Source organism: Diadema antillarum, unplaced genomic scaffold (assembly GCF_040938485.1).
Source record: "Diadema antillarum isolate AM-2024a unplaced genomic scaffold, OU_Dant_1.0 seq00001041_RagTag, whole genome shotgun sequence".
NCBI lineage: Eukaryota > Metazoa > Echinodermata > Echinoidea > Diadematoida > Diadematidae > Diadema > Diadema antillarum.
The window spans coordinates 1,489,298-1,561,386 of NW_027271872.1; the positions used below are offsets into that span (position 1 = coordinate 1,489,298).

General features: G+C 38.0%; 1 protein-coding gene across 1 annotated transcript; it reads left to right on the forward strand.

The window, feature by feature from the left end:
• The first annotated feature begins 12,902 nt into the window (after positions 1-12,902).
• On the forward strand, positions 12,903-51,704 carry LOC139743012 (LIM and senescent cell antigen-like-containing domain protein 2). Its single transcript, XM_071653517.1, has 13 exons — positions 12,903-12,993; positions 21,650-21,760; positions 34,329-34,374; positions 35,059-35,125; positions 36,207-36,327; positions 38,880-38,920; positions 40,689-40,719; positions 42,171-42,251; positions 43,128-43,278; positions 44,485-44,577; positions 45,755-45,803; positions 48,461-48,536; positions 51,495-51,704. Exons 1-13 carry the CDS (start codon positions 12,983-12,985, stop codon positions 51,622-51,624), a joined length of 1,008 nt encoding a protein of 335 aa, XP_071509618.1. The 5' UTR covers positions 12,903-12,982; the 3' UTR covers positions 51,625-51,704.
• Positions 51,705-72,089: the final 20,385 nt, after the last annotated feature.

Here is a 72,089-nt window from a genome sequence, read left to right on the forward strand (position 1 = left end):
TTATATGAGACATGTTTACATCTTATACATGCTGAGTGTTTATATGAGACATGTTTACACATCATACATGGTAATTTCCACGTGTTTATATGAGACATGTTTACACATCATACATTCATACATGCTAATTTCTACGTGTTTAAATGAGACATATCATCATGCATGTTAATTCCCATGTATTTATTAATGTAAAGTGGATTGTTTCCACTTTTTTTTGTGCATGGAATGAGATAAACGCATAACATTATATAGAATTAAATTTACCCAGTATGTACCAAATCATCAGCACACTTACATCGCAAAATACCAGGGAAGACCTGGGTTAGCTTTCACAAACATTTTGGCTACAAGAGTCAAAGGCAATTCTCTGAATGCAAGTTATCAAAACATCAGTCAAAGCTTGGGCAATATCTGATAAATAATAAGTTAAAATCCTTTAAAGGGGAAATCGAGTCCAATAAATAAGATAGTCTGATAAAATAGAGTAAAATCTTACAAGTTTAACAGTAAAAATTTTAATGAAAATCGGATGAAAAATAAGGAAGTTATAAAATGTTGAAGTTTTGCTAATTTCTGCAAAGCAGTTAAAAGTGGATATGAATATGCAAATGAGTGAGTTGACCATGCCATAACCTTACAATTTTTCGTTGATCGTGTACAAAAAAAAAATGATGAAATTCAATGTTTATGTTAATGAAATGTGAAACATTATGGTATTGCTGGTTGAATAACTTCAGAAAAGTGATCAGTTAGATATATCAGGACTTGAGCTTCGGGAATAATTGCGTTTGAATGAAAAACTTGAAATTAAGTAAGTTGTGAGGGAATGACATGCCCACGTTGCCATTTGCATATTCACATCAACCATTCAAGAATTGTTTCCTCAAAAATTAGCGAAACTTCAAAATGTCATAACTTCCTTATTTTACATCCGATTTCGATCAAAATTTTACCAATGAACTCTTAATATTTTACTCTTTCTTATCAGACTAACTTGTATTGGACTGGATTTCCCCTTTAAATATTGCCATGTTTTGCTATACGACACAATACTGAGTTAAATGCAAGATACCTGAGAGTCACTGGCCTGTACACGAAGACGTAAATGAAATTCTCTCCTATACACACAGTAAAGTTTGTATATGCAGGAAATGGCATACAACTCATTTTGGAGAAAAAAAAATATTGCATTTAACAATTACTTTTCAGTCACATGTAATTCTTGGCCTACTTTCAAGAATTGCCGTCTTTCTACTATATTATTCAGAACTAATTCTTAGTATTGTAAAACAAACTAATAAACTTGTTGATTGTGAATTGCAACTCAACGCTTCGGAAGCTTGACATGTATGTAACACCTCCAGGAACATAACTGCAGTCTATATATGAACAAATCCATGCCGACCTTGACGATTGCATCAATTATTGGCAAAGTGCTTTGGGGTGTACCCGAACCAGATTAGCTCACGGCAAATTATACCATGCACAATGGTCGTATTGGTACTGATCAGGGAGTGTAGATGATGCACTCCATCATAAGGAGACAAAAAAAAAAAAAAATGTTTTCATTGTATTTAGCCTGTGGTGAACATCTGCACTCCCTGATCAGTACCAATAATGGAACTTAAATACATACATGATTATTGTTCTTTTCACTGCGACGATCACTGAAAGTACATGTAGGCTAACAGTACTGTATGGATTTTCACTTTTGCTATTTTGAGAGAAATATTAGAATGTTAGTGGATTTCAAGGAGTGAGTGAGAAAAAACTTCCACCTTGCTAGAACCTTGGAGAAAGAAGTCAAACTCAATGGGTATACATGAATAGTCTATTAGAGTCTAATCAGTCTCATCATACTCCACATAATCATGGTATGGAGGGCTACTTTCAATCTCGACACAGCAGAGTTTTTGGTAAAATAATGCATTGCAACTGGAGGCGGGAGGGTATGCAAGGCTGTCATGAACACGCGATGTGATAAGCAAGACTCCTCCCTTGTCAATTTGTCAGTCAGTTGCAAGACTCCTCCCTATTCTCCATGCATGTTGTACTACATTTCTAATACATCTCTCCATGTGACCGATTTCAAGAATATCTCAGAAAGAAAATATTAACTACCGAATACTGCATTTTCTATCAGGTCTACAAGAAAATTGCAAAGAATTCAAAAAAAAATGCAACTACTGGCCTCTTATTTGCGTCCAATATCTGCTGATTGTATTGGAAGCACCTGAGGGAAAAAAATGAAATGGCTGATATTTTGATTTGATTTGTTTTGATTTCTATATTCCTTTTTGCACAAGGATATAACAGAAAGCCAATCGAGCAAAGATCTTGAGTAATACCTTAACAGTGAATTACAAGGACATTGGTTGATGAATAAAATGAAGTTAATAAAATTGTTTTTCTTAATAGTGCAAAACGATTTCGAGCAAGTGTCTTTACATGTTAGATAAAATTACAATTTTACGTACCAGCTGTTAAAAAAGACAATTACACATAACTATGAGCGATAAGAATGCAGGTGACCATTATCGTAAGCACAGAGGACAATAGAATCGCTTTGTTTTGGATATCCCTGCCATTTCAAAACCAATTTTCATCAAATAAGCATTGAATTCCTCTTAGAATTATATCCAGGCCCCCTACCTTCATATTTCTTTAGAGGTTCGCCATTATGTAATACACACACGCATACACACACACTGAGAACTGAAGCCCCATCGCATACAAAACCCTATCATTCCCCATATGATTTACTTTATTCTAGTATACAGGTTTAGATGCACACTGTCAGTGAAGACAAAAAAAAAAACAATAGAAAGGTTGCTCTAACAGGTGGGATGCCTCCTAATAGGTCTATAGTGCATCATGACGATTTGAGACATCACATGGCTAGCGGGAAAAAGATTAGTAACATTCAAAATTATTATCCATGGTTCATTTCCTTCATATGGCATGTAGGCCTATAGATATACTGTATATCAGTATATCTTGCAATGTCCTTGTAATCCTCAGATGTTTGCACTTTTAGACGGGTTGTATAGAAGTAAGCGCATGCATCTCCTTTCATTCTAATCCAGACAGGTTTGGCGTGATCCCTGATCAATTCTTCCATGACGTACTGGTGCTGGTAAAAAGAAATGATTACACAAGGAAAACAAATCAGTTGGCTTTCCAATACAATGGACTTAACTGCTCCCATAGATTCTGAAAATGAATGGATAGCAAAGAAGTTGACTGAATCCATAAGCAAGTTCAAATTAAAAGGAATGACAGAATCCCTTCATCACATTAGCACTAAGGTGTCTTGCGTCAGTTTTTACTTACTTTGATGAATTTTCTGGAAATAATTCAAGTCTTTTTTGTTGTTGTTGCTTCTTTCTTATTCATCATCATTATCAAGCAGAGTTACGACCATTACTGTATCCTTTGTCTCTTGGGTGAAGATTTTCACATCTGTAATTTACACTTTCAGCAATATTTGCAATAAATCAATTTTTCATATTTATTTTAGCTAATGGATTGGATTCGGCAGTCGGGAGTACGTAATCCCCCCCCCCCAACAAACAAACAAACAAAGAAACAAAAGAACTTAAAGCATCTAAAATCTGCATTTTATAGAAACTCATTTACATGCCCTTTAAGTTCATAATATTCATTGATTTGGCTCTGCAATTTTGAGTAAATGTACTTACTTGATTTCCACTTTCCACATGGGTAGTATACAGTGATGTACTATCCCCAGTTGATTTACTCTGCTGACTGCACCATTCCTCGTTCTCTGCTAGCAGAGGTAATGTCTTGCAGAATTTAAACAGTTGTCAGGACATCATCGTCACCCACTTTGGTGCCATCGGCATCCCTTTCCAAGACATCCTAATGGGCTTTACATTCAAGTTTCACCACCTGTTGAGTTATGAAGAATTTACAGGGAATAAAACTGAATTTCACTCAAAATATAGTCAGTAGCCCATCGTCATTCACATGAAAGATACTTCATAACTTCGTAAAATTAAAGATACAGTGAGTTGTAATACCCGTGAGTTTAGGGACCCTGTGGAAGAACAGACATATTTTGATAACTGAACAGGCAATCCCAGGTTTCTTCTGTACGTATATGCAATGTATATGAAATAAAAACAAACAAACAAACAAACCCGCTAGGCCGAGTTTACCCATAACTACGGTACCGGTAATCTGTAGAGCGTAGGAATATTGTAACGTTAACAACACTAACACGTACACGTTACAGTTAGAGCGTTCCCCGTTCCAGTAACGTTAGATTTAGAAATAGAAAACTAAAACAAACGAGCAAAATCTCTCAGGGCGTAGCCTATTTCTACGCCTACTACAGTTTTACATTAAACGAGGGCAATTTTGCAATAAATCTTGTTATTCACCGACTTAGCAGACTTAGCAGACTTACCGCTTTCATGCAGGCCGGCCAGGCTAGAACTTTATCGCTTCGACGCCATCTTAGCTAGATCCGCTCCTTTAGCTTTATGCAGTACCGTACGACAGTACAGTCAGTGCAGTCGATCGAGTCGTAAGGACAGTGTAGTGGACGATACCAAGCCTCTAACGAATGCGCACACTGTAGGCCTACGCACATCACGCTGCTAGGGCAGCGCCAGCCAGCCAATCAGGCGGAACCATCCGTACAGGACGTACGCGCACATCTCCTTTCCCGCCAATTGTGCATTGATTATGGTCATTATGCATAGCACGAGTGTGCGCTAGAAGCGCACGCACAGGGCACCATGCGTGCGTTGTGGCCGCGGCCGTCATGTCGCATGCGCTGCTGACTTGTAGAGTACGAGTAGCACAGTGTTTATGTTAAACATGTGCGGTGTTTAGAGCGTGTTTACGAGGCGTTCTAAATGTAAACGCGTCTGTTTACCCTAACAGTAGAAGTGTTTAGGCCTAACCAACAAACATTTGGGTAATGCCCTAAACCATGAACGAAATTATTAACAAAGGCAACTCCCATTTTTTTCTAGCAGTTAAAATATAGAACTGTACATGCGAAACCAAAATATAAATTTATTACAGTTGAATTACATATCTTTAGGTTATCCTTTTTCCTTATTGATTAGGCATTTCCATGAAAGGCCTAAAACATGAATTATTTCATAGTGCATCTTGATGTCGTAACTGTTTCCACTTTCTCGTGATAAAAGGAAACTGGAAATTGCAATTTAAACACCATTTCCAACACTTCTTCATATATATGGACATAGCCAGAATAAACACTCCAACTAAACACTCCAAGCTAAACACTTTAACTCTCAATACTTTACACGTGCTATACACACCGGGTGTTTAGATGTTAAACAAAGTGTTTAGATTTTTAACACTGTGTTTAGTTCATAAACATGTCGCATGTCGCATTTTTTACAGTGTACCATGGAATGATAAAGTGTTTAAGCACACACGTCGAGCATAAGTATTTTCAATATGAATAAAAAGGAGATTGTTATCATTATAGGCCCAAAACCACTATTTCGGCGCAATTGGTCAAAAATCGTGTCGCTTATGTTCCTTCTCACCTAGGAGAGATAAAAAGCTCTTTCAAAATGCTCCGGTGATTTTATGTGATGCCAAGGGACATATAGACAAAAACTGAAATCATTTCGAAGGCGAGATTGTACCACTAAGCCATCGGTGGAGGGTTAAGTTCGGCCAACAGGCTCAAAAGTGCATGTCGCCAACGATGATTTTTTATGTTTTCTCAACTTTGTGGGAAAATATGAGCATAAAGAAGAAGCTTACTCACAGTTTCAGAAAAGTAGCCGAAAGTTCTATGAAAACCTATCACAACTTTATAAGCTTATCATTCTTTAACAACAAACTACCTGATGGAAATGTGTCGCCAGATCTGCTGAAACATACGTTACCATCTTTGTACTGCAAACTTGGTAACGCTATTACAGTGAATGCTACACAATTGTATTGTTTTTCTGACCAAAAGGGGTCTAAGTTTATGTTAAAAAATATTTCATCACTCAGCTTCAAAAGACATGCAACTGCTAATCTCGCAAATATAGATTTTAAAAAGGTAGATTTAAGAGAAGTAACATACGTTACCATCTTTGTAAAAAGTATGAAGGTGCATGGCTCTGAATGATTGTTCTAAAGTTGAGACTTATGGAGTAGATTGTCCTCATACCCATGGGTGGCAAAAGATTCATCATTATGTTGCTAACTTATACGATTTAATCCACAAGTGTAACATACGTGATGTAACTTACGTTACCACCAAATGACAGAAAGCTTAATTACACCATTAATTACCACCTAAATGTATATTTCTCGAATCTGTGCCGTCGATTTGAGGCCATGGGATAGCTCAGCAACCTCTTTTACTGGCATCTTGAGCATTGGCAGGGCGCAAAATACCTTTACATGATGTGTTGAAAAACTGAGTAAGTGTTTGATTGTTGGAAATGTGTTGTTGTTTTTCATAGAATCATGCTTTACTTCTGTTTATTGTGTGTTTATTAAGTCAGTAGGTTTCACCGTAAAAATCCAGTAATTACTTTGCTGTACAGGCTTATTCTTTTGAAATAAATCACTCAATCTATTAAGTAACGTATGTTTCAAATTTTGGTAACGTAAGTTTCAAGATGTTGTCATGTTAATAACAGACAATCTACGGAAAATCCCATTTAATCTGAGACAATTTAATTGCTGCAGTTATGATGTTGATGAATTTCTACGTCAAAACATATCAAATTCATTTACAGTTGTATGTTCTTGTTTGTTTGGAGGATGCAGTAAAAGGGGACATAATCATAGTATCTTTAAAAAAATCGTTTGGTGGGCGTTGATGTTCAACTTGGCTTTAATGATGTCATATTTCAGGTATAAGCAATGAATTTAACATTGTTTTAAGAAAATTCAATGCATAGCTAATAAGATTAGAGATTACAAAGATCTCTAATTCAAAACTAGTGGACCAGGTCCCTGCATTAATGTAGTAACGTAAGTTTCTAGTTTTGGTAACGTAAGTTTCATCAATTCATGTCATTGAAAAAGGATATTTTAGAGAATGTGCGTGGATAAAAATAACATTTAATTGTTCTAGAACTATTGTTGAAGGAATTCTGTAGGGAAATACGTCTTTTCTATTATATTTATCTTTGGTTATCATAAACCAATATGGTGACTTACTCCCTGACTATTTTTAATGGAGAAAATAAACTCAAATTTCTGTCGTAATGTCGTTGATGATCTCAAAGTGAAGAAACACACATTTTGAATGAAGAAAAGGCAACAAAAATACAGTGCATTAGAGAAATGTAATTTCAACTACATTGTATTACTGTTACCATCGTAGATCAGGCCTACATGATAATAATAATGATAATGATAATAGTAATTATAGTAATATATGTTTCAGTAAGCTATATGTTTAAGACATTAACATTTTTTGTTCTTCCTTCTCGTTGAAGTTATACAGTTGCAATGGGGAAGAGCAGTGCTAGGATTAAAACCCCATTATAGGGAACGTGTTAGCTGTAATCAGAATGGCAAAAAAGCATATCTCTAAGCAAAGATTCAAGAAAAAAAAAACTTATGCCCGTCTCATAGTTAACAAAGAAAAGAAGCAAAGTTACACATCTTTTTTTTTTACCCTACCACATCAGGGTAATTATAGGGGAGGGGGTTCAGGCTCCCCCGCCCCTTTGCCAGCAGTCAAAATATAAACAAAAGGAAATAAAAAGAAAAAAATGAATCGCGGACTCACCCTCCCCCGTTTGAAATAAAAAAAAAACAAACAAACATGAAATTGGGCTTGTACTGGCAGCATCGAATTGAGCTGAAGCCTTTTTTTTTTACATTTCTTCAATTTTCTTTTCTTTCTTTTTTTTTCTTGCTTGTCAGTCGATGAAACCCGGCAAAAGAAATGAAACCAAAAAAAAAAAAAGGCACGGGAGCTTATTTTTCTGCCCGTCAGGAGATTAATACTGGAAGTGGTCGACTTTTTCTAACTCCTGACCCCATCCCCCACCCCATAAAAATCCTACTTACGGGCCTGCATGCCTATAATCATTATCAGTACCTTTGTTGTGCATGCATAGCAACTTGTCCTTTCACTTTTCTTTTTAAAGATTCAAAACATTTTTCCTGGAGACAATTTCAAGATACGGCAAGAATTATTAATGCAAGACTTGTTACTCTTGTTATCCTTGTGGATTATACTGTTTTATGCATACATAACAAGGAAAATCGAGTACATCATTTTACTAATGACAATTTCATTCATCCTACCCAGTATTGTGCTAATGAAACTGTGTAATTTGACGTTATTTCATGGACCTCATTTTGCCAAAGTCAACTTAGTAAAGTGGTCATTTATTTAGTTAACAAAGAACATTTCTCGGTTCCTTCTTTCCCTATCTCTCCTTTACCGAGTTCAGACACTTTAAATACAAGCAATACGGCGTTATTGTTCATTATGAAGCACTTTAACAGAGTAATCATCTCGTTTCTGCCGTTTCTTGTTTCATACAAGTGTTAAAAATTTTGTGAATACTATTTTATTGCAATTGCTATTTTCAAACTGTTCCTGCATAGAGTAACTGTTGCGACAGCTGATGAGTCTGCAAAGTTATGGATTCGAAACATATCTTTCAACAGCATGAAGATAACAAGTTACAAGACATCAATATGAAGATAACAAGTCACAAGACATCAAGCATACGAAAACATTCATTATGATAAAATTAAAGTGAAACCTACGTTACCCACCACTCGTTTTATATTACACGTACATCATGACAATATTTTCATCCGTTAAGGCACGAAACAGCATGTTCCCAACTCTTATCATTTCAATGCCATAAATTCATAAGTATGAAGCCAATTGTCTTCAAAATATCAACAGTTACGGATTACTGTTCTACTGAAGAGTTTATACGAGGACATGTTATAAAGTCTTGCAGTTTTACAACTATTTTAATTGTTATTTTTGAGAATTGTATCGCCATAATATTGCGACATCGTGTTATAATATTCGTTCACTTAGAGTTGAAGAGAAATTAGCGTAAGAATATATACAAAAACCAAAAAGAAAATGTTCCAAAATTTGCTGCACATGTAGTAGTATTGTCTTTGTAACTTACGTTACATTAACGTGAAACATACGTTACGTGGAATCTAACGACTATACTTTTGCGCATATAGTTTCACATGTTTCATCGATGATACTCAAGAATTACCTGGCAATTTGGGACTGATAAATGGTGAAAAATATTTTCTGAAGAAAGTCTGATGTCAAATTATCGAGAAAACAAATTAACATTACCTGTCTAAGGTTTAACACAATAGGACATGCTGTGTTCAGTATAGCATACAGGTCATTTGCCATCCTTCCCATCTGCAGGCAGCATTTACAAACATGGCAGCCGATGGTATACTTCACATCTGACGCATAATTATCTCAATCATAGAATGTAGTCACCAATCTTAATGCATTTGAAATAGAATGACATGGTAACGTATGTTACATGATGAAATTTACGCCCCATGGAAGAAATTATCACACCTTTAAAATAAAGCAAAACTATGTGTTCATATTTTTCAACTACAAACTTTAATATTTGTCTCGTGGATTGGTATAAAAATGAAACCTATTCTAACAACTTTAAGTTTCCCGTTTTGTGATTGTCCAATTGTGCCGAAATAGTGGTTTTGGGCCTATAGCGAATTAAGGGATTTTGTAAAGGCCAGCTTCTCTGTGTTCAAATTAAACTTCTGTTGGACAAAATGCAGTTAAGCCAACAGAATACTCAAGTTTCACCAAAACGGACCAAAATAATAAAGAAGTTTGATTTTTTTTCCTTTCGTGAAACAGTGCAGTTGGACTCAAGAGGTATTTCGATTGGACAAAGTGATGGTATGTTTTTTAGTCGTTTCACAACTCGCCAATCTTTTTGTCAGTAAAGTAAGTAATTTGTTAACCCCCATTTTGGTATCATTCAGGCAGGCAGTTATACAGTTACATAGTACAGGCTTGAAGCCTCGTTTAGGCTATCCATTCGTAACCCTGTCCCCAGCTTTTACATGAGTACCTTTTGTATTGATAAAAACAATAATTATGTGTACGTAAATATGGATTTGAATGGGAATATGTAATCATATAATGTTTATATTATACATGTACTGGATTAAAGTTCATTTTGTCACAATCAGTTGCAAATTACCTGTTTGATTCGACTTTCGCCTTATTGGATCATTCTGTAATACATTCATCGCTGTGAGAGAGTTGTTTTCCGACGTTGATGTAGCTGGCGCACTCCAATCTAGTTCACCAGAGCCTTACGCAGTTGACCAGTGCCGTACGGCACTGCAGTTGACATACCAATCATATTAATCTTTTCAGCAGTTTATATTTTATGTATACTTATACACATATTTCAATTTCAATTTCAATTTCAATTTATTTCATATACACCAACATTTCATCAAAAGTAATAACACAAGTTCTTGTACCTTGTCGATAATGTACAAAACAAACAAAAACAATATACACACAATGTTATATTATAAATGTATGTGTTACTGTAATACATATAGTATATATATATATATATATATATATATATATAATGAAATCAATACATAATGTATTCCCCTATATGAAAGAGAGAGAGAGGGATGCTAAGCATTGTTTGAACACACAAAACAATGATGCACTTACTGAGAGAGAGAGAGAGAGAGAGAGGGAGAAGGAGAGAGAGATGCGTATCTATGAGAGTAATTGTGTACGTGTAACTTCTTAATGTGCTTCTTCTTCTCTTCTATGGTGAATTGTAAAACGGTTGGTTGTTTCTTGCATGGTGCAAGAAACAACCAACCGTTTTACCAACCGTTTTACAATGGTTGTTTCTTGCATGGTGCAAGAAACAACCAACCGTTTTACAATGCACCATAGAAGAGAAGAAGAAGAAACACATTAACATATTCTGCATGACGTAAACATTGATTATTTCCTATATATGGTATAGTTTTGCGGGGCAATTGTAGTTGGTATTTTGATCGGTCGTCGAGGTCAGCGGGCGATATTAGTGCGTATCACCCTCCATCCGGGTCTCACCATTCACTTTACGTGTAAACATTCTGGTCAATCACAAAGAGGAGACATTCACAAATCCGGGACAAACGCACCGCAGAAGAACGCCAATAAATCAACTCAAACAAGGTCGATCACTTCCAGTACTCAGCACTACGCGTCAAGCAATGACTAGTCCATTTGTGCTCAATAACTGCACAGTGACCATCAGTTATTACAACTCTCCAAATTGAAACAGAAGCAAAAACAAGTGTAAACACGTTCAGATGTTTGAAGTTCGTATGTTACAACTACATAATGTATCTTGGAAGTTGGAGTTGAATGATGCACATTGATGAACAATTTTGCAATTATTCGACATGTTGGTGATGATCTACAGGTAGTCAAATGTGGCTTGATCTATATCATAGTGTATAGCCGTATTCACATATTTTCCTAATTCACCTAGGGGATAGGTAATAATTATGATATTGACTGGCCTTGAGGGAGATACCAGATAAATATTGCCCGACTGAAAGAATATTGCCCTCGTCTTTGACTCGGGCAATATTCTGTCAGTGCGGGCAATATTTTCTGGTATCTCCCTCAAGGCCAGTCAATATCATATAAATATAAGAAGAATAAGAAGAAGGAGAAGGAGAAAGCATTTATTATATCCCCAAATTACGTTAAAGTCATCACTGCAGAACAGTAACAACTCAGAAACAATGGGATTTGAAACGATGAATATGATTTCTTCTTGTTGAAATTATGTCAAGCAGAAATAATTTATGTGAATTGATATATTTCTGAGACCATAATATCATCAGTAACTTCATCGATAACAGCTATTCAGGGGCGGATCCAGGAATTCTGTAAAGAGGGGGCGCCTTTACAAAATAAAAGGGGGAGGGGCGCACACACCCCTAACCAATTTTTTTTCTATTTATTTCTTTTGTTTAAAGAAAAGATAATAAAGGGGGCGCGCGCCCGGTGCGCTCCCCCCCCCCCCCCCCCCTGGAATCCGCCACTGACTATTTATTTCTTTCTTCTTCTTTTTTTATTGGTAGGTCGCCTACTTCTGCCTGTGACTAATTTCAATGTTACAATAAAATACAATGTATGTCAAAATCTAAGTGCCGGGAACTTTTTTTCTTTGTTTCAATCAGACTCTTGGTGACAGGCAAAAGTGGAATATTGAAAAAAGGAATTCCAGACGAGTCACAAAAGATAGTCTAATGAGAAGGAGTAATGTGAAAAGACTGAATTTAAGTGACAGAAATCTATGAACATATGAAAAATTTTGAAATTTAGGTGGTTTTTTCTTAGAAAACGCTTCTTGAACAGGCAATTGATATACAAATGCAAATCAATGAGTCAATGATGTCATTTGTCTCACAACTTGCCATAAATCACGCAATATCCTGCAGTTACCTTTTTTATTCTTCAAACGCATTTAAAACTCAGTTTTGAATCATACTACGTCCGACTTATATTCAGCCAGGAATAACACCATGTTTTACACTTTTATCGCAGATAATTGAATTTTCATCGTAATTGTTTGCTTAATATCAAAATAATTTGAGTTGATGACGTCATCACCTCACTCTGCATATTTATATCAGTTGATAACGCACTGCTCTTCCAAAATTGGCAAAACTACTACTTTTTTTGTAGTAATAGTATGTACACGAGTTTGAAACTTTCCTTCCCTCCTCTTCAAACTCTGATCACGTGATGGCGCTATTCCGATCACCGTGCCCCCTTTTTCGCTGATGCTCGTATCAATAATGATTTCGATATTCTCAATCACATGAGTTTGGGGAGCCAGCGGAGTTTACTTCACGGGAAATCGACTTCCGCTAATCGAGCGGCTGGTAAATTTTAGGAGTGGCATATCGACGATTTCAGCCAATACCGATGACAAGAACGTAAGTATCTTGGGATTAGTTTCAAAGTTAGTTATTGTCGTTGCTTTTCTTAGCGAGCAAACGCGGGTAAATTTGTGGGATTTCTCGTAAGATATCGGTAAAGTTTGTGGATGCAGCCTGAGCTTCAGCAAATATTACAAATGAAAGTCCCAGCCCTATCTCAGCATGAGTCAGAGCATGAACAGCTTATGAATTCAGCGGACTCTGCATGCCGCGCATACCGCAGAGTGCCCCCGTACACGTCTGCCAGCAAGAGGTCAAATCCCGCAGGCAGTGTTACCTTGCAATGACACAGCTAAAATAACACATTTACCGAATCGCTGATATACTTGGATCTCGCTCCACGCACAGTTAGACACCTACCATATATTCTGATGAAAGTGTTCACCATTCTTTCAGGGATCATTGTAAATTAAATCTATGATATGCTATGCTATGCTATGGATGGTATGGTATTATATCCATATAAGTTTACGACTATTAATTTTAACTTTTAAGTTCACACACTATCACTGACATGGTGGACAGTACTTTCAAAGAAGGCGGTAATTTATTACATTTCTAATCTTCACTGATCTATCCCATCTACAATGTATGTCCTATCTCTATGACTCTAAATGTAGCTAGTCTAGATTTCTATCCAACAATACATGCTTGTATACTTTATTCTCTACAAGACACCACACACTGGTGGTAGATTTGCTAACTGCTCTATATTTACTATATAGAAACCTAGGCCCCAGTTGTACTAGTTAACACCTTGACCGAAAAAGATCGGTCTGTATCTGGTCGTGAATTAAAATGATTCATTGAAGTACCGGTAATCATTGCATTGTTCAACAGATCAAACGCAAAAAACTTACACCCAAACATGGTAATTTATATCTAAAAGTCGAAGTCTAACGTTAGACATCTATAGCTATGGTCTAACATACGATACAGTTGAGTCAGAATTAACTGCGACCAGCAGCCCAATACGCATACCATATAGGGCATACACTGATACAGGACAGTGTCTACACTTAACAAGAGTCTATATTTGTACATACTACAGTGTCTGTAAATAACATTTCTAGACGTTTATAAACTTCTTTTGTTCATTTCCTCCAATCCTGAAGAACTGCAGTTGACTCACGTCGTACTTTGCAAACATAGAGTCTAGTTCTTGTCTGGTTGTTCACATTAGTATTTTTAGTGTCACATGATCCTGTGTATTCAAAACTATTCAGGTCTGTTTGGTTTAATGACATTTATTTCCAGCAGCCAATATACAGAGTACTAGCTATGACAGTCTACATTCTTAAGTACAAATTATTATGCAATCAATTTCGCCTTTCAGTGTAGAGCTGTGTTCAGAAAAGAGACAATCGTTAATTGTAGAGTTAGTGTAGATTTATTGTACTACAGCTGTAGAAAGGTGTAATGACAGACATGTTGGGCCGACACGTGTGTATCTGTAGAACAGTGGGTTGTTTAAATGTACGATGAGTAAGAAACATACTCATCATTCATTATCTTTTTGTTGTTGCTGCATTGATCGTGCATTCTAACTGAAGATTCTCTTGACACACACACACACACATACACACATAAACAAAGAAAGATCTCTTTGGATCAGGTAATTAAAAGTATGAATTTGTAGATCTACGTAATCAAGTTTATGGGGGTACAAAATATACATGTACATTGTAGGCCTGTCAGTTTTGTCATTTGTTTCCAACAATCTTGCCTACTCTGTTCACACTTCTACAGTGCATTTTTCTTTACATGAAACATTTCTAAGTTCATTATTCAGCTTTCTTTTATAGTGAAGGAAAACAAAAGAATTTCTGAAATGGAATCGCTCAACAATGTACAGTTTGTGAATAGTACAATACAATGTAAACAAGCATCCAGTGTCAACATTCTTAAAACTGATAAAAGAAGTAAAAAGTGAAAAAAAAGAAGAATGTACATGTACATATGTCTCTTCAAGGTTATCTTAAATTTGTTTAGAAAATGATGTCAGTATTTACACTTCGCTACAATCCTCCTTCCCACAAATGTGAGAAAAATACAAAATAAACAAATAATGTTATCATAGATGTCAGCCTTGTTGAAGGTCCTGTTTACTTTTGGGAGCAGTGATTTAAAGAATGTTCAAGATATCACTTTGATGGATAATGTGTAGGTCACTTGTATCACAAAACATCCTGCCATATGAATGCAGTTTTTGCAATAAGGCCTAAGATATAAGGAGATATCACTATTTTTCTCATCAAACCTTAATTGTAGATGATTTTGTCTGTAAAACATTTTTATCATAACTATTGTTCACATTTTGTATATTTACCAATGCTCAACATCGATTATACTGGTACAGATTTTTACTTTGGTTGGTTCTATCCCTAACTGACATTTTAGAATTATTGTTAACTACTAATGCTCGATTTTTGTTTCATAGGCAAATGGTGGATTATGCCTTTGATAGCAAGGTTTCAACCAGTCTAACAATTATGAGCAGGTAGAGTTCAGTGTATATCTTGAGTTATCAGAATAACAGAGTTACATTATTCCTAGCTCAGATCGTCTGCCGTTTGACGTAGAAACAAAATCATCCATTGGTTATTCTGCATAATTTCTCATTAAAACTGTGTTTAAATAGTTCTTATCATTAAAAGACATTTCAATGTGCAAATATTGCTTAACCTATGTAAGGTGATTTTTACCCAGCTCCTCTAAAAAGGGCAACCAATACAATTATGGTACAAGTGTAGTGCACCTCAAAACAAACACAAAGTCGCCAGACATGAATTTTTAGTTAAGACCATATTCTGAAAGAGCAGACTTTAAGCTTTAAAATGATGTATAACTCAAATCAAATGGACTCTCCTAACCTATCTAAATATTGGAAAGAAAGCACAAACTCAGGAAAAGTGTGAACTGAGAAAAGAGGCTCTGAAGTACAATGTCTATTCAAGTGCTTAATCTTTACCAAACCGTGCTGGCTGTGCGATGAATGGGACAAAAAACAGGAAGTAAACCACCAGAGTAACAACAATGAAGGGATTATCAGATTAAACTGAAATTAAGCATGCCTCATTAACACATTCTGTCCATAATTAATGCCAACTTTCAAAGCAGTAGCACTATCCTTTCAAAAGTTATTGGAGTTAAAAGCAAAGAGTGTGGACAATGTTTTTCAGAAATGAAAAAGGGATTCTAAAGACACACCTAATGGCACTGTTCTACCAAAAAAGTTCAAGATAAACTACTAATAAAACACACTTTCCTGGCCGTTTTTTGATACCAAATTTTAGCATAATGTATAAGAAGACCTGCTCTTTTCAGAAAATATGAAAAAGTCGAGTTCGGCTAGGTTGACCCATTTCACTTATTTTCAGTCCTCACGCAAAATCAGTGTGTGCGACTTTATGTTCGTTTTGAGGTGCACGGTCACATATGTACATGTGAATGCAAGGAACTATGCATTTCTAATTGCCATTATATCTCAGAGTGTGTAGTTCATAGATATCACTTTACCAAAATGGTAACCATTCTAAATCATTACTATTTTGAATTTTGGCCTCAAAAAGGTTATTATTACATGAAATTCAAGCCCAATGAGCATTTGTGTATTAAAGAATTTTCATACACAAATTTGTACATGTACAATGTAGTTATATCTGGGAAATATATGATTACGTGTATGTGAGAACAGATTTTTGTTTGTATTTCATAAAAACTTATGAGACCGTGAAATGCTATTATGAGTGAGATTTTGGAATGCTTGCAGGACTTCCTAACAAGTGATTTACTGTGGCTGGGGCAAAATTGTGATTCTGTGACTACTACATAATGGTCAAATGTTGACTACAAGTCAGATTGGATGGTCCATGACAGTGTATTAAAGATATAGATCATGACCTCTGTGCAGAGCATAATAAAGACAGTATTTATTTATTTATTTATTTATTATTGTGATTATTATTATTATTATTCATTGTTATTATTTTTCTTTATTTTATTTTTTTTTCCGAAACAGAAGGTAGTTGTGGTGGTTGCATTGAACAGGTGGCCACTGAGATAGGTCTGAGTGCATTACTGGTCAACATGCATGGTCGTTGGTCCAGAGAAAGAGAAAGATCCAGTACACCACAGGTTTACATCATGGCCTGGACACACAGCTAACATTTTTTATGATGAAATCAAAAAGTGCAGTGCATTTTGCGTATTTGCTCAAAATTGTGAAGTGAACCGGCTGATTGATAGTGCAGCAGCTAAAGTATACTGTAAAAGTGGAAATTTTTGCACATTTCGCGCAACCCGAAACTAGCGTGAAAATAAAAGCACGCGATTATATTTGTTTGCCATATGTTCCAGCAGTTGATGACTTGATTCCGCGGAATTAAAAACACGCGAAACTCTTCTTACCCCGCCGAACGCGAAACTCTTCTTACCCCGCCGAGCGCAAAAAATTAGTAGTGCGAAAATATCCACTTTTACAGTATTATGGCATTTATGGCAACTGCTGGTAACAGCTAGCTGTTCTGGGTCACATTTTACTCATGTTTTGTATACATTCCTTATGCACTGCCGTAGGCTAGCGGGATGGTTTTAAGCAGAGATGGCAAGTCTATGGAGCAGCGAGGCGTGAGATTTGGCAGCGCGTCAGCGCCACCCGAACGGCCGAGGTGAGAGAATAGGGGTAGGGGGTGTCCCCTCTTCCTTCTACTGCAAGAAGCTGTAGTGTTTTCAAGCTGTAATTTGTGCGGTCTAGTGCATATTAAAGGGACTGTACAGTACTGGTTGAGGTGGAGATTCATGTTTTGAACATTCTTAGGTAAGATAATGAGAAACCTCTCATGAAATATTTATTTGTTTATTTATTTATTCAGTTTTATTATTAAAAAAAAAAAAAGAACAGGGTAGTCACGTTCAGGGCCCAAGGGCCTGCTTTTCAAGTGAGTCCTGTTACAAATAATACATATTGCGAGTAAAAATCACATAATACAACAGCAACAAATATGAAAGAACATGTAATTTTAAGAAGGATTCAATGTTTATTTGATGAAAATTGGTTTTCAAATGGCTGAGATATCCAAAAAAAGGATGATAATAAAAGGCGACAGGCCACAACTTTATTATGATATCTTTGTTTCACACTGTTTTTGGATATCTCAGCCATTTCAAAACCGATTTTCATCAAATAAACTTTTGATACCCTGTAGAATTGCATGCTCTTTGACATCTCATAGAATGGTTTCTGAATATCTTGCAAAATGTGAAAAGCTAAATCCTCACCTCGACCAGAACTGCACACACCCTTTAAATGTAATAATCTTGGATTATTCTGCCAAAAAAAAAGCATGATATGCATGTGAGTATGAGAAAGACCCCTGAGGTGTGAGTCTCATGCCTTTGCGGGTGAAATTTGATGTGTACCGGTATGTTTTAGGTCAAGTGAAACTCTTTAGTGACAAATTGTATAGATGTTGATGATGTGTATGCCTCGAAAATTGAAGTAGCCCTCTCTGATGTATTGTGCAGCACAGATAGCCAAAACGTTTCTTCAATAACTAGAAGAACACAACATGTATATTTATGATGCACTGTACGCAAGCTCGCTGTACTTTTGATATTACCCCCTGTTCAGACGCAAGCCATTTTATACCAAAACTCGATAACGAAACAACGTATGAGGAATCATCGTATAGCCGACAGACCGCTCAGGAAAACGTCGTATAGATGTACAGTTTTCCCACTGCGCATGCTGCTTATGGTCATGAGTGACAGCTGTGGGGTCACCTTTCATGGGTGCTCCCATTAAGTCCCGCCCAGTTATACCGTTCTGTGGTCACCATACGTTCAGACGCCTAATGGACATGATGGACTGCTGATTCATTATGGAGTTCTAGTTCGAAACGATGCTCTGACCGTCTTTTCGCTATACGTCGTTTTGTCATACGTCATTTCGTTAGTCAGCCTTCAGACGTATGAATTCATCGTATAGTAGCTATACTGTTCTGGTATAATTTTTTTTTTGCGTTTGAACACCCTGTGAGAGCGCCTGCCTCCCAGGCATTTGGGGGTGTGGTATTTATTTACAACCAGAAGTCGCTCGGAGCCTAAGGGTCGAGGTGAACCACATGCTTGTCAAGGCATGGACCTGCTACAAATGTAGCTACTTATGAATGAAGCTCAGGTGGAGTGCCCCTATCAAGTTGTCCACATTCTAACCACATGATTTTGTGTGGTTAGGACTATTGATAATATTCCCTAAGTTAGTTAATATGAGACTGGCACTTCACATGGTCAATATCTTTAAAGTTTAAAGTTTTTAAGTCCCTGCACTTAAAAATTTAAAGCCGCTTGGGTTGTCACTATCAACAAAGTTAACTAAGTTTAGGTTAACTCAAAGGTATACATGCCAACTTTTTGTGAACCTTAGTAAAGTTAGCCACAATATGTTGAAGTAAGCCAGCTCAATATGATCTTTGGTTTAGAAAGTTTTTCTGCACAGAAGTTGTAGTAGGCTTCTCTCTTTGATGACTATGAATATTTAGTGGCAGCTACTGGTACTTCTCAACTTCAAAGCCTGTACGGTACTTCAAATGCTTTACAATCTTGTATGCTCACAGCTATTTAAAAATGAAATCCATGCGAAAATAGATTCACCACGACGTGCACTGTCATTGCAAACGACTATTAAAGTATCACAATTTTTTGCCACCCTACTGTGCATGCACATGATTTGAAGTAATTTTGGTCTCAACAACCGTTCCATTTTGGCTATTAAACTAATATTTTTGTGTACAGTGATTTTTTTTTTCTTGCAAATGACATGGCACACGTTTTTGCAAGATGTTTTTGACAAGTGATACCGACGCTATTGTAAATGCTCTGTTACCCTTGCACATGGCAACATTTTCACAAAAAGTAAACACTCACAAAAGTAACAACTTATACAGTATCTGTGGTCTTTGTGTGTGGCAGAGGGGAGAATCCAAGCACAGAGTGGAAGTCACTTAGCAAATACAGTAGATATGATTTTCATGCATTGAGTGCTCTCAGTGCAAAAAGTTACAATGGCAAACTTATGGGCAATAAGGACAATTAATTTGTACATTTCCATATCTAGGTGTTTGGTGTTTAGCACTGTTGCCTAGCAACTTTCAACCCAATGTCACAAGTTTGTTGATATCTTATACTATCATTGTGAATTTTAAGGTTTCACAGACAAGAATTATGCCATATTTATACCCCCGCCAAACGAAGTTTGAAGGGGGTATATAGGAATCAGCGGACGGTCGGGCGGACGGTCGGGCGGTCGGGCGGTCGGGCGGTCGGTCCGTTACAAATCTTGCGTCGCGAACTACTTCCTCAGTTTTCAACCGATTCCCATAAAACTTGGCACAGATGTGTGCCTTGGGTTGTAGATGTGCAAGACGTATTTTTTGACAGTACCCAAAAGTACGTTGCCATGGTAACGGCATATTATGGGCAAAAATGGGTACAAATCTTGCGTCGCGAACTCCTCCCACAGTTTTTGATCAATTTTTATGAAATTAGGTACAGATGTTCATCTGAATATGTTAATGTGCAAGACACATATTTCCGCAGTGGCAAAAAGTGCGTTGCCATGGTAACGGCATGTTATTGGTAAAATATAGGGCAAAATGCTTCATGGCAAAACTGCTTCATCAGTGTTCTTCCAATTCTCATGGAATTCATATTGAATGTTTGTCTTAGGATATAGGTCAGCATGACACATTTCTTGACAGTGACAAAAAGTATGTTGCCATGGTAACAGCTCACATATTATGAGCCAAAATGATGGAAAATTTTGTGTTGCAAACTACTTCCTCAGTTTTTGCCCAATTTCCATGAAACTTGGTACAGATGTGTGCCTTTGGTTGTAGATGTGCAAGACGCATTTTTTGACAGTACCCGAAAGTATGTTGCCATGGTAACGGCATATTAATGGCAGAAGATCAAGGAAAGATCTTGCGGATTTAACTACTTCCTCAGTTTTTTGACCAAAGCTTATGAAATGTGGCACACACCTTGATCTTGGTGGGAAGATGTGGAAGACATATATTTCGGACGTGTCGGAAGCTGCGTTGCCATGGTAACGGCATATAAATGGCAGAAGATCAAGGAAAGATCTTGCGGATTGAACTACTTCCTCTGTATTCGACTGAAGCTCATGAAATGTGGCACACACATTGGTCTTGGTGGGAAGATGTGCAGACATATTTTTTGGACATGTCGGAAGCTGCGTTGCCATGGTAACGGCATATTAATGGTGGAAGATCAAGGAAAGATCTTGTGGATTGAACTACTTCCTCAGTTTTTGACAAAAGCTTATGAAATGTGGCACACACAATAGTCTTGGTGGGAAGATGTGCAAGACATATTTTTCGGACGTGTCGGAAGCTGCGTTGCCATGGTAACGGCATTTAAATGGCAGAAGATCAAGGAAAGATCATTCCTTGGGTAAGACTGTCGTCACGGGGCGGGGGTATTAATCACCTTAAGTGATATTTCTAGTTTGATATTAGAATATATATTGTTTTATACAACAATGTTTTGTATGGATACAGCTTTATTTTCAGTTGAAAATGATTAAATAAAAGGTGTATAATCAAAATTTTTTTCTTTCTCTTTTCTACAGTACAGAGATGTCGCTGATTAATTCCGTGTGTGTGCGATGCCATTCTGGCTTCAAGCAGGAAGAGCGCATCGTCAACTCTCATGGGGAGGTCTGGCATGAGCACTGTTTTGTGTAAGTTCTTATTTCGTAGTAATTAACATTTTGCATATATATATATTTTGTTTATCATTCAAATCACACCAGGGGGTGTTTCATAAAGCCGTTTGTAAAGTTACGAACAACTTATACGAGCGAGCGACTGATGATCAGTTGTGATGTGCTATACTTACCAGAATTTCAATAATTCATCACAAAAACTGGTCACCAGTCGCTCGTATGTTGTTCGTACCTTTACGAACAGCTTTATAAAACACCCCCAGGGCCCTGTTTCATAAAGCTGTTCCTAAAGTTACGAACAACTTACGAGCGACTGGTGACCAATTCTGATGTGCTGTACTTTAATACCAGAATTTCCATAATTCAGCACAAGAAGTGATCACCAGTCGCTCGTATAAAATTGTTTGTAACTTTACGAACAGCTTTATGAAACAGGGCCCAGGGGCCTGTTTCATAAAGAGTTGCAATTGATCTTACACTCAATTTATTGAGCATAACTTGGTGAATCGAGTTTAAGTTCAATTTTGAGCATAAATCCTGTTTCGTATTAAGACTTAGAAGTGTCTGTGACGTGTTATGCTGATAAGCACTGAAAGACTGTGTACTTTATTTCTTGTATTCAAGGTGAAGGGCATACAATGTATTTGGCGTGTCTGTGTCTGTGGTGTATGAAGTATAAACTGTATGAGTATTGCTTTATATGATGTACATTATTTTTATTGCACAAGAACAGATTTTGATTTACACCAGATTATCTCTGTACTGGAGGCTGAAAGTATCATATAATGCATTGTAGTTCATTGAGTCAGTGACGAGTTTGTATTTAGTGTTTTGCCTAGAGTGTAGAGACTTGAATAAACACTGTGTGCTCGATGAGGAAGCTGTACTGTAGGTAGTTGAGTTTGCACTAAAGGTTGTATGCAGGTATGGTGTGTGTGAAATTTCAAGCAGGCCTTCAAAAATCATCCGGTAGTCTGAAAAAAATAAACTGGATTTGGATCATGTTTGTGTGGGGGAAAAAAGATTCCCTTTAGTGTGCATGCAAACAATTAGTATGAGTACAGGATACAAAGATTGTAGATAACCTATGTCAGTAAAGTCTGGGCGAAACGGAATTACCTGTACATAGATGTAATTTAACATTGTGTAGTTGTCATAATATGGAATGATTTATGCTAGTGTAGCCACATACCAATATCTGTGTTCCTTATTTTTGTATTTTATTTTATTTATTATATATTTATTTATTTATTTATTTTTACTCAAAGTGGCCCATAGCAGATTTGAAACTAGGGGATATTAATTGCATTTGAATTAAAAAAGAAATGTGGAAATTTCAAGATTCTGTAGAAAAACTGTGGCAAGTTGTGAGAATATATATGACATCATCATGACCCGTAGGCCCTACACATTTGGCTCAAGAAGCGTTTTATGAAAATCACTAAAAATTCACAATTTTTGTAAGTTCCTTAATTTGTATTTGATTGTGATCAAATTTTCACTGTTGTGCTAATATGAAATGTCGCTCTTTGTTTGTTAATTGATATCAGACAACTTAATTTTATCTACTCCAGAATTCTCCTTTTTAATATTCAAGTGCTACTTCATGTGCCGTGCAATAAGCGAATGAAATTCTGTCGTTGTGTGACACAAGATTATAAATACTGTACCGTATGTCCCAAAAAAAATTACAACGGGACCCTCCACAATGATATCTTTAAAAATGTTGAATCAATCTAAATACAAATTCAGGGTATGAAACTATAACTCATTGCCCACATCTTACAGAAAACCCTATTCGATTTGCTGCAGTAGTCAAAGAGAAATGAGGAATTTTGTAGAGGATGTCGGGAATCTCTTCCCTCCAAGTTCTGTCTATTGTATTCACACACAAGATCATCGAAGTGCTAAACTTGGAAGAATCAGACTCATGACATGCTTTACAACAATCAACATTTCTCTGTGACCGCTTAACCAAATCGAATGGGGTTTCCTGCAAAATAGAGCTAAAATGTTATATTTTAAGACCCTGAAGTAGCATTTAGACAATTTAATCATAATGGGTGTTACTGTTATCAATGCGAAAATCTGATTGTATTTTTTTTTTTTTTTTTTTTTGGTGGGGGGGGGGGGGACATACTGTACATCCTTTCTTCAGGACCCACTCCCTCCAGTGTGTAAACAGTACAAATCAGAATGACAAATTTCGGTGTCTCTTCTACCGTACATCGCTACTGTTCCACTATACAGTGTGTAATTTGTGTAGCAGGCGAGCTCCTATACATGGACAAGTATGTGAGGAATGGTCCATAGAGCTGGTTCCCTCATTCAAGACACTCCCTGAAGCTGTAGTCTCAAATTCAGACCTCTTGTTTTCTCGTCCATACATACGGGATAATACATGGTACAAGAGCGTAGACCATACTGTGTGCATTGAGTACCAGTAGTTGTACAGTGAAAATGAAGGAAACTTTTTTTCTTCTTTATGAATTCCAGGTCAGTTCTGATCTTCATGCTTACAATGTACATGTATAAAGAAATGGTACTGTGAGTGAAAATTATTTTAAGTAAGATGAAGCAAAAGCTTTGCCATTTACAATGTAAGTGAAAATTTGAGTGATACAAGAAGAAGACTTGAAACAAAAATAAATGAATTTACATGTACTTGAATGGTAGGATAGAACCTCTATAGAGTACCTAGTGGATGAAAAGGGCATATAATGACTGTGACAACACTTGTAAAATACTCACAGATTTGTTTTTCCCTAAAGGGCAACGTTTAATTAGTCTTTATAAAATAGCACTGTACCATTACTGTAGTATCAAGTAGAATGCCAACTATTAAAATAGGCTCTGAATTAAAGTTCGAAGAAAAAAGCCCTGCCACCAGTCATAACCCTTAATTTGTCACACACACGAAAAAAAAAAAAAAAGGTTTAGAATTTGGAGACTATGATAGACCGGGGGCCCAGAGCATTTATTCAGCTGAAAAGGGTCACACTTTTTGATGGTCTCATCATGTAAGGATGTGGCCAAGGGTCAATAAAATGAATTGCTGGCAAGTCACATCCTGTACCGTAAGCCTAGGGACCACAAAAAGGGACCCCGAAAAATGGATTTATTCAGCCGAAGGGGGTCACGGACAAAAGTTGGTGGATATTGTTCCTTTGGGTGTACTTATCATGAAAACAGCAATGCCAGCTATTTTATCCTGTACGGGGCCCCAGACAGTAGCCCCAAAGGACCCCAGAAATATGGTGTTATTCAGCTGAAAAGGGTCACGGCTAATTTCTTTTGCAATGGAAGTAGTTCCCATCAGAGATATCCAAAACACCAATGCCAGCTATTTTATCCTGTACGGGGCCCTAGACAGTAGCCCGAAAGGGCCCCACCCCCCGTAGGCCTACGTATAAACACACACAAACATTGATTTTATTCAATTAAAAAGATTCAGGGCTAATTTCTTTTGCAATAGAAGGAGTACCAATCAGAGATATCCAAAACACCAAAGCCAGCTATTTTATCCTGCACGGGGCCCCAGACAGTAGCCCCAAAGTGCCCCACCCCCTATAAGCCCTACGTACAAACACACACACACATTGACTTTATTCAGCTGATAAGAGTAACGGCTAATTTCATTTGCAATGGAAGTAGTACCCATCAGAGACATACAAAACACCAAAGCCAGTTATTTTGTCCTGTACGGGGCCCTAGACAGTAGCCCCAAAGTGCCCCCCCCCCCCCCCCAACACACATACTCACACAATAGTTTCATTCAGCTGAAAAAGGGTCACGGCTAATTTCTTTTGCAATGGAATTAGTACCCATCAGAGAAATCCAAAATACCAAAGCCAGTTATTTTATCCTGCATGGGGCCCCAGACAGTAGCCCCAGACAGTAGCCCCAAATTGTCCCGTTACCCCCCTCCCCTCCCCCCCCCCCCCAACACACACATTGATTTTATTCAGCTAAAAAGGGTCACGGCTACTTGCTTTTGCAATCGGAAGTAGTATTCATCAGAGATATCCAAAGCACTAAAGCCAGTTATTTCATCCTGTACGGGGCCCCAGACAGTAGCCCAAAGTGCCCCCTACACACACACACACACACACACATATATTGGTTTCATTCAGCCGAAAAGGGTCACGGCTAATTTCTTTTGCAATGGAAGTAGTATCCATCGGATATCAAAAATACCAAAGTCAGATATCTTATCCTGCACGGGGTCCTGTACAGTAGTACGTGTGCATCTCTTCTTCTTAAATATGCGCTCCTTCGTCTTCATATTCGCGACAAACGACAACGCGCCCTCCTCATCATCATCAGTTTTGCTGTTCTGGCAAACATTTTCCAGCGTATCGGCTACGTTCGATTTTAGAGCGACGAGAGCGGAAGACGTGCATAATTGAGTCTGGGAAAGCGTAGGAACAGCGTAGCTAAAGCGGCCAACAGCGTTATCGAAGCAGGAATGAAGCGTCGTAGGAACAGGCCTTGATTTTATACGAGAGTAGAGAACTTTAATAGTGAGAGCGTCGTTAAAGCGGGAAGGTCGTGCTTTGATCAAGAAAGCGGCGCAGCAGCGGGACCATGTCGTCGGTGTCTAGTTTAGACTATATTTCCCGTTCTTGTGCCGCTGTTACTACGGTCAGAAAAACCTGGAATTGTTACGTTCATCCCGCGGTATTTACACTGTCACTGCTCTCTCCCCGTTTGAGCTACGATTCAAAATAGGTCAATCTTGATGGGGAGATGAGGAAGAAATTTTGAACCAGTTCAAAATTTCTTCCCGATCTGTAAAATTGCCAGATCTAACCCCATCACCCAAACGCTGCTGCTACGATGCTCCCGGTCCCCGTACACTTTTGCCGCTCTCTCCCGATCTGACAGATTGAATAGATCGGGATGCAGATCTTGATAGTGGAATTACATGTGGGGACACTTTAGGAACACTCCGTGGGGCCCCGTACAGCTATATAAGTGGTTTCGGTGTTTTTGATACCTCCTTGAGTACTACTTCCATTGCAAAAGAAATTATAGCAGTGATTCTTTTACACACACATTGACTTTATTCAGCTGATAAGAGTAACGGCTAATTCCATTTGCAATGGAAGTAGTACCCATCAGAGACATACAAAACACCAAAGCCAGTTATTTTGTCCTGTACGGGGCCCCAGACAATAGCCCCAAAGTGCCCCCCCCCCCCAACACACATACTCACACAATAGTTTCATTCAGCTGAAAAAGGGTAACGGCTAATTTCTTTTGCAATGGAATTAGTACCCATCAGAGAAATCCAAAATACCAAAGCCAGTTATTTTATCCTGCATGGGGCCCCAGACAGTAGCCCCAAATTGTCCCGTTACCCCCTCCCCCTCCCCCCCCCCCCCCCCACACACACACATTGATTTTATTTAGCTGAAAAGGGTCACGGCTACTTTCTTTGCAATCGGAAGTAGTACTCATCAGAGATATCCAAAGCACTAAAGCCAGTTATGTTATCCTGTACGGGGCCCCAGACAGTAGCCCCAAAGTGCCCCCTACACACACACACACACACACACACACACATAATTTTTATATTGGTTTCATTCAGCCGAAAAGGGTCACGGCTAATTTCTTTTGCAATGGAAGTAGTATCCATCGGATATCAAACATACCAAAGTCAGATATCTTATCCTGCACGGGGTCCCGTACAGTAGCTCCAAAGTGTTTTGCTTTATTCTCTTTATTGTGTGCATCTCTTCTTCTTAAGTATGCGCTCCTTCGTCTTCATATTCGCGACAACGACAACGCGCCCTCCTCATCATCATCAGTTTTGCTGTTCTGGCAAACATTTTCCAGCGTATCGGCTACGTTCGATTTTAGAGCGGCGAGAGCGGAAGACGTGCATAATTGAGTCTGGGGAAGCGTAGGAACAGCGTAGCTAAAGCGGCCAACAGCGTTATCGAAGCAGGAATGAAGCGTCGTGGGAACAGGCCTTGATTTTATACGAGAGTAGAGAACTTAGTGAGAGCGTCGTTAAAGCGGGAAGGTCGTGCTTTGATCAAGAAAGCGGCGCAGCAGCGGGACCATGTCGTCGGTGTCTAGTTTAGACTATATTTCCCGTTCTTGTGCCGCTGTTACTACGGTCAGAAAAACCTGGAATTGTTACGTTCATCCCGCGGTATTTACACTGTCACTGCTCTCTCCCCGTTTGAGCTACGATTCAAAATAGGTCAATCTTGATGGGGAGATGAGGAAGAAATTTTGAACCAGTTCAAAATTTCTTCCTGATCTGTAAAATTGCCAGACCCAACCCCATCACCCAAACGCTGCTGCCACGATACTCCCGGTCCCCGTACACTTTTGCCGCTCTCTCCCGATCTGACAGATTGAATAGATCGGGATGCAGATCTTGATAGTGGAATTACATGTGGGGACACTTTAGGAACACTCCGTGGGGCCCCGTACAGCTATATAACTGGTTTCGGTGTTTTTGATACCTCCTTGAGTACTACTTCCAATGCAAAAGAAATTATGGCAATGATTCTTTTCACTTAGAATATAATAATACGGGAGCACTTTCCAGCTACTGGCTGGGGGCCCCTTAACTGGATGGGTTTGTGTTTTACGTATCTCAGCTGTTAATTCCACTGCCAAGGAAAATAGGCATACATGACTGTTTTCACCTAAAAACAATTAATTCATATGGGGTGGGAATACCTTGGGGCTATACCTGTCAAGGGCCCTGCATCCGGGCCAATATCGCACCTCTTTTAATCGAATTCTTTAATGTTGAATTAAATTTAGCAAAAACTTCGCCTAGATGACATGGTAGTTCTATGTCATATTAATCTCTTCATTCAAATTTATTTTGAAACATTCACATTACCTCTAACCTTATTCTAAATAACACTTTTTCAACTGAAATCCATATAATACAAGTACCATTCCACTATCCGTTCATTCATAAATTCATAATGATATAGTCACGTGATTACATGCTGCGCTCGTTCATTCAAATTGATTTCTGGCCATCTAATTTAACATGTTCTGCAGTCTGTTAAACAGATATGTTCATGCTTGGCCTCTTTCCTTATTTTCTTTCGTCGTAGTTATTGTTTTGTAAGCATCATAGCATTTCATGTTTTCGTATTCGTTTAAGAGACTTTGACACCATTTTTTAACGTGCCTTTTGAATCCAAAGAAGTAAGAAGCCACAAATTATCTGGCCGTTACGAGCGCTTTATTCCGAGCGGTCGGCCAGTTACAAGAAGTCAAGGTTATGATCCTCAAATGTTTTTTTTTTTAATATAATTCTTTCTATGTCTTCTAGAGATATACGTCTGTATATATTGTGCTGTCATGACTATAAAAAATGAAGTTAAGCTGCATTACTGGTACACGTATATGCCTATAATGACATGTATATGAAAGAGAAGGAGCGTTACCAGTCTGGTTACAGAACAACCAAATCCAGTTATACTAGATAAGAAATATGACACTTTTACTGCTTTATAACAGTAATTCATAGATGAAACGAAAACACACATAGAAACAAATGTTAAAAAGATCTGAAACAAAGAAATAGCATGATTTGAATTTGAATGAACACGTTTGGAATTTGACTGTCTTTCGCGAAATTTAATGACTGAAATACACTTTTCGGCAAGTCAAGGCGAATTTGAATGAACGTAGGGTACCAGCCAATTTGAATACCCATTTTACGAATTCGAACCTTCTATCAAAATTAATGAACGAACAAAAGTGCAAAATTGGCTGGGAAAACCTAACTGGCTTTGATGTTTTGGGTATCTATGATGTAAACTAAGGCCTACTTCGATTGTAAAAGAAAAACAACTATGACTCTTTTCAGCTAAATGATGTCATAATAATATGTGGGGGAGGGGCACTTTATGGCTACTGTAACCTGGGCCCAGTACAAGATGAAATGACTGGTTTTCGTAATATATGGTCATCTTGGTTGTGCACTATACAGAAGTATGCTTCCTTTGTGTTTTGCTACTGTAACTATGGGACCCCGTATACAGGATAAGATGACTTGCTTTAGTGTTTGTGATATCTCTGTTCAGTAGGCCCTGATATTAACGTTACAAAAGAATTTGTAAGACCATTTTCAGCTGATTCACAGTACATGTATAATGGATGGGACACTGTGAAGCTACTGTCTAGGGCTCTGTGCAGGATGAAATAACTAGCCTTGGTGTGTTGAATATCTCTGATAGGTACTTCTTCCAGTGCAAAAGAAATTACCCGTGTTTGGGGCTATACTGTGCGGGGCCCCATACAGGATAAAATAACTGGCTTTGGTATTTTGGATATCTCTGATGGGTACTACTTCCATTGCAAAAGAAATTAGCCGTGACCCTTTTCAGCTGAATGAAACTAGTGTGTGTGTGTGTGTGTGTGTGTGTGTGTGTGTGTGTGTGTGCGTGTGTGTGTGTGTGTATGTGTATGTGTGTGTATGTGGAGGGGGGGGGGGCACTTTGGGGCTACTGTCTGGGGCCCCGTTCAGGATAAAATAACTGGCTTTGGTGCTTTGGATATCTCTGATGGGTATACTTCCATTGCAAAAGAAATTAGCCGTGACCCATTTTGGCTGAATGAAACTAATGTGTGTGTGTGTGTGTGTGGGTGTTTTGTGTGTGTGTGTGTGTGTGTGTGTGTGTGTGTGTGTGTGTGTGTGTGTTGGGGGTGCACTTCGGGGCTACTGTCTGGGACCCCGTACAGGATAAAATAACTGGCTTTAGTGTTTTGGATATCTCTGATGAGTATGCCTACTACCAATGGTAAAAGAAAGTAGCCATGACCCTTTTCAGCTGAACAAAATCAATGTGTGTGTGTGGGGGGGGGGGGAGGGAGCAATTTGGGGCTACTGACTGGGGCCCCGTGCAGGATAAAATAGCTGGCTTTGGTATTTTGGATATCTCTGATGGGTACTACTTCCATTGCAAAAGAAATTAGCCGTGACTCTTTTCAGCTGAATGAAACTAGTGTCGGTGTGTGTGTTGGGGGAGGGGGGGGGGGAGCTCCTTTGGGGCTACTGTCCGGGGCCCCGTACTGGATAACATAGCTGACTTTGGTGTTTTTGATATCTCTGATGGGTACTCCTTCCAATGCAAATGAAATTAGCCGTGACTCTTCTCAGCTGCACGAATGAAATCAATGTTTGTGTGTGTTTGTACGTATGGCCTATGGGGGTGGGGCACTTTGGGGCTACTGTCTGGGGCCCCGTACAGGATAAAATAGCTGGTATTGGTGTTTTAAATATCTCTGATAGGAACTACTTCAATTGCAAAAGAAATTAGCCGTGACTCTTTTCAACTGAATAAAATCAATGTTTGTGTATGTTTGTACGTAGGCCTATGGGGGATGGGGCCCTTTGGGGCTACTGTCTAGGGCCCCGTACAGGATAAAATAGCTGGCATTGGTGTTTTGGATATCTCTGATGGGAACTACTTCCATTGCAAAAGAAATTAGCCGTGACCCTTTTCAGCTGAATAACACCATATTTCTGGGGCCATTTGGGGCTACTGTCTGGGGCCCCGTACAGGATAAAATAGCTGGCATTGCTGTTTTCATGATAAGTACACCCAAAGGAACAATATCCACCAACTTTTGTCCGTGACCCCCTTCGGCTGAATAAATGCATTTTTCGGGGTCCTTTTTTGTGGTCCCTAGGCTTACGGTACAGGATGTGACTTGCCAGCAATGCATTTTATTGACCCTTGGACACATCCCTATATGATGAGACCAATAAAAAGTGTGACCCTTTTCAGCTGAATAAATCTTCTGGGCCCCCGGTCTATGAGGCTCACAGGAGCTTTGGGCTGCTGTGTGTAAAGTACTGAGCCAAACCCAGCTGAGTGGTGCATGGTGTGATATTAACCTTAGCTTCTCCTCATTCATCACTCACTGTATCACTCAATTTTCAAATGTCATTTTCATGCCCCGCCCCCGTTTTAGTCCCACTTTCCCTATAACCCTTCCCTTTCTCCTTTAAAGGGTGTGTACAGTTCTGGTCGAGGTGAGGATTTAGCTTTTTACGTTTTGCGAGATATTCAGAAACCACTCTATGAGATGCCAAAGAGCATGCTATTCTAAGGGGTATCAAAAGTTTATTTGATGAAAATCGGTTTTGAAATGGCTGAGATATCCAAAAACAAGGTGAAACAAAGAGATCCTAATAAAGTTGTGGCATGTCGCCTTTTATTATTATCACATTTTTGGATATCTCAGCCATTTGAAAACCAATTTTCATCAAATAAACGTTGAATCCTTTTTGAAATTACACGCTCTTTCATATTTCATAAGAGGTTTCTCATTATCTCACTTAAGAATGTTCAAAACATGAATCCCCACCTCAACCAGTACTGTACAGTCCCTTTAAGGATGTACTATGTAGATCATACTTTGTATCCCTAGCTGTCTTCTGTCACTTTTTGCTCAACACCTTTTTGATGAGTTCGACAGTGTGTCACTTTTTATAATTATATCTATATATATATTTTTTTTTGTATACCTGTATTCTGGGATTTTATTTCAGTCAGCCTGAGTATTTTGTGATTTTTGTAACAGTGCTCCCCAAAAGTAAAAACATTCATAATTTTGCATAGTAGGTTGTTAGCCATACTGAGTACCTGGGATTGTAAACTTGATTTCTGACAGTTCGTTTTAAAGAAAATGTTTGTTCTACCCCTAGAAAACTTATCCATGTTCTTTTGGAAATGACTTCATTGAAATGTTTATAATTTATCCCGTTGCTAAAGTTGTATACATTGTTGTTGTTGTTGTTGCTGGTGTGATGATACTGATTTTGTTTTGCATCAAGACATCATGACAGAATTTTTGGTATATCAAGTTTTAACTTTTTGTGACATAATTGGAAACCACCTATATGAAACATTAAAGAACATATGATTCTAAGACAATTCAAGGTTTATTTAATGAAAATTGGTTTTGAAATGGGTGAGACATCCAAAAACAAAAGTGATCCTAATGAATGGTGGATCCCACTTTTATAAGGACCACTTTCATTTACTTTGTTTTTGGATATCTCGGATATTTCGAAATCAATTTTCTAGTGTGGTATCAAGACAGAGTACATAATCTGCAATTTTGTGTTGATTGTTTTTCGCTTATGAACTGAAGGAGATGTATCTGGCAACGTTTGTGTTATCTAGTTTGCAGGCACAAACCCTTGTTGGTTGCAAAGGAGTCTGCAGCAAGACTACCTGCATGCACCACTGGCAATGTGTTGTAGCTTCTTGGGAGAGGCTGCAGTGCCTTGGTAGTCTTGGCGCACACAGACTCCTTTATGACCAATAAGGGTTTGTGCCTGCAAACTATGTGTTATTGGCCACAGAATATGTCTTCCCGGTTCCAAGCAAAAATTGTGGTATAGCATACTAAAGCAATAGTCTGTCTGCAGGAAGAGCAGATCAGGATATTATGTGTATCGTCACATCCAAAATCCGTCGTGTCTCTGCCAGCTTAAGCCCCCAGACAGCCCATAGCCTTTATCGCAAGCCGTTTGTCATACATGTGTGATCTGAAGTTGATTGCTAGTAGAGTGTGTCGGGGATGACAGTTTTCAGGCAAAAGCCTGAATTCAGGCTGTGAAGTTTCAAAGTGCAGGCCCTTTCATGTATAAAGTACAATGTACAGTGTAGCTTCATGTACAAGTGTAGTAATAGAATGTAGGTGTACAGCGTACAGGCTCAATTTCAAGAGAATAGCACAGTTGCTACAATGTAGGCATTGTGGGATGTATGGATGCAAATAAATATTTCTTCTCTCTTTTCGTGTCTTTTTATGACTTTTGGGTAAACATATTTCTAGCTACCAAAGATTGCAGAACTTGAGAATAAAAAGAATTCATACCAAAGAATACGAAGATGTAAAATACAGAAACATTCAACAGAATACACATGTACATGTATGTATGCACCAATATCTTTTGTACGACTGCTGTGTAAAGTTGTTTGATTCATGACTGGACAAACAGTGTACATGCTTGTAGTCTCAGTTGCCATTGTGAAGGTTTATGGCAGTTAAAGGGATGGTACAGTTTTGGTGGAGATGCGGCTTCAGGTTTCCATTGTTTTTTGATGATGATTTTTTGAGATAATAAAAACCTCATAAGAAATATAAAAGAGCATTGATATATGGTTGTAAAGGGAATTCAAAGTTCATTTGATTAAAATTAGTTTTGCAATTTCTGAGATATCAAAACAAAGCAATCCTAATAAAAGGTGGGACATACTTTTAATTAGGATTGCTTTGTTTCACTTTGTTTCTGGATAGCTCAGCCATTTCAAAACCGATTTTCATCAAATAAACTTTGAATTCCTCTTCTAGAATCGTATGCTCATTAACATTTCATGAAGTGGTTTCCAAGTATCTCGCAAAAAGCTAAAAGCTGAATCCTCACCTCAACCAATACTATACCATCCCTTTAATTAAGGACTTGCCAAAGATGGCTGATGCTTTCAATGTGTGAAAGTTGAGTTGATGAAGAAGGGCTCTCCATGTCATAACTGCCTGGTGATTCATCACTTTTCGTGTCTCATTCTGTTCTTAGATGCGCTCAGTGCTTCCGACCTTTTCCAGGAGGGGTCTTCTTTGAGGTGAGTGTGTTCCCTTTAAAGGGAAGGTATAGATTTGGTTGAGAAAGGGGGGGGGGGGGTCAAATTTTAAGCTTTTGTGCAATATAAATAGAAACCATTTATATGAGATATTGAGCATAAAATTGTAAGAGGAATTCAAGTATATTTGATGAAAATCAGTTTTGAAGTGGAGGAGATTTAAATAAAACAAAGTAAAACAAATTGTTTTTATATATTATTCATTGCTTCTTTTTTTTTGGGGGGGGGGGTTCATACTATTTGCAGTACAGAAAGTTCTGATATTTGTTTTGTTATGCATATAAATATGATGTCCATATTATCTGATTTTATGTCCCAAATGGAGAAACTTATTTAGGATACATGTACATACAGCAGTTCTCACATTACCCTAAATGAACTTGAGAATTCTTTTTCTGTACATGTGCCATTTATAACAAAGAGGTACATTCCATTTGAAAAAAAAAAGAAGTTTGTCCTTAAAACTCAACATCATAAATCTGTGTGCAATGCTGATTTTGTAATTCTAATCAAGAAAAGTTCAGTTTGCACTCCGTCAAAGGGCTGAATTTGAACAACTTTGTGAGCTGAACACAGGATGCCAAACTTTGGACCCAAGACGATGTTTTGCCGTGCTCAGAGCAAATTGAGATATTACGATGTGTATCAAATTTTATTTGTCTGCAGTTCGAAGGCAGGAAGTACTGTGAACATGACTTCAACGTCCTGTTTGCTCCATGCTGCGGAAAATGCAGTAAGTGTTTGAATTACAGGTTGTACCCACATAATATTTCCTCAAGATGTGTGGCCTGTCTACCAGACTGTAGGTCTTTTTTTTTTTTTGGGGGGGGGGGTCATTGTTCTTTACCAGTATCTGGGACATTTCATTTTTTTTTTTTTTTTTTTTTTTGCTGACTTACTGTTAGTGTTATAAGCTATTAAGATCCTAGCATCTGATTAGCTAAGAGTGAATGTGTCAAAAAAAAAAAAACCAACAAAAAAAATCCAATAATACGCTTCTTGAAAAATGCCCCCTGGTCAATTTCCACACTAAATTGCAGCGACCATTCCAGAGACTATGTTGCACTTCCGTGGACACACCCACTTTGCCCTGAATAAACTTCTGGAGCATAGTCTCTGTTCATGACTGTTGTGGGTTCTAGCCAACTGCAAGTGCCAGATGTAATGGGCAGTTTGATAGTGTAAGGCTAATTGGCAGCAGGGGTTTGTTTTTGCCATCTTCACACACACACATTGTGATCATAAAACATGTCAAGCCACGCGAGTAATGGTATCATGAAGTCTGTAATAGATTACTTTGTAGGTATTTTTGCAAATATTACCTGTATACTAATTACTGTGTGGGAAACTGGAAACATGTTTATTAGTATTATCAACTGACGGTAAATTTCTTTTATAGTTGCGAAGGAACTGGGAAGCATACTGAGGATACTCCCACGTGTGATAACAATTTGCTGCATACCTCTCATTATATATTTGTTGAAAAAGTGGTATAGACTACTGCCTGTATTGATTTCTTCTGAGATTTAGTAAAGTACAGTGTCTTGTAAAATACAGTTCTACAACAGTTATGGGAGTTCTTGGCCAAGAGATTGTTTTATACTTCTAAAAACTTTCTTATCCTTGATGATCATGTATCATCCTTGAATCATTAAAAAAATCAAATTTATACTAATACTAGACTTATTAAACCTAGTAAGCATGTACATATTGTACACACTGTATATGATAGGACAACATATATTTTTTTTCCTAACAGTCACATGTCAAAAGAACTCATACTCATCTCCTTTTACTCTCCGCTTCCGTTGCAGACGAATTTGTGATAGGGCGTGTCATCAAAGCCATGAACAACAATTGGCATCCACAGTGCTTTCTGTGCGAGCTCTGTAACGTAGAGCTGGCCGACTCGGGCTTCGTAAAGAACCGTGGCAGGTAAGTCAGGCTGAGTCATGTGATAATGCTGCGGTGGTGTGCGTTTACATACAGCGTTATGACTACTGTGTTTTTGCTGCACAGTATGCGATTGGTATCTAGCGGTCTGACAGCAAGCCAGGAATGTCATGCAAATAATGTTAACTTCAAGAGTGATTGTAAGTGTCAACTAGAGAAATGTAGTAACAAAGTGGAAAAGCACCCAGAGAGGACAGACCTCCACCAAGCAGCACATTTCTACCCATAGGATCCAGACAGTGATCAGGATCAGTACCAAAATCTAGTAATCTTTTCCTTGTGTCATTATCAAGTTTGCCTGAAAATTTCATCCAAATCTATTCACAAGTTTGAGTTCTTTTTTTTTTTCTACAGACAGACAGACAGACAGACAGACAAACAAACAAACAGACACACAAACCAACATCAGCACAAAAGAACCCTTCTTGGAGGAGGCAATGATAGATAGAATGTTCTGGCTATTTTTCTCTTTTTTGTGTGTGTACATTTATGACTTATGGTAGACGTTTCTGGTATTTCAAACTTAAAAGATGATTTTGAAGTTGAAAAAAAAAATCATCAGTGATCTTTTTTTTTTCCACAACAATTTGGAATGGCTGCTTACTGCTGAACTCTGTCATGGTATTCCCAATCAGAGTCCATATATTCTAATATTTCTTTTCAGTGTGGTATGGAAATTTGATGCAAGATTTGGAGCATGCGCAGCTGACCTATTGTTTCATTCCTTCTTTTTTTTTAAATAACAAATGCAACATGATGGCTTCTGTAGCAGACTTAAACCAGTATGAAACCACAACTTCCTGTTCTGAGTTTGCCACTGTCCCACTACGTACATTGTATATTAATTTCAGTGTATGTGGTACTTGATATGGCTGTGTTTGTATACCGGTATATCAATGACAAGGTTGGTGGGTTGTACATTTAAGGCCTGCAGCATAGGCAAGCATATCCTTGTGAGTTCCTTTTTTTTTTCCTTTCTTTGGTGCCATGACTAAAAGGCCATCATCTTGTTAAAGCCCCCCAAATTCATGCAAAATTTTCTTTCTGTGAAAGTACTTGGCAGTGGGATGATATGAGTGGAATATTTATACACAAACTTGTTCTTTTTTTTTAATCACTTGTTCATGTGATGATGATACCAACTGTACTTGCTGTTTGAATCTTGTTACAGTGTTATAGATTGCCATCAGTTTTCCTGAAGAGTAATACAGTACTGTACATCTTACGTGCCAACTGTGTTACAACAAGACATGGCATGGAAAAAGTTAAAATTTACTGGAATGTTAGGCTAGCTTATTTTCCCCCTGGTGCAAAAAAAAAGGTAATTTTGCTTTCAAAACAAGCCATTTTTCCCATGATGCATTGCGCTGATGAGTGTAGCCACCTTTAATGTGAGGGGAGAGATGTGCCTTGGAGACATTCTAATCCACAGGAAATGGTAATTGCCTCACCAAGGTTTAAAAGATTAACTTTAGGATTTTTTTTTTCTCCCCTCAGGATTTTTTTCCCCTTGTGCATCATCTTTGTGGGTTCAAAATTCAGTGCATTTGCATGCAAAGGCATGGCACAGTATAGCTTGGTTTAAAACAAAAATGCAACTCCAAAGCATTGCACATAGAAAGTTGTGGAAAAACTGCTTTAATCCATCATCATCCACCATCATCAATGTGTGTAGCTACTGTACAAAGTGTTCTCAGACATGCTATAAAAGGAAATGACTTGCCTATCAAGACAACTAGGTTCAGCTGGAGTTATTTCGTTTGATCCTAGGCATATTTAAAAAAAGCAAGATATGTGGGTAGAAGACAAGGAGGTAGGTCTATTGTTCACACTGATGATGATAATGCATTCAAGATGCCAATAGTACAGTGAAGTAGTGGCCCATTAATGGAGTTTGTATAAAAGATGAGCCCGTGAAAGGCAGTTCTTGTTGAAATTTGAGGATAAAGCAATGCATCTCTTTGAACAATGGAACCTGCCTTTGCAATACCAAACTACCTGGCTGAAATTTCTTGTAGAGAATATGATGAATGTAAAAAACTAAATCATATCATTACAATTGCCAATGAAAAGATCACAATAATGCGATATAAATTATACCTACAAACTACCTACAAATACCTACAAACTACAAATTCATGACATATTTCGGCCCTTAGGCGACAAGACCTCGTATCTGAAATTTTGGTGAAAATGACTTTTTTAGATTAATGGTCAGATAATCAGTTAAGTGATGTCCTGTCCAAATCCTAACTGTCTTAACCCAAAATTGAAGTCACCACAGCATGTCAAAAGGAAGGCTCTCCCATTCGATATAGTGCTTTGGCTGCCATGTTTTTTGCTCTCCTGAACATTTGACATTTTGCAGATACGAGGTCTTGTCGCCCCAGGGACGATTTCCAAGTGCTGTCATTGAATTTTGGGCTGAAGAATGGCTGCTTTGTTTAAAATGTATGCAAGTGATTTTTTGTTTCAAGCAAGTAGGTATCTGCTTATGATATATTTGAGGGTTTCTTTCTTGTTTCTATCAACAGGGCTCTGTGTCATTCATGCCACTTGAAAGAAAAGGCTGCAAGTAAGTAAATTCATTTATTCTTACACTACAGATACACCCAGACAGACAGACATCCACAGCCTGACAGACTGCAGCTACAATTTCAGACACTCACACACACAGACGTTTTTGTAAAGTCTGACAGCAGCTGTTTATGATGTTGCCCTTAAATAAGACTCACATTTGAATTTTGCAGGGACTGTGCAAAACTACTGTGACAACAAAAGGCATTTGGTAAACAGTAATTATTTCCCAGTATGGACATGTTGCAGATTTCATGAGCTTTTGAACTTGAGCAAAAAGGAAATATGATTTGTTTGTTTGTTTGTTTATTTTACGAAGATCCTAAGCTATATTCAGAAATACTTTCAGACTCACAGTTATAAGCAAGTAAAGTATAATGAAATTGAACAAGCCCAAAAATTTCATTACATAGAAGATTCTACTTTTGCTGTATTTGGAATGGAGTGTTATATAACGAGGCTGAAGAAAGCAACTTAGATTTGGATCCTACTTGCAAGTGATGTTGAAACCAACTTTGGATAGATACAAGAAGACTGTTCAGAGCTGGACTGGAAACTACACAGCATGCTACAGAAAACGCATCATTCTTCATTGTCCACTTCTCATGTATTATTCATGCTTTGTGTGCTTAAAGCTGTTAAATGTTCCTGCTGTTTGACCAACTCTTGAGCTGTCTTGTGTAAATTTGCAGATTGGTTACATTTGGGAGGTGTTGATAATACCCTTCTTTCATTAGGCTACAGCGTAGATTATCTCAAGCGCAAGTTTGGGAGAGTTTACAAAAGGGGAAGGATAAATATTTGTTGCATTTAGGTGATGAACCTACAGTTGTAGCTAGCGTCTATAGAGATATAATCCCAGCTCTAATATAGAACCCCATTTGCTGAATGGTAGACTGTGATTAGAGTTGGCCATGCTGTAAATGATTTGAAGAAAATTTAAAGGGACTGTACAGTACTGGTTGAGGTGGAGATTCATGTTTTGAACATTCCTAAGTGAGATAATGAGAAACCTCTAATGAAATATGAAAGAGCATGTATTTTACGAAGGATTCAACGTTCATTTTATGAAAATTGGTTTTCAAATGGCTGAGATATCCAAAAAGGTGATAATGATAAGGGGCGACAGGCCACGCCTTTTATTAGGATCTCTTTATTTCACCTTGTTTTTGGATATCTCAGCCATTTCAAAACCGATTTTCATCAAATAAACTTTTAATACCCCTTAGAATTGCATGCTCTATGACATCTGATAGAGTGGTTTCTGAATTTCTCACAAAATGTTAAAAGGTAAATCCTCATCTTGACCAGAACTGTACACACCCTTTAAAGACTGCAGGAGTAGAAAGTTAGTATGACAGTTAGATCATCTTGAAATCTGGATTGTTTGGTAGGAAGTTTAAATGAGCTAACAATAGTGAGGACTTTAATACAGCTTTGAGGTATCTGACTTGTACGTCTACCATAACCTTAAAGGGCAACAAGTAAAACTAAGGATAATGAAATGACAAGACAAATTATAGTTTATCACGAATCACAATAAATTACATCCAGGAATATGCATGTAGGGATTTTTTTTGCTTTGCTTTGCTTTTTTAAGTATGAAAGTCCAGTGTAATTTGTCTCTTTTATCAAATTTTCTAAGTACAACAGTGTACATTGCATTCAGTGAAACTATAAGTATATGTGGGTATTTATTTATAAAGGGAAAATGTATCAAACGTAATGTATTGATCTAAGTTTTGTTTCTCCTTGATGATCTATAGGTACTGGAAAGCATATTTGCTACCGCTGTCAGTAAGTGCAAATTCCTTCAGTTTGTGTGTTTGTGTATGTGTCTGTTTTTTTTTTTTTTTTTTTTTTTTTTTTTGTGCGTGTATGTGTGTAACTGCCTTCAAATGTTTCCCATTTTTCAATGTACACTTGCTATTGATCAAGCAGGAACTCCTGGAGACCCTCAGGTGCTGAATTAATGTAGCTGATAATTGTACAAGAGCAGTTGTAATAGGGACGTGCAATTAGGGCATTGCTAAGTCCGTCGTTGAATGTAATTCAATTTTTCATTAATATGATTATGGGTTACAATTAAGTCTCTATTTGGGATGCATTCTTTGGGGTCATGGTCTCTTGTGAAGTGCCTGATTCTTGAGTCACCATTCTAAAATAAAGGAAATAATAAAATAAGGTAAAAAGCTAAAAAAAAATAAAAAATAGAAAACTGACAGCATATAGGTCTTGTTAAGGCCCTTTGTGTGTGTGTGTGTGTGTGTGTATCTGAGTGTGGGTATTTGCATATATACACCGTATGTATCTTGGTGGAGGCCATGACATGTGATGTAGTCGCCAGGACTGTATGAAACATTTTATGATATTGATATATCTTCAAAAATGGCTTTCTTTAGTTTAATAGCTTTTTTTTTTTATGATACAGCATATTAATGAGAGGGGATTCATATTTGATCTCGGTTTGTCCATTTTCATTCAGAGTTTCGTCTTTTTGTCCCCGCCGAACGAGTTCTAGCAGGGGACTATGAAACGGGCTCCATACGTGTGTGTGTCCGTGTGTCCGTCGGTCCGTCTGTGTGTGCGTCCGTGTGTGATCAAAATGTTCAATTTGCTACTTTTCTGTCATTTATGAGCCAATTTTAATTCTGTTTACTTTATATGATAGCACTATATGGGAGCTTTGAAACTTCTACACAGAATTTCAGTTGTGACCTTTGACCTTGACCTTTGACCTATATTGTACATTTTGCTTAAAAATGCTACTCCTTCGTCATTTCTAACCCGATTTCGATTCCGTTTGCTTTATGTGAGGGCACTAGGTGAGGGCTTCAAAACTCCTACACAGAATTTTGACCTTTCACTTCTTTGACCTTTGACCTTTGACCTTGATTTTTGACCTATATTGTACATTGGCTACAAAATGCTACTCCTTCGCCATTTCTAACCTGATTTCGATTCCGTTTGCTTTATGTGATGGCACTAGGTGAGGACTTTAAAACTTCTACACAGAATTTTGACCTTTGACCTTGATTTTTTACCTATATTGTACATTTTGCTACTAAATGCTACTTCCGGCGGGGACATACGCACCGTGTAATTTCTACTTTTCCTTGTTAATATTTTTTTTCCCCCAATTCCTTACTTTGTTTTTACTGCATTGATTCGACACAGCTTTTACAGGGAATATTATCCCTGTGAGATTATCAATTTTCATCTTTATCGCTGATATGTCTGTATTGCAGTGGTGTCATTGAAGACGGAATGCTCATCAAATACAAGCAGGAACCCTACCACGCCTACCACTTCAACTGCACTCATTGCAGGTAAGTTGCCAAATCGTTGCAGCCACACCTTCAACCCTTTTAGAATGGGCTCAGGCAGTATGGGGTATTAACTCGAGAAGAGAAGTACAAACTCAGAGCTAAAGGGAATTTGCACTTCAGGTTCTAGTTGACTCTTAAAGATAACAGAGAATGAAACATAGAACAGTGAAAGTTTCCTGCAGTAGGGCAAAATGAGAAACTATTAAGAAAATATGAAAAGGTGCAGATTGTTGGATTGTTGGTGTTTTTTTTTTTGGGGGGGGGTTCGGTCAAAACTATGTACGTATTACTTGGTAATTACAAATGTAGGTGTGGTGACAATGTCTTGTGATCAAATGTCTGGAAAAGAGAACAAGCCCAAAAGTAGCTGATGGTTTGGAAATATGTTCTGGAATGAAATAATCTTCACTTAGATATAAGTGGATAAAATGCAAAATGCCTGGACACAGTGGATTGTGTTTGTAAGCATAAATGAAACAAAATGAACAGACATGTTGGAGGAAATACTAGTAGACACTCATGACTGCCATTAGATGACAGTGTATGGGTCTTGAATGTACTCTTGTTCATGTATGTGATTTTTAAAATTTTCAAAGCAAAAGATTTTTAAAACAATTATTTTGTGTATGACTATTGCAAACTTGTATGTTTGCCATGTGAACTTGTAGGTATTCATGAAATGAAATCAAAGGTTTGCAGACATACTCTCTTATGAACTCACCAGGAGTTTCTTGTATGTTCACAAGCTTTGATCCCACTTGAAATTGAGATACTAAAAAGTAAATGTTTTGCCCATGTTAACCTCTCTGTCTCTCTCCTCCTCCCCCTCCGCCGCCTCCTCCTCTGTCTCCTTGTCTGCTCCTTGTATCCTCACAGCGAGGAGTTGAATGGTACGGCCCGTGAGCTGCGGGGAGAGCTTTACTGTCTGCCTTGCCATGACAAGATGGGAATTCCCATCTGTCAGGCCTGCCACAGACCCATCGAGGAACGCATCGTGACGGCTCTCGGCAAGCACTGGCACGTTGAGGTCAGTCGCAATTGTAATTTACGATGGTGATGTCGGCAAGGAAGGGGGATGGGTGTAATAATGGTGGTGGTGATAATGATGTTGATGGTGATGCTGGTGGTGATGATGATGGTGGTGACGGTGAGGTGATGGTGGTGATAGTGAGATGGTGATTGTGGTGATAGTGATGGTGGTGGTGATTGTGATCGTGGTGGTGATGGTGATGATGATGGTGATGGTGGTGGTGGCAAAATTGATGGTGGTGGTGATAGTGATGGTGATGGTGACGGTGATGATGATGGTGACGGTGATGATGATGGTGGTTATGGTGGTGGTGATGGTGATGATGGTGATAATGGTGATGGTGATGGTGGTGGTAATGGTGATGGTGATGTTGATGGTGATAATGATGGTGGTGGTGATAATGATGGTGGTGGTGGTGATGATGATAATGGTGATTGTGGTGATGGTGATGGTTGTGGTGAGTGATGGTGATTGTAATAGTGGTGATAGCAGTGGTGGTGGTGATGGTAATGGTAATAGTAATTGTGATGATGATGGTGAGGGTGGTGGTGGTGGTGGTGGCGATGGTGATGGTGATGGTTGTGGTGGTGATTGTGATGATGGTGGTGGTGATGGTAGTGGTGGAAGCAGGCTTGTGATGTTTGTAGAAGAAGAAATCATGACACTGTTTGTGGTGGTACCTGCAAACCTGCTGTTGATGGCATTGATAGAAAACATGATGGTTTGGACAGTAGTGCTTGTGCTAATGATTAACGTAGAATTCAACAGGGAGTCCTTTCTGATTTTGTCTTTTACATTGCACTTTGTCAGCCATAATGCGCTTGTCTTGCCATTGACAGTGGGTTTAACAATGAAACAACTCCAGTATTAAGAAACATACCATTGAGTGCAGTTTGAATATAAACTGTTACTATTCATGTATTTCTTGTTGTTGTCATTGTGTTCGTCTGTTATAATCATATAGTAGTTGCAGTTGTTGGGGTAATATTTACTTTAAGATGGTTCTGGTAAAAGTTGTACTTGAAAATGGGAGAAAAGTGGTGATGGTGATGGTAGAAGAATTGATTTGGAGTGATAGATGATGGTGATGATAGAAATGGCATTGATTTACTAGTGGAAGGCATTGTAGTTTTAGATCTCAGAAGTTGTTTTATATGCAGTGAAATCCACCAATTTATTGTCAATTTTAATACTCCTTTTCAGCATTTTGTATGTGCACGATGCGAGAAGCCTTTCCTTGGCCACAAGCACTACGAGAAGAACGGCAAGGCCTACTGTGAGACCCACTACAACCAGGTGAGATGGCTTCTGGTTTCCATAGCAACCCCTCATTCCATGTCTCTCACATGACTGAAACTCCTGGTGTGTGTGTGTGTGTGTGTGTGTGTGTGTGTGTATGTGTGTGTGTGTGTGTGTGTGTGTGTGTGTGTGTGTGTACTGTTCTCAGATGCCATGAAATCCGAGTCACAAACGATTTCCAGGTGTGCACATGTTGTTGGCTGCACACTGTATTCAAACACTCATGGTTCATTGATAGATATAGGCTCTCTGCGGCTTCAGTGCAGTGTGCCGATATTTCTTTGCAGTTTGATGGCCCGATCTTGTATAGCATGTCTAGCTTTCTCAGAAAATTGTGTGTTATATTTCAAAGTACTTTAATGCATAACATTTTTTGAATTGTCAAATAGCGTGCATTGACTATGCAACAATTGTAAAGATTACCAATATAAATGTAAACTTTTGTGACGAAGTACATTCAAAACATCTGCCATCTTGCAAATAATAAAGTAATGTTTACAGCTTTTTTTTTTTTTTAAATCTGTTATTTCAAATTGCATGCTTTGCGATGTAAAGAGTATTGAGAGTATATCTGAACAGAATCAGGGGTCGCACTGAACTTTTTTTTTAACTAGCCAGGCGGACTACTTAGAATCAATTTTGACACTGAAGCAATATTTTGGCTAGCCAGACGGACTAGTAACTTCAGAATTTTATGATTTTTAGCTAGTCCGACATGATTTTGGGTGGCCAATGGCCAGCGGACCATCGCCAACTTCGAACCCTGAGAATACACCATGTATTTATAAGGAAACTGCAGTGCTGATATTGTACAAGTTTCAATCATCACTTGAAACTCCTGCACAGATGCAGTGATGACAAATCTTGGTGGTGTGTTCAGATTCTCAGTGATTTGTTGAATTGTTCACAATCTCTGGAAGGAGTCTGGGCCTTTGAGTGTTTATACAACAGATATATGGTGCTATAAAAATGCTGTGGATCATCACCATCATAATCATCATAATCATCATAAAATATCTATCATGCATAGTCAGTCGAGAAAACTAATGCATTATTTACACTGTAGGAAAAATGTGAGTATGATAGTAATCGGTCATAATCTACTGCAGTCAAACTGACAGATCTCGTGTTGTCTGTTGCATCTCTAACAATCTGTGTTACATTTACTTTCCAGCTCTTTGGCAACATGTGCTTCTTCTGCAACAAGGCTATAACTTCAGAGAGTAAGTATCTCGTCTCGTATCAATATTGTCTTTTGCTGAAAAGTCTCCTACATCCATTTATTTGAAGAACAGAACCGATAATTATGTGATTATAGATTATCATTTTTTTGCAACTGATTGACAAAGTGCCCTACATCGATTCCTGCTCGAGTATACGCCCATGATTTTTGTCTCGCCCACCGGAGGTGAAGGCGAGACTAAGGGATCCAAATGGCGTCCGTCCGTCGTCAGTCCGTCGTCCGTCGTCCGTCCGTCGTCCGTCCGTCGTCCGTCCTTCCGTCGTCCGTCCGTCGTCCGTCTGTCGTCCGTCGTCCGTCACAAATGTTAAAGTTTGCCTGCAAGACTCTCTTATGATGCATAACTTGGCAGCTGTTACAGCAATGGCAGCCACACTTGGGTGATTGAAGCACTAGGGGTATCTTCATGTTATGGTGTTGTCAGAGGTCATGTGATGATGTCAAAGGTCATTTGAGGTCATATATTAAAGAGTATGTGCAAGACTCTCTTTTCTATGTTAAAGTTTACCTGCAAGACTCTCTTTTGACAAATAACTTCACATAAGTTGTTTGGATTACAACCTAACTTGGGTCATAGATGCACTGGGGGTACCTTCATGTTATGGTGCCGTTGGAGGTCACAGGATAAGGTCAAAGGTCATTTGAGGTCATATGTTAAAGTTTACTTGCAAGACTCTCTTATCACATGTAACTCGACACATGTTGCTACAATGGCAATCAAACTTGGGTGATGGATGCACTGGGGGTACCTTCATGTTATGGTGCCGTAAGAGGTCACATGATAAGGTCAAAGGTCATTTGAGGTCATACGTTAAAGTTTACTTGCAAGACTCTCTTATCACACGTAACTCAGCACATGTTGCTACAATGGCAATCAAACTTGGGTGATGGTAGATGTCTCTTGGGAAGTTGAAGGTAACCACAAGGTCAAAGGTTACAGACAGGGGTCAACAAACTTTTAGGGCCCAATGTTAAGTTTTTAGGGCGCATTTCGTTTATGGCTCATAACTTTTGATCCCTTTGTCCGTTTGTAACCAAACTTAGATGGAAGATGTCCCTTTGGGAGGTGAAGGTCGTCCAAAGGTCACAGACAGGGGTCAACAAACTTTTAGGGCCCATTGTTATGTTTTTAGGGCGCGTTTTGATTGTGGCTCATAACTTTTGATCCCTATGTCCGTTTGTGACCAAACTTGGACGGTAGATGTCCCTTGGGGAGTTAAAGGTCATCACAAGGTCAAAGGTCACAGAAAGGGGTCAACAAATTTTTAGGGCCCAATGTTAAGTTTTTATGGCACGTTTCGATTATGGCTCATTACTTTTGATCCCTTTGTCCGTTTGTGACCAAACGTGGATGGTAAATGTCCCTTAGGGTGTTGAAGGTCACCACAAGGTCAAAGGTCATAAGCAGGTCAATTAACTTCTGGGAGTTTATAAAAGATATTAATTCCTTGTACGCAAATGGGCGAGACACAATTTGGTGATTGCCTTGTTTATCATGGCTACTACTAAAACACTAATCAGTTCAGTGCTTATTTACGTCGATGTAGGGCAATTTGTCAATCAGTTGCAATGAAAACATCTCGATGGAAGAATTTCATGAATTTGAATAATTACACAGTACCCGCTGCATGCTATGGATTAGAACCAACACTTGCTGTCGGGCGAAAGCTTGGTGGTCTAGTGGAGATGACGCCTGTCCGGTGACCAGGAGGTCGTAGGTTCGAATCCTGCTCGAGTATGTACGCCCATGATTTTTTATCATGGCTACTACTAAAACACTGATCAATTCAGTGCTTATTTACGTCGATGTAGGGCACTTTGTCAATCAGTTGCAATGAAAACATCTCGACGGAAGAATTTCATGAATTTGTATAGATTATTTGTACTCATAGTTGATTTATATGTTTGTTCTCTTTTGTTAATTGTAAAGTGCTTAGCATATATTTGTCTTAAGTGCTACTGGTAGTATATAAAATGTCCTTATTGTTATTATAATTAATAGAATATGTGTCATGCCACTTCTCTTTTGGTTTATAGTTATTGAACATCTGGTGTGAGGTTTATAGATATTTTTCTTCCTGTTCCTGAGAGTTTTAATTGCAGTACTGTGAAAGCAGATATTTCTGTGTGGGTATTTTTTTGCTCCTGGCTGGGTAAAACAAGTTTAGTGTGTTTTTAATTCTGCGGAATTAATTCTGTGGAATTAAAACATCAACTACAGGAACATATGGCAAGCAAAAAAAAAGTTTTATGCTTTTATACAGTGGAACGTCATTACAATAAGGTCTGATGTAGCGAGATCCTTATACGACAAGCTAATCCTGCAGGTCCCATCCCATTTCTAGTCTTCATTAGTGATATACAGTGCACTCCCGTTATAACGAAATTCCGGTTACAACGAAATAAAAATTCAGGCTACATTATCCTCCCTATGTTATTTCATTGTTTACTTGTTCGCTTATAACGAAATTTTGATTTAACGAAAGAAAACTGCCAGTCCCGAGGACTTCGTTATAACAGGAGTCCACTGTAGCAAGATAACTGATATAACAAGGAAATTTCAGTCCGCCCAAGCAGCTTGTTATAATGAGGATCTATCGCAGTACATGAAGTCGACTTTCCTTTTATTCCTCACCGCAGTGATGTGTACAATGAGCAAGACATGGTGCGATGAACATTTCTTCTGCATGTGCTGCGACTCCCTTCTAACCACCAAGTGAGTAAATCTCTCGCCGGCAAAAGATATTTCATATATGTTTCCAATAGGATAAATCCTACAATGTTTAATTTACTTATTAGCTCACCTGAGCCAAAGGCTCAAGTGAGCTATTGCGATCGCCCTTCGTCCGGCGTCCGTCGTGCGTCGTGCGTCGTGCGTCGTGCGTCGTCCGTCGTCCGTCGTCCGTCGTCCGTCGTCCGTCGTCCGTCGTGCGTCGTGCGTAAACTTTTTACATTTTCATCTTCTTCTTGAAAACCCCAAGACCGATTTTCATCAAACTTGGCAGGTAGCATCCCTAGGGGGTTAGGAACTCAATTTGTTAAAATGGGCACCATGCCCCACCCAGGGGGCCCCCAGGGGGGCCCAAACCCCCCAAAATTAAGGAATCTGTAAAAATCTTCTTCTCTAGAACCAGAAGTGATAGAGCTAAGTTAATACTATGAGTTAGTACATTGATGACTGTAGTTTCAAGTTTGTTCATGGCAGAATCAGGGGTGCCCCCCTTGGGACCCAGGGGAGGGGGGTGGGGAAGGGTTCTAATGGGGCCTAAATTGTACATTTTCATCGTCTTCTTGAGAACCCCATGACCCATTTTCACCAAACTTGGCAGGTAGCATCCCTAGGGGGTTAGGAAATCAATTTGTGAAAATGGGCACCATGCCCCACCCAGGGGGCCCCCAGGGGGCCCCAACCCCCCAAAATTAAGGAATATCCGCAAAAATCTTCTTCTCTAGAACCAGAAGTGATAGAGCTAAGTTAATACTATGAGTTAGTACATTGATGACTGTAGTTTCAAGTTTGTTCATGGCAGAATCAGGGGTGCCCCCCTTGGGACCCAGGGGAGGGAGGGGGTGAGGAGGGGTCCTAATGGGGCCTAAATTGTACATTTTTATCTTCTTCTTGAGAACCCCATGACCTATTTTCACCAAACTTGGCAGGTAGCATCCCTAGGGGGTTAGGATCTCAATTTGTTAAAATGGGCACCATGCCCCACCCAGGGGGCCCCCAGGGGTCCCAAATCCCCCAAATGAAGGAATCTTTATAAATCTTCTCTAGAATCAGAAGTTATATATAGAGCTGAGATAATACTATGAGTGAGTACATTAATGACTGTAGTTTCAAGTTTGTTCATAGGAGATCCAGGGGTGCCCCTCTTGGGTAGGGGGGGGGGGGGGGGTGGTGGTTGGAAGGGTCCAAATGGGGGCCTGAATTGTACATTTTCATCTTCTTCCTGAAAACCTCATGATGGATTTTTGTCAAACTTGGCAGGTAGCATCCCTAGGGGGTCAGGATCTCAATTTATCAAAATGGGCACCATGCCCCACCCAGAGGGCCCCAGGGGGCCCCAATCCCCCCAAATTAAGGAATCTTAAAAAAATTGGGCCCTTATTGTACATTTTCATCTTCTACTTGAGAATGCCTGGTCAAATTTTGGTAGAGCTGTGAATAATTTAGATTAGTGACTGCGTGAAAGGTGAACTTGCGATACTCAGGTGAGCGCTAGACCCGCGGGTCTCTTGTGGATAGGAAAAGCACTTTTTTTTTTTGGAATTTTCCCTTGTCTCAGTATCCAACACAGCAACAAATTCAGCTGCCCTTGAGAATAATTTTTAGATGTTTTTCTTTAATCCAGAATAAGAAATTATGGCTTTGAAATGCAAAATATGCATTTTCTGAAATTTGATTTAGTGTGCAAATTATGTGTGATACATATTTGAACCAAGGTACGTTTGTTACCATCAGAATACATCTTTTATTGTGCATCGGCTTGTATCACTTTGGGTCTGCGCAAATTGGCAGATTAGGTATACGCTTACATGTGTGATGGGATTTGCATATGTAATAATGTTTTAAAAGGCATTTTAAGTGGTGACACAAGAATGAGGTGTAAATATTCTCATTCTGTACATTGTATGTGCATCATATTTACAACTGTACTCTAAGCTTTGGTGGTCCCTCTTTTTTTTTTCTTTTTTCTTTTTTTCTCTGTTCATGAATTGGTGAAGAATGCTATATAAAACATGGTTGCTTGTACCTGAACTTCTTCAGTGAGGAAATGCAATTTGGGGAAGTCAAAGAAGATGAATATAGCCATGGTGTATATGTGGTAGAAAGTACTGTGCTACTGATAATTGAAATGTTGTGAAAAAGATATTGATAGTTTTACTCAAACTTTCTTTGATACATGTATGTGTTGGCAGTTTCAAAATGTGTGACCCGCTACAACAAAAGGATCTGAAAGTCAGGGGAGGACAATTTTCTGAAAATGTCATGGCATTATTCCTTTACTCTTCCACTGTAGTTTCATATATAACACGACTCATAAAAGTACTCGGTTGCAGAGATATCGATGATTTTATTAGCGCATGTCGAGTGGTTTAGGAAATCAGCGTTTCAAGAAAACTGCCTTCAAAGTTTTCCTTGCAACGTTGTCATGATCAAGGGGACCAAGACAATTTTCACCTCTTGACATCAGAAGGTATGCTCCTTGCAACCTCTGCAATGTTCATTCAAGCTTAATAGCGCCAGCAGTCTATGCACGACCAGTCAGTAACCAGGCTGCTATGCACTGACCAATAAGATCACTCCCTCGTTGCTAGGGGCGGAGTCTAGCTGCAGCGCTAAATCCAAATCTTTGGACGCTGTTCTGTTCTGTTGAAAGTCGAAAAATCATGGCCCAGAAAAATGCTTATTTCTTGCCTTTCCTTTGATTATTTGGTTTCGTAATTTCGGCAGATGATAGACAATACATCTGACTACAAAATTATGCTAAAAACAGAGATCCAATCGTTTTGAATTATTTTGATGATCTGACTTCAAACTCGATTTTCTCAGCTCGACCGTCAACAACTTTAGGATCTTTTTGTTGTGGCAGGTTACATATCATTGTCAGATATCCTTTTGAATTGGAGAAAGGTCTTTTGATGTACGTTTAATGTCGTCTTCCATTCTCAGGAGCAAATTCATTGAATTTGACCTCAAGCCGGTGTGCAAGCGCTGCTACGACCGCTTCCCGAACGAGCTCAAGCGGAGGCAGAAGAAGACGGAGATGGCAAGCAAGAAATTCGGGAAAAACGAGAAGTAAAAAGAAGAGGAGACCGACTCGATTAGCCTAGCTAGCTAGCTCCTATCTCTCAACTCTTTGCCAATACAAACACTCCCCTCCCTCAAGAGACCTTGCTACGAATGAATTTTGTTAACCTTGTATAATTGTAGATAAGCATAATCTATATTGTATTTGTCTGATGCAGGAATGAAGTCTGACATGATGAAGAGAAAGCATGGATATTTTATCTTGATGTGGATGAGACATTGTAGGCAGTAGAAAACATTTTGGCATGCCACATTTTCTTCTCTAATCTTTCTTTCATCTTTCCCATCCCTTTCTCTATCTTAATTCCTTGTTTTCCTCCCCTTTGTTCTTCTTCTGCTACCGCTCTTGATTTCTTGTCTTCCACCATCTTAAAGGGATCGTACAGTTTTGGTTGAGACCTAATTTCAGGTTTCTAATATTTTTTGGCGAAATGATGAGAAACCTCTTATGAAATATGAAAGAGCATGTAATTCTATGAGGAATTCAATGTTTATTTGATGAAAATTGGTTTTGAAATTGCTGAGATATCCAAAAAAGAGCGATTCGAATAAAGTGTGGGACCCACACTTTATTATGATCGCTTTGTTTTACCTTGTTTGTGGATGTTTCAGTAATTCCAAACCCGATTTTCATCAATTAAACTTTGAATTCCTCGTAAAATGGTATGCTCTGTACTATAAGTGTTTCTTGGTATCTCGCAAAAAGTTAAAAGCCAAATTCTCATCTCCACCGATACTGTACCATCCCTTTAATCCTTCCTCCTCCTCCTCCTCCCCTCCTCTTCTGCCTGCTCCTCCTTCTCCTCCACCACCTCCTCCTCCTCCACCCTCTCCTCCTCTTCCTCCTCTTTCTTCTCCTCCTCTTCCTCCTCCTATTCCTCCTCCCGCTCCTCCTCCTCCTCCCCGTCTGCCTTCCCCCCTTTTCCCTCCCCTCCAATTCTTCTTCCTAATCATGCTATGTAGAAAAGATTGCATAAATACATATGATTGTACATAAACTACTCTTCCTAATTATATTTATATGGCTATTTAACCTGTCATATTTTCACTGGGGTCCATATGTAGGATATTCCTTACAGCTCATGGCTAATGTGCATGTCTTTTGTGCAGATAATGCACATTTTCTGTGAAGTTTACGAGGTCATAAATTCTCAAACCTTGTCCACAGTAGACCCTAGTGTCTTAATATGATAAAGGATATTTTTATTTATCTTCTTCTTTGTCAAAAAGGATGACAAAATTTAGGAAAAAGATGTAAGTTAAACTGTTGGTTTAATTAGGCTGTCTGGTAAAATCTGCAATTTAATTGAGATATGTAGAAATTTACATTGTTTTATGTCTAGTTTAAAAAAAAAAATGTCAGTAGTTATAATGCCCTGCATGAAAACACCTAAATTATTATACTTGTAATTTGTAATAAAGGGAAAACATGATTCCCTTCATCCTCAAATGTATGAAATTTTATTTATAATGTATATGTATTATATTTTATTGAAGCATACACTCATATGTTAGAAGCTTATGTTATTAATATTGTTTGATTTTGCCTGTGTGAATTATTTTCGAGCATCAACATTATTTTACCTTGCAGTTTTTTATCTTTTTGTACATACATTTAACCTTCCCTTAACCCTTTCATATTTTTCAGACACTTTTCATACCTCTCTTTTTCTCCCTCGAACAACATTGTCAAGTCATTTGTTTCTTAATCAGTAAAACATTTCAGTACGCTTTGTTAGCAATAAGCCACACTCATCCACACCTCTTTCATATATGTATGTGACATAATTGTTTGAGAATGAACATCATGAAATGGACACAAAGTTCTTTGTAATTGCTGAGGCATTATCTTTTTACCACAGTGTCATTTTTCTATTTATATTTTGACATGAGGTACTGAAAAGCCTTGTACTGGAATGCAATCATTACAGCTCACTTCTTTCATTATGCTACAGACTGGAAGCTTTGCAGATGTTTTACTCTCTTCCATAAGATGCATATTCTTTGCTTTTGCGTAGCTGAATTTGTTTACAGAGAAGGAAAAAAAAAACAGAAATAAGATGTCCCAAATGTTACTTGTCAATGGGAGTTAGCTCTGTGGTTTAGAGACTCCCAAATTTTATGCCAGGAAGTTATCATTTTAGAAATTTAAGAATGGACTTGCAATGACAGAATTACGCCCTGGAGAGTGTGCCACTGAATCACAGCTGACGGTAGTCTGAAGAATGGATTGCGACGTTTTTTTGTTTTTTTTTTAAAGATGCTGATATTTTATTGGCAGCCACATCAAACAAATCATTATTTGTATGTAAGATGGCTTAGAGATACATGTAGGTCTGAATCATACCATTTTCCCTTGTACTTTAAGAAAAGTGAGAATGCAGCAGTCATGTTCTTTTTATTTATTTATTTATTTATTTATTTATTTATTTATTTATTTATTTATTTATTTATTTATTTATTTATTTATTTATTTATTTATTTATTTATTTATTTATTTATTTATTTATTTATTTATTTATTTATTTATTTATTTATTTATTTATTTATTTATTTATTTATTCATTCATTTATTTATTTATTTGTTTTATCTATTCATCTATATATTTATTTTTTTTAATCTATTTATTTTACTTAATTGATAGCATGAAGAATTTTTGAAACTACTGGGTCCAAGGCCTATTTATTTTCAACACAATCATCGAGAATCAATTCTAACTCTGAGTACTTTCCTGGCATCATGTACAGTATAGAGTGTCTCTCAGAAACTTGTACAGAAGATGATACATACCGTATGAGGTTGGCGTCACTGTGTCTGCCAGGAATTTAGTCTAGAAGTTGCATGTCGTGTCATCAGAAATAATGTCACCTGAAAAACTTTATGGGTCAGGATTGTGCCCTATTTGTATTTTCTAGCCCTTGTTTCATTAAATAAAAATTACTTCTCCTTTGATACAAAACTGAGCTCAAGCAACTTTTCTTCTCTCATTTGTTTGTTTGTTTGTTTGCTGTTGTTTGCTGTTGCTGAAGGGGAGGGGGGTCAAATTGACCCCCCCCCCCCCCCCCGTAAAAACTTGGTCTCAAATAGCCCAGTTAGAATAGGGTTAAATAGAACAGTTTATTGACATATTCAAATTTAACGCATGCCTTTCTGACAATGGTTCTTCTCGACAACCTGAAAGCTTGCGCCACGTTTGGTTTGCTTGCCATAGCAACAATTACTGAATGGAAACTGGATTCCATGTATGAGAAGGTGTCTTTGCGGTGCTGGTTAATGGTAAAGCTCGTTACTACATAAGAGAAGTATCCATGAATTTGAATATGATAGTAAACTGGTCAGTGATTGTAATGTGCTGTAATGTGTGGTTTGTTTGTTTGTTTTTTGAAGAACATCCCAAAAGAAAATTACGAGTGAATATGTGTGTATGTAGACGCATGTGTGTTTGTGTGTCTGTCTGTCTGTGTTAGCAGGAATTAGAACAAGATACATGTATAACATTGGAGAAAGAAACCTCAGAGATGACTGATCTTCATTTGATTGAAAGTGGTGGCGTGCATCACGTTTGCAAGGCCTTAGCCACAATTTGTAAAAGTGTGTGTGTGTGTGTGTGTGTTTTTTTTTTTTTTTTTTTGGGGGGGGGGAGGTGGGAAGGAAGGGTTTCATGGACTGACAAGCAATAATGATAATGATAATAATAGTAATAATAGTAATAATGATTATAATAATAAGTCATATTAATCACCATTATTACAATAATAATAGCAATCAATATCAAAAATTATAACTATTGTCAATATTATCATTATTATTATTATAAAAATATGTATTCCTATGTATTTATGCAAAAACAGTGGGTTCTGAATTTATTTCTTGAGTTGAGTACTTTTTGAGTCAGCTTTGATTTTAGTTTGATTACACTCGTCGTTATCCACCAAATACTCGATATAAAACAAATAATGAATGTTGTGAGTGCACTGGACAGAATGTGTCATCTCTCTTCCGAATGAAATATTCAAGATTACGCGGTAAAATGGAGCCAAAATATTGCACGAATGATGACGTCACAGTAAAATGGCACAAATAATCAGTATCAAACAATCAAATAACAAGGAGTTATTTAGGTGTTATATTAAGTTGAATATGTTCCCCCCCCCCCTGTCGATATTCGTAAATACACGATGCAATTTTGAATAATTTCTGTGTTACTGATTGTTTCGACTTTCTCGTGCGTTTTACTTATAGGTCTCCATACCCACTCCATTTCCACGTAACGTTTGCAGTCATTTTTTTTTTTTTTTTGCTTTTTCAAAGTAATACAAACATTTCGTTTGTGAGCATTTAGATTAAAGAAGGAATATTCGTATCAAGGCAAGGTGGTCCTGTTTTTGCTTTACATGATTATAAGACGATGCATCACGATTAATTTTTCGATTTGATAATTTGCCGCTAATGAATGAAACTTTGATACTGAATCAAAGATTAATGTGATGTAGATTTTTATAATGCTATGAAGGCTTTGCATTTTCTATACGCCACTCCTGTTTTAGCCTTTTTAACAAAAGATTCAGCCATGGTATATTAAAGTTTGTACAACTTCATTGATTTGTGCGCGAGTTCTCTTCCAACCTCCCTGTATCACGTACCATAAGGTCCTGTGTCCTATCAAAATTTCCCGGAGGCGATACACGGTGCATTTACCTATGGTGGCAACGCGCAACCATCGTGAGTTGGAATGCATAAATTATGAGCAGGCGATCGCGAACACAGAAAAACCACCCAATACGAAGCTTCGTGGAGGCCAATTAAGCTTCCCTGGATGTGTTCTGTGGTGTCGCCGCACTGATGAGATCTGCAGGACTCCTCATGTAACTTATAACGTGCAAGGTGCGCCACTCTGTGCGGTGCGCCCGCACTGGGTTGAGCGTGAGTCATCGGGAGCTTTCGCGACGCGGACGTTGATTCGAGCCATTTTTGCGTCCGCTCAATTCACGACGCAGATAACTACCTAGAATTTTGACAAGTCCTCGAGGCTAAGGAATGAGACTAGTAAACTCGCCACATTGAGCATTGCGAGAAACGGATGAACGCAAGACCGTGTATATCCATGTATATTGTTTAACTGTATATGGAAAAGAGAAATCCACAAGAAAAAGCAAAGATCAGTCAAGGACTGCATGTATGAAAATCTTGACATCATGACTTCAGACGAAACAGACAGAGAGAAAGACTATAACAAGAACAACAACGAAAACAAGGACGGAACTGGCAGGAAAAACAAACCGAAGATAGGCATAAGAAAAGGAAACAGAAACGAGTGGTCTGCAATAAGATTTTTTTTTTTGGAAAGATCGCCAAGGAATGGGTAAAAGCTAAAGGTTCAATAAAAGTTGGCCAACTAATAAAACCCAGACTTTAAGCACATTTTTATTGTAATAAAAACATTTCACGTTTCATTATTTTTTACTTATTTATGTTTTTTTTTGGGGGGGGGGGGGAGGAAGATGACAAAAGACAAAAGTGATTTTTTTTTTTTTTTTTTTTTTAGAGGAAGGAAGAGTCAGAGCATCCTTGTGAGTGTTGTCGAGACTGTTCTAAAATCTGGGGCCAGTGAAAAAAAAAATGTATTTTGAGCAAGAATAGTTCTTAACAACGGTCATTAACAACCATAATATCTTCATATTTTGCTAATTCAGCAGATTTAATTACAGCCAAGAAAACATATCATCCACTTTTATATTGTTAACTGAAACTGAAACAGAAAAACGAGCAAAATCTGACTGACAGTCTTGTTAGTTTTATCGGACATGGTTAAGTTATATATCAGAATGTTTGCAATAAAATTTCAGGTAAAGTCACTTAATTTGGTCGAAATTGGATGAAGGACGTATATAGGAGTGGAAAATTAAATTAAACGCACCTATTGATACAGATAAAGCTGAGAGAGAGAGAAAAAAAATAGGGCATCCAGTATCATGTTCAAATGTTATGGTTGTGAAATTAATGAAAGTGTATCACTATTGGTCGTGAGAACAAAAAGTAGACTATATTCCCGGAAATAACGATGACAACCGATTCCTCAGAAATGAAAGTACATCTTGAGGACAATGTCCAGGGATGTCCTGTACTTGAGAAAATTAGAGAGCTTGACAGATACTCAAGACGGAGCAGTGTTCTGGAATCTCGCAGTGCCTTTCAGATGTTGACATTAATCAGTGACCAGGAATGATCGAAAACAAGATACATATCGGTCATTGAAACTAACTTCCATAAACACGCAAAGATAAAGGACATAAAAGACGACAAAAAGTGAGCAAAGTTTGATCGAAAGAATGGTAAAGACGTCATACTTGCGCCAACTTTCCGCTGACTTGTACAAATGTTTTGCTTGATTTCCGGAAAACGATGTTGGAGTTCAGGTGTGCAGAAGCACACCAATCAGTCGCTCGTGTATATTTACCACCATATCTTTATGGGGAATCTGCGGCTACTCAATTTGTATCCCATGGAGTCTGTGGTAAATATCTGCGTATAGCGGCTACAAAAATGTAGCTGAATTCTGCTATACGGAGTTCTATCAAAAGAACAGAAGTAGACTAAAAGAAAATTTAAAATGAAGTAAGTTGTTTGTAAAAAAATCATTATGTTATATTATATTTGTTTTTTTTTAAACATGCGGTTTATTTTATATTACTATGCATAATGAAAGTGTTGAATTTCAAAATGGCCACCGACCTGTCTGTTCGATAGTGGTCACCTGTCTATAGTGGCCACTTTTGTCGTTTCCCTTGGATGGTCGCTATAGACAGGTTTGACTGTACATTATGGGGAATCTCTGGCGCCAACATAATGACAGCATTGATTGATGGGGAAAGAGCAAGAGAAAGGGGAAATAGAGAGAGAGAGGGGGGGGGGAGATAGGGAGAGAGAGGAGGGGTGAGGAAGAGAGGGAGAGATATAGGGTGGTGATATCCAATATTGTGATGACCTGGTTGAACTATGTATTTTCCCACTGATGTATTTACGTCGGGAAATATCCTACATGACTCTGCTTATACCGCTTTGAAGAAACACTCGTATATTGCTTTCTGATGACGCCAATCAATTGGACATGACCCTAATCAATCGGGCATGCGATAAAGAAGCTGTCGGAGCGGCATGGAGGTAAAATCTTATAAAGAGGCAGGCATGAGGTCCAAAGTGTCATCAAACCAGCAATTCATTTGATGGAAGCTGACCCTGCGAATAAAGAGGGCAAAATCCAGAAGGGAACGGTGACGTTGGTGCTGTATAGGCCTACACATCTCAGACGATAAGCCGTTAATGCCTCCTTGTTAATAATCCTTGTTAATACTCCTTAGCAACCGTCGCTCTACCTTTTCTGAATTGATGCATTATTTACGGAACAGTTTTTATGTTGTGCCTCCTTTTTTCAATATTTTCATATTTGTTCAGACCAAGTCAGTGTCGCTTGGTATATTGGCTGGTATTCTAATCACCAATGAATAGATAAATGAATCAATGAATATATATAAATGAATAAATAAATAAATATGAATAAACAAATAAATAAATATGAATAAACAAATAAATAAATAAATATGAATAAACAAATAAATAAATAAGTAAATGAATAGATAAATAAAAAGATAAAAAACAGAAATAAAACACACACATACACGCAAACAGATAAAATAAAAATGCAACAACATTGTGAATCCGTAGTATAATAGGCTGTCATGACAACAACGTGACATCTGAATCAAAATCAATACATCTGGTATGGTTACTCTTATATGCCGCGAAGCGATCGATGAGATACAGTGCGTATGATCGATGCACAAAATTTATATCGTCATTACTTTTTGCGGTTTGAATATTTTTATGCAATAGGGCCTAATGATCATAATCACGCCATAGCATGAGCATGTGTAACAGGATTTACTATGCCATCTTGTTTACCATGGTTCATGGTTGTAGGCCCTACCGGGGCAGTTCCATGGTAAATGAAATGGGAATCGTTGCTTTAGCAATGCGGCACAATGTTTTTACCCTCACTTTGACATTGAAAAAAAAAATTGTCTCACTTAATTGACGGGCTGAAGAATTTCTTCAGAGAATAACCATTGTGAAAGTCATTTTCTTTTCTTTTTAAGCAGAAGCATCACCAGAAAATACTACTCCAATTGAGAAGATTTCTTTCCTTTTCATATTGTAGAACTAAGGGAGATAAAAAGAGCGTTATGCACACAGAGTTGTGCCATTGTTAATTTTTCTGTCTCCATCGTTTTTCAATTTATTTTGTCATATTTTTCCACTCACGCTTTTCCTAGCTCCCCTTGTTATGTTATTCCTTGGTTTCTTTCATCTCTTCTTCAGTCTTTCCTCCATTCTATCCTCTCTCTTTCATTCATTATTTTTTTCTTTAAAGGGATGATATAGTTTTGGTTGAGATGGAGATTTAAGATAATTACAAACATGCTATGCGTGTATTAGTATGGGGAATGTGGACGGCCAGTATATGCGGACTTGTCGGAGAAGCCGTTTTGATGAGGAGAAGTTCACCCGCCACGAACGACAAATGGGGGCGCTATTTTTCTTTTTATAGGCAAGAGGAGTAGGCACGTCTTCGCGAAATCTAAAGCTACAAGTAACACGGCGCAGAGTTCGCGTCGTATATATAAAGCTCGCTAATGACTGTGAGAGAAAGCGGCCGACACGCACATTAGAAAGCGTTTCGAGTTTCGAGTGGCGCACGCTGCCAAACCACTCTATCATTACGCATTTTGTCGCATCCCAGCAGCAGGCTCGGCCATTGGTTAATGCAGGTATTCTTATACCTATGTCATCTTGTCTCATTCTCCGTTCAAGTGGCGCAACGTACAAATCGGACCAACGCGGGAAAAATCACGTACTGTTGTCATACGAGTAACAGAGGCAGAAGTAAGTAGGCCTAGCTTTGCTGCTAAGCTTATGTTATATGGATAGAGTGATTGTACGAGATGATGATGAAACTGCTTGTACGTTCGAATCGTTGTACATACATAGTGAAATCTTATAATTATTATTTGAACTATTTCAGCTGTGAATTGTACGATTCAGTAAGTCCAGGTTGTGATGCTCGCGATGCGGTGCGATGATGCTGAAAGAACGGAGCTCCTAATTATCATCTTGTGCCGCTTCTGCTGTGATGTCAATATACTTGTGCGTCTCTCTCTCTCTCTCGAGTTAGATAAATACATTTTATTTTTTTTTTTTTGATAGCCAGTTAGTGTTCATTTCTTTCGAGAAACGGATCTGTGCACTGAATGATTTTGGGTGGTCAATGATGAGAATTGCGGTGTAAGATTCATACACTTCTATACGTTTGGTTTAATTCACATACGAAACTTAGCTATATCTCGACTCATATTCTGGAATCGTGCACCACGTTAAAAAACAACAGTACTGCAGCAAAAAACACTTATCTACTGCTTATTGAAATTATGACTACATGTAACTATTCACTTTTTGTATAATAGAATATAATGCATTCATCTGCTGGGATTTAGGTATATTCGTAGTAAATGTTTGATGATTTCGATTTTGAAAAAAAAAAATCCACCTTTAAGACCACATTGTATCATTTTGTCAACGCGGACATCTCAGCCATTTTAAAGTTAATTTTCTTCAAGTAAACTGTGAATTCCTCTTATAATGTGTGCTCTAGGTAATATTTCATAAGCGGTGTCTAATCATATATCGCAAAAGAAGTTAAAATCTGAATCCTTCAGCCATCTCAACCAAAACTATTTAATCCCTCTAAGATGTCTCATCGGAGACACTTACCTGGCTGCTCAGTCTGGCTGTTCTTTTTCTGACAACAGACAGCACACATTCGTCTTGTGACATTTGATTATTGCATAACATTTCTATTAAAATAAATTAACATACCAGCAGCAAGTGAAGAAAATGACCTTGCAGGTAAATCAACAGTGGCGGATCCAGGGGGTGCGCCAGGCGCGCCCCCCCCCCCCTCTTTATTTGTTGTTAAAACAAAAGAAATAAAAAGAAAAAAAAGAGATGAAACCCGGAAGTAGCACCAGAAATATTGTTTGCGCCCCCCCCCCCTTTTACGGAATTCCTGTGGATCAGCCCCTATTTCAAATGCTATTATGGTTATTAGGTCTATATAGCGTGCTTCGCTATTGAAAACGCAAGTCTCATTCTAGTTATCAGTGGAGAAACAAACTACTGTAAAACGAGAAATTTTCGCATGCATTTTAATTTCGCGAATTTCGCGAGCGCCAAAATTCGCGAAATTAAAATGCACGCGAAAGTTTTTGTCTACACTATATGCATTGAACACCAGTGGCAATTCGCGAAAATTTCATGCCACGAAAAGGGCTGTCGGCTCAAATTCGCGAAAATTTCATGTCGCGAATATATCATGTTTTACAGTATAGTAATATAGCCGTTGCCAATCTCTGCGGATACTGCAGCTATCATCGAAAACCTCGACAAATTCAATTTAACACCACAATTGATTTTTTCTTGTAGCCATATCTTGAGCCTGTCCATCATTGTGAATATACATACACTGACTTGACACTTGCTTGAGGATCAATCCGCAGAAAATAGAATGCGGAACTTGGTGGTATCTACAGTTCTGAAATATTGAAGGATTGGCACTTATAGTCTGTATAACCGCTCAACGTATCCTACATATCCTTCCTTCATATCTCTCTTCGACTTCGTTTATACATTATTATAAATGATTATTTTCACGCCATATTCTCTCCCCGCTTTCTCTCGTTCTTTCTTTCTTTCTTACTTTTTTTTCCTCGATATCCTTCTTAAAGCGTTAGATCTCTTCATCTGTGCATGTTTGTCATGACACAAAGTATACGTGTCATGACTTGGAACAACATTCGTCCTCTTTTCTTTCATGAAATATTGTATTGACTATTCGACATCTGCTGTATGCAGTATTTCACCCCTCTATATCAGATTTCTCCCTATGTCTATAGATGTCTTTCTGTCTGTCTGTCCGAGAATATTAATTTTTGTCTTCTTTTCTGCTTTGTTCAATAATGGTGCTGCAAGGAGTTCGCGGGCCCATCGCCTTCTGCTAATTAATCACTTAGCCGTAATAAAAACGCAATTTGGATTCCCCAGTAAGCTATGTACATAATAATATTGTTCTGTCGTTCCGCTGACCACCATAACGTACTGAGCGAAGTGTATGCGTGTCCGTATGTGCGACTACCACTGCGTGGTCGGTGCGGACAGCTGTCGCTTAGATTTGTCACAACATTTAGGCTGGCTCTCTGGTCAATATTGCATGCACTTAATTATTCACGTTTCACGCTCCCTCAACCTGAGCTAATCATTTTGATTACACACGCTCAGAAGCAGTCAAAACAATATTGCCCAGATGCTAGCTAACGGATATCACGTTAGTTATAGTGTACTAGTACCTTGCACTTCAGCGTTTATGCCTGTATACACTTATTACTTCACCTTCCAATATTTGTTTTCGAATAGATATCTTACAGCTGCTATCAAGGGCTTTTTTACTATTAAGGGGAATGAGACACAGAAATATGCACGTCGATTGAGTAAATCATGTGTAGCAATGCTAATAGATCAAAATATTTAATCAGTGAAAGTTTGAGAAAATCGGACAATCTGCTCAAAATTTACTTTCATTGTTATTATAGATATCATTATTTTCATCATTATGATTATCATTATCATCAATGTTATTATTATTATTATCATCATCATCATAATTGAAGATGGTGGGTGCAACCATCGCTGGAAGGGAAGACTACTGCTGTATTTGACGTTCATATTATAATGAAGAACTATGTCAAGAACTATGTAGAAATTTCAAAATAATACTATTTTCATCTTTCTTAGAAATGAAAGAGCACGAGACGCAGCCGAATTAGCAATATCAGTCAATACATGACTGTGACTTACTAATAACGATCGATCTGAAAGTTGCGAGTCTGCAGCCACTTGACAAAAGAAAATAATCTCATACAAGCATGCTGGCATCTCACCCTATACACGCAGACACTGACATACACATAATAATCCAAGCATATATTGTATGTTTAAACTCTAACCACACAAAACATACAGTATTCACAAAGAGAATGACGGCCCACCATGCAACCCATTCAATAAACTGATGTTAATGACTCGCGAATCTGCAGTAGATGTAGAAGGCTTGGCATCCCACGCCATGCGGTTACAAGCAAAGTGCAGCTTTCGGTTTTGCAAGCCAGTCTCGCCTATGGTAACGAAGTGGTCTGCATTGTCACTGTTGCCTACGTACGTGTACAAAGTATGTATCTAAAACAGGCTGCTGGAAGCGATCGTGCTTTAGGCATTTTTGGTTCCTTGAAACACACTGTGTGTGTATAGATGAATTTGGGCAAGCCTTCATTATAATATTTCTCACGCAAGCTTGTGTGTACGGGGAAATCTTGACGATAGCCTGGACGTACAGTCGACGCAAAAGGCAGGGTATCAAAGAATGATTGCAACGGACCTTCAAGTCTTTTGACAAAACTCTTAAAGGGACAACCCAGACAAATTTCATAATTTCACATCATGTAGTACATAAATCGGTAGTGCCATGTATGGATTTGAGGAATTTATTGTGGTCCTATTAGAGCAGATATACCAATACTCTGAAAAACCCAAAACCTATTACATTGAACAGGGATGATAACGTAAGAGGCCCACGTACTCCAGTAATGTAGAAGTGCAATCCCATTACAATACCGCTTGCTTAACAGTTTCACCTGTGTAGAATTTATGTATGCTTTTTTTTTCTTTTGCTGTACTCCCTTGAGCACCAGTGCGTCCTTGTGTAAAGCTGCTATATGTCGTCATCCTCGTTCACTGTGATTTTTAATGAATTCAGTGAAAACATTCTCATTCTTCATCCCAATCACTGTAAATTCTGAAACTCTGTACCCTGCTGTGCCCAGCATGACCAATTTATGGACGTCCAAATAATCATGAAGTCTCCTTTAATAAAGGAGTATCTCTCGTGGTTATATATCATTGCTTGAAGCCCCCTTTTGAGTATCAAGCTTATCACAATGGCAGGAAGCGGTTATGGTAGAGCATTCGAGTAAAATTGATTATTTTGCACTACATTAACCATGTGATTTCATTTTCGCCCTAAAAACGTTGTCTTTATTGTAGGCCGGTAGTTTCTATGCTATCTTCATTTTAACGCCTCAGCCATGTAATGCCGCCGGAGGCTACTGTTTTTTGTTTTGTTTTGTTTTGTTTTGTTTTTTTTTTGGGGGGGGGGTGGAGAGGGGGTTGAAAAGACAGAGAGGCTTGTAAAAATAATGGACTATGATATAGATTATTATTGTCTTGACGTGCAGCAATGCTCCATCGCCATTCTATTCGCCACCGCAAAGCTGACGTCTAATGAAGAGTCTGATCGCACAACGGGTTAAGTGTCATTTTTATACATTTTAAAGTGAGTCCATCAGATGGAACAACATTATTAATCCTTTCAACTGATACCTTGCTTGTTATATGAAAAGCAATATTCTTGAAGTTACGATTAAGAATATCTCATATTTTCTTGCTATGTTCTCTGTTTTTAACAGCTTTTATAGTCGCAAATATCTCAGATTGATAAGAATGCAGTTTGTGCGGTCGAACTCGTCAAATTAAGGGAATATGACATTTATGTGAGTGATATCCTATAATAAACATGTAATATTCTATATAATCACGTGATAAATGCCGAAGATCATCACAATGTTCCCATAATCTCTTGGATTAAGACAAGGGAAAGGTGCTGCTACTGCAACAAGAAACAACTATCTAGGAAACAGGAAAGCCGCGTAATTCATGGGACTATATTTTGCAAGATATCGCATTACGGAATCTTGAGGATAATACTCAAAGAACCTTGGATTTTTATAGGTTTGTTGATTCGAAGATAGAGATGATTGGCATGTTGTCTTGGTCACGTTGCTGGTTCGTCACCAGGGAGGTGGAAGATCCGCCTCCCTGTTAATACCTTTTATATCCAGACATTAAAATTAATGGTAAATGTTTCCCGGACTACAGCTTACTTGCATCTTGTATATGCTATGGTCTATATAGCGAATAGTATCTTTACAATCGAAGTTTCGGTAATAATAGCAACAGTGGTGATACTTTCTTATGATGCTGATCATGCTATGACAAATAATGACGTCACCTCGTCTAATTTGCATATAATAACATGTATAAGTACTTGCTATACCAATGGTATTCTCTAAAAAAAAAAAAAACATGTTAAAATTTGAAACGTTGTAATTCTCTCATTTTCTGCCCAACTGAAAAAAGAAAAAATCTATCATATCATCTGTTTAATTTTGCCTTGTTCGTTGAAGCCAATTCGAACAATAAAATCTGTACATAGCGCGTACGCACTATAAAATGGCATAAAGTCGTTTTATCACTGTCCGGTTGCTAATGATTTTCTTTCTTTCTTTTGTTTTTTTCGTCTACTGTGATACGTCCAGGCTAACAGCACGGTATAAAGAGTGTACTTAAAAAAAACCAATACGATTCAATAGTCATTTGAATCTCATAGAAACACGATATTTACATCAAACTCATGATTGTAGGACTTTAATTTCTTCTGCTCTACATGATTTGGATGTAATAATCATCAGATATTTTGTTTGTTGGGTGAACGTGATTCAAAAGTACCATTCAATGTGAATTTGCAGTTACGTTATGCCCCTTGTATTACATACCCATTGTACAGAGGAGAACATGGTCATGAGGTAAAATTGAAGAGTATAAAAACACCCGATTGTGTTGACGATCGTATATCGTGTACAATATGCAAACACTTCACGTTGTTTGCATTTCAATCTTATTTGGTTGGCGTTCTCCTAGGGAGAGAAGAGAGAGAGAGGGGGTGGGGGTGGGGAAGAAAAAAAGCAGATTGATTGACTGATGTACCATATGTACGTCAGTATGAAGCGCCATATAAATGCAATTATTATTATTATTATTATTATATGGCAAGTTTCTGCTTTCACTTTTCACTCAAAAAAAAAAAACCCTTAGAAAGAACAATAGAATCATGTGGTGTGTGTAAGCATGGATGAAGTAATTTTCATACAGTCAAGGTCAGGTCAAAAGTTGATATTATACGCATCATCGTTGCTCTTTGCTCTCTCTCTTATTGCGTTTGATGTTCTGTGCACACCTATATGTCTATTTCTTGTTTCATTTTCTTTGTTTTACTGTAGTACGTTCTGTTAGGGTTTTTTCTGTTCATTTGTGTGTGTGTGTGTGTGTTTGATTTGTTCATTGTTTTTTGTTATAACATATAAATTCATTTACGGCAGTTTTTAAAACACACTGTTTTTCCTTTTTAGTCTGATCAAGGGCACTTTATCCCGTGATTAGATGAAAAAAAAAGACTTCTTTCATGCGCGAGGAGTTGGCTACAAAGTTCGCATCGTCAAGTGAACAACCTAAACGTATTGGGTTTCTATCATAAATTTGTGTATTGGATTGCTGGTGCTGTGCGTTTATTGTTATCAAGGTGGTTGAATACAGCCGATAAAGACATCATAGGTGTACACGCATAATATTTTTATCCGGCGCTATGTAATGCATCCACACTTGAACTGTTTATCGTTCATTTAATACAGTAAAATCAAAGTTACTCTCAGGCGGTGATATTAAACTCATATATGCTAAGCACCATGAGATGAATATTTTTTTTTTCGCTTAGACAATGTGAACAGCTGTGTTTGCTGATGACTGCTTACGTTGATCAAAATAAGGTGAAGAAAAAACAAAACAAACAAACATGAACATTGTGAGGTGAACAGAACTCCTGACAGTCCAGAGCTATACTATCGGATTAAACACCTCAGGCTAAAAACGTTAAAATAAAAAACAAAGAGCAAATTGGTATGACATCCAATTTTAAAGGCGCTTGTCTTAAAGTATATTACATAATGATACACTATATCGGCTTCTAATTCTATACCCGTCCAATCATGCTGGTACAGTGTATTATATTTAAAAAAATGAAATAATTTTTATATATCCTGCAAAAATGAGGAAGGTCGCTACACAGTAGTAAACAGAGATACACACCAACACTTACACCGTTTAAACACTTCACCCTGTTATACTTTTCATTAATTCTTTGTTTGGCATTCCATAAAAAAAAAGAGAGGGAGAGAAAGATAGGGAGGGGGGGGGGGGGAGTGAGCGCCGGAAAATATTTATCGATTGACTAAACATGTGCCCCCCCTCCCTATCTTTCTCTCCCTCTCTTTTTTTTTATGGAATGCCAAACAAAGAATTAATGAAAAGTATAACAGGGTGAAGTGTTTAAACGGTGTAAGTGTTGGTGTGTATCTCTGTTTACTACTGTGTAGCGACCTTCCTCATTTTTGCAGGATATATAAAAATTATTTCATTTTTTTAAATATAATACACTGTACCAGCATGATTGGACGGGTATAGAATTAGAAGCCGATATAGTGTATCATTATGTAATATACTTTAAGACAAGCGCCTTTAAAATTGGATGTCATACCAATTTGCTCTTTGTTTTTTATTTTAACGTTTTTAGCCTGAGGTGTTTAATCCGATAGTATAGCTCTGGACTGTCAGGAGTTCTGTTCACCTCACAATGTTCATGTTTGTTTGTTTTGTTTTTTCTTCACCTTATTTTGATCAACGTAAGCAGTCATCAGCAAACACAGCTGTTCACATTGTCCCGAAATAGCATTTCAAACCATGAGGGTGGAACGTTTGGTACATGTTCCCAACAACAAAAGTCATCATCTGTTATATCATAATATAGTCAAATACATGTACGTCAAATACGTCAACGTCAACCACCAGCACAACGCACTCGATCGCAGAGCCAAATTCATTGTGCGCGCGGTCCTAGGCCTTCTGTCGAAATTTTGTTACGTGAAAATGTTTTCCCATGGGAGAACAGTACAAGAATGTTCGCCCATGGGCGAACATAACGAATGTGCCTTCATCAGGTGACTGTGTTCAGCCAATCACTTACCGGTATTTGACTATTATACACCCATTTAATATAAACATTTATGTGTTTTATTTCTAGCTCCGTGCGTTCTGTGAAATACAGACGATTAAAGGAATCTCAGGTGTACACGCACATTCGCTTGGACCGTATGACACCATTCATTACCAATACACTACCTGCTACAACACTAATGCTTTGGATGCATTGAACTCTATATAGGTTGGCTGGCCAACACAATGATGTCACACAATTATGCGTTATGCGTTGGTGTGACATAGTGCGTCGCTGTGTCATCATCTGGTTTAACAAGCCCCACTAAGACAGGGCTATATATTGCGTAGTGGCCATACTGAAAAGCAGAAAATAATCAAGATATTATAGGTGAGCAATTTGACAAGTGAAATGGACATGATCGCGACGCTGAAAGAACGAGAGCGATATACCTTGTTTTGTATATTGTGTAATATCGTGTAACAGTAACAATTTTACCGGGGTTTCCTGGGATTTCGAAACTCGCATTCAGTGGCGGATCCAGAGGGGGGCGCAACCGGCGCACGCCCCCCTTTATTTTTCGCTAAAAACAAAAGAAATAAAAAGAAAAAATGAAATGAAACCCGGAAGTGGCACCAGAAATAATTAGTCACGCCCCCCCCCCCTTTACAGAATTCCTGGATCCGCCCCTGGCATTGAATGTCTTTGCTGCTGCAATATGCATAGTTCTGTCAGAGATCGTTCTGTTCTGTTAACTTACGTTCATGAGTGCAATCACAAACTTTCCAGTGTGCAGAGAGGGGTGTACAAAAAAGTACATTTTCTCCTTGTAAAGAAACTATAACACGAAGAGTAAAAGAAAACAATAACAACAAACTACGAATCATGTAAAGTGAACAAAAAGTCATGGCAATCTGGGGGTATCATCGGATTAAACACCCCGCAGGTACTTAAGGGGAAGATAAGAAAGAAAAAGAAAAAGCAAATCATAATAAAACAATGAAGAAGCATTAGAAAAAAAAAACAAATCCAAAATCATATGACATCCAACGGCGGGCGTCCAAGAATATAATATAACTATATCTCAATGTCCGTGAAGTCATGCTGGTATGTAGTATTAATAACATCAAATATTAAGTAACGGGGTCTTAGGCCCTACATACACAAAAACGTGCAATCTCCCCCCCCCCCCCACACACACACGCACACACACACATACAAACGCACACAGATACACACCCACACACAGGCGAGAAATTGTTAACTAAGCCCCAAAGCAACTTTGAGGTTAACGTACTTCAATTGATCAGAGATATCAGTACTAATAAAGGTAATGATTATGGTCTTTAAATTATTTGCCTATAGGGTGATGGCATCTCCAGTGTTTAAATACCAGTACCTTTCCAGAGGACATTGCCACCTCACGCGTTGCCACGAACCAATGTGTACATCTGTGACAAGAGTGTAAATTCATACGGGACATCTTATTAGGAACATGGAGCTGGTTACAGCCCCATAACGTATATCATATTGATAATCCCTGAGTTGTATGTCATTATTTGTCATACATATTAGTAACTCCGTTATCCTGTAATGGAAATATATACCTCCTTTGCGTATGGTAAAGGCAAATTTGAAAGGAAAGGTGTCTCAACGTCCACTTTAATTCAATTCAATTCAATTCAGTTCAATTCAATTCAATTCAGTTCAATTCAATTCAATTCAATTCATTTATTAGATTCTCATTTTTCTTCCAACAAAACATAACACATGGTAAATCAGGAATTCCATCATAAGCGTATGATCACACATTACAAAGTAACGTCCGCTTACCTCGTAGCAAACAGGAAATACCATAACATGCACCTACTTACATCATAGCAAATGATTATGAAGTGCAGCCACCTACTTCATTTCAAGGTGGAACCCCAACTTACCTAATGGTATAAGGAGAAGGTACCTTGATGGCCATCCATACCTCAATAGGGAGTTCAACGTGCTTCCACTTACCGGTATATATACCTAATGAAAAAGGTGGAGAGGTACAAGTATACTTTCATAACGCGCACCCAATTATCAGGTGCCAAATGGCAAATAAGAGGTTCTTGAATGTCACTAGTTTCGTATGAAATCATATAGATATACGATAACGTAAAACCATGAATATTCTCGGCATGAAATTTTCGCGAATTGGAACCAACAACCTTTTTCGCCCTATGAAATTGTTGCAAATTGCTACCGGCAGTCAATGCGAAATTCTTGAAACTTTCATACATGCGAATTTTTCTGGTCGTACAGTACGTAAAGTGAGATTGGTCGGGAACCGTAGAAAAAGTACCGTATATGGAGATGCCATCGCTTCAGAACTCTCGTTGCTGTATGAATATAGACACACAAAATGTATATGCAAATCAAATTTAGGTAAATAGTTAACAACTGAAACCCCTTCCATCACTATGAAAGTCACTGATATTAAAAGTTTGTGACAACGATCTCAGAACTCGTTGCAGATGCCATATTTCACCCTGGGATTTCATTTCAAATAAAAGAGATTTGGAAAAGTTTTTTTTGTGGGTATATAGGTCAGTAGGAATCTCTTTATGGTGCAACGCCGACATTACCTCATCAAGTTGTAAAAGAAAAGTTGCAAATAGTTGGTAGTGACTCAATCTGCACTTGCAAACGACTGAATACCCTGTGAACATTTTGACATCCCGTAAACCTATAATGATGTCCTGTTTTAATGAATTTGCTACCATTCTGTTGAACTGATTTCTTTTTTTTAAATTTTATTTATCAAACTCAATCAACCTGTACATGCAGTAATGATGAACTTTCAGCTGACAGAAATATGATATGAAATAAAACAAATTTAAAGAATGCTTTTGTGCTCATCAAATTTTCTTATACGAATATAAAGTTTCAGCTGACTTTTAAGAGCGTGCGTTTCATACCATAAAATTCTTATTATTATCTTCTATGCATTCAATTTAGACGAAATCTGACAATTTTTTTAATACACACTTACTTGACTTGCTAATTTTCATCTCTTCACGTCTGAAGGCTGAGAGAACAGAGATTGTTCCCTCGTGTGTTCCAGGAAAGAAACGTTACGAAAATGTCACCACGATCATGTTACATCTTTGTTTGTTTGTCCGTTTGTTTGTTTGTTTGATTATGCTTGTTTTCATGTTTTTGTTTCTTTCTCCTTCTTCTTTTTCTTTCTTTCTTTTTTTTTTTTGATAAACAAGACCATAAACTGTTACGACTTTCGCTCCATGTGCGTCAACACGTGAACTCACCGGGCCAGAATTATACAGTCCGAATCTGATCACACAGGCACAGGGCAGGCAGTCATAGTAGAATGTCATTGAATAGTCATGTAAAACGGACTGAAATGAATACCTGTACT

What these genes read in the sequence shown, in the direction of transcription:
- LOC139743012 (XM_071653517.1), top strand. An exon ending in CATATTTGCTACCGCTGTCA is followed by an intron (nt 40,720 to 42,170) that starts GTAAGTGCAAAT and finishes TCTGTATTGCAG; the next exon opens with TGGTGTCATTGAAGACGGAA. An exon ending in GTGAGACCCACTACAACCAG is followed by an intron (nt 44,578 to 45,754) that starts GTGAGATGGCTT and finishes TTTACTTTCCAG; the next exon opens with CTCTTTGGCAACATGTGCTT.